We start from the raw sequence: 72089 nt of genomic DNA on the forward strand, positions 1-72089 counted from the left end.
TGAGTTGAAACCTTTTTGTAGGCTAGATTTGCATGAGTCTAATAATTCTTGATGTTGAGCTTTTATCCATTTTCCTTTTTTTAAAAAAAAGTAGTGAGTAAAACTTACCTCTTCATACTATCTGCTTGAAAAATTTGCCAGTTTTGAATTATTTTGGCCGTTCCATACCTCTGCACAATTTTTGAGGACAGTTGTCCTTTACTGTCCTGAGTCCTTGTGAATGTTAAGTGACCGTTTGCTGTGGTTTGAAAGCCGTTCTTGCGGGAAACGGCCACAAGGCGGCAGCCTTTCTACATTTCCAACTCTGGGTTTTTGGGCAACAGAGCTTTCCTGGAAATCATGTTTGTAGGCTGCAAATTAGAGTGGAATGTGCCAGGGCAAACCCCCAGGAGCTAATATCTCCTTACTTCTTGTTTGTTTTTTAAAGTTAATTTTTATTATTTATCAGAGAATATTTGAGAAAAATGTGTGTGTTCTAGGTGTACAGAATCTGGTTCATTATACCTATGTATCGATCTATCCATCTTTGGATCCTTTCCCGTGTAGGTTATTACAGAGTGTTGAGTAGACCTCTCTTGGTATTCCATAGGTATTTTTTGATTATATATTTCATATATATTAGTACGTGTCTGTAAACCACCATATCCTAGTTTATACATTCCTTACACTTTTCCATTTGGTTAAACGTAATTTGGTTTTCTGAATCTATGAGTGTCCTTCTCTTGGAAATTATTTCATGGGTATCAATTTTTATGTAACACCTATAAGTGATGTAACAAGATATCTGTCTTTCGGTATCTTTCTTACTTCAAGTTGGGTGATTATCTCTAGATCCTTCTATGGTGGTGCCAATGGCACTGTTCCATGCTTTTCCATGGCTAATATTCCATTGTGTACATGGACGACTTCTTCTTGGTGCCTATTTCTGTTGACGGACATTTTGGTTTCTTCCAGCTCTTGGCTCTGGTACATGTTGCTGCAGTGCAGGATCGCCAGCCTGTGTCTTTTTGATTCAGGTCTACTCAGGTGACAGGCCCATCAGTGGGCCTACCAGATCACATAATAGCTCAATTTTTACCTTTAAACACACCTCCATTCTGTTCTCAGTACTGGCTGTTACCATGTTACACCCCACCAGCTGCTAGAGGGTACACAGTTCTCTAAAACCCCTTCAGCATTTATATTTTGTAGACTTATTTTGCTGATGATCATTCTGACGGCTGTGAGGTGAACGTTTTTGTAGACTGGATTGGCATGGCTTTATTAATTCCTGATGTTGAGCATTCCTCCATGCCCTTTTTTGTATAACAAAAGTAAATACATAAAGAAAAAGAGAATACAAAATGTGCGTAAAATATGGCTCTTGAAATTTTCGTTTTGATATATGCACATCTTTGAGATTTTTGCTCGATTTACGACCCAAGGATTTGTTTTGAGGGCAGGTGTCATTTACAGGCCTGCAATTATTTTGACTATCAAGTAACCATTAGCGCTGGGTTTAGAGCTGCTGTTGTGCGAAACGGCCACAAGGCGGCAGCAGTTCTGCTTTACCTATTCTGGTTACTAGAGCAACAGTGCCTCAGTGGAAGTCATGTTCTAGGTTCTAAATTAGAATGGAATGTGCCAGGAAAAAAACCCTTAAGTTTATATCTGACTACTTCTTGTTCGTTTTTTAAATTTAATTTTCATTTTTTATCACAGCAAGGGTGATTACAATTTTTTGCTTGTTCTAGGTGTGCAAGACGTTGTTGTTTTACATATATACATATATCTATTGTTCTTTGGATCCTTTTCCCATTGTAGGTTATGACACAATGTTGAGTAGTCTTCTCGTGGTATTCCGTAGGTCTATGGTGATTTTTTTTTTCTTCTGTACGCGGGCCTCGCACTGTTGCGGCCTCTCCCGTTGCGGAGCACAGGCTCCGGACGCACAGGCCCAGCGGCCATGGCTCACGGGCCCAGCCGCTCCGCCGCATGTGGGATCTTCCCAGACCGGGGCACGAACCCGTGTCCCCTGCATCGGCAGGCGGACTCTCAACCGCTGCGCCACCAGGGAAGCCCCTATGGTGATTTTATACTTCACCTGTGTTTGTATATCTCTGTTTAACCCAGCATCCTAATGTATCCAATCCTCACACCTTTCCATTGGTGAACCATAAGTTTGTTTAATGAATCTATGATTGCCTTTCTCTGTGGAAATATCTTCACTGGTATCAATTTTTAGGTAACGCCTATAAGTGGTATCGTAGGATACGTGTCTTTCGCTTTCTGACTTACTACAAGTTGCGTGATTACTTCTGGACTCATCTACTGTGCTGCAAATGGCATTGTGTCATTTTCTTCCTTGGCTAATATTCCATCTGTACGTGTACCAGTTCTTCTTTGTCCACTCATCTGTTGGTGGACTTTTTGGTTGCTTCCATGTCTTGGCTATTGTAGTACTGCTGCAATGCACATTTGCCTGCCTGTGTCTTTCCAATTCTGTCTTCTTCGGTTATACGTGCAGGAATGGGCCTGCTGGATCATATGGCAGACAGACGTTTACCTTGTAAAGGCACCTCCATTCTGTTCTCATTAGTGGCTTTTACCAGGTTACGTCCCACTTAAAGATGAGGATATGCACTTTTCCACAACCCATTCAGCATTTATTGTTTGTAGTTTTTCTGCTTATGTTCATTCTGACTGGTGTGAGCTGATACCTCTTTGTGGTTGGATTTGCATGCGTCTCATAATCCCTTGAAATTGAGCTTTCAGGCATGTCCTGTTTTTCTTCAAACTGTGAGTACAGCTTACCTCTTCAAATGGTTTTCTTGAAGTATTTGCCTCATTTTGAAATATTTTGGCCATTACCTCCCTGAAGACATTTTGAGGGCAGGTTTCATTTACAGCCCTCCAGTACTTGTGCATAGGAAGTGATCATAAGCACAGGTTTTAAAGCTGCTGTGGCAGGTAACGGCCATTGGGTGGCAGCATTTCTCTTCTCCCCACTCTGGTAACAAGGGAAACAGACCTTTCTGCCAGTGGTGTTCCTCGGTTATACATTAGAGTGGAATGTGCCCAGATAACTCCGCAAAAGTTGATTTTTCCTTACTTATGTTTGGTTTCTAAATTGAATTTATATTCTTTTTATTGGAGTAATATTCCATTGTGTACACGGACCACTACTTCTTTGTGCATTCCTCTGTTGGCGGACATTTTTGTTGCTTCCAAGTGTTGGCTGCGGTAAATATTCCTGGAGTGCAGGATTGCTAGCATGTGTCTTTTTGATTCATAACCTTTCAGGTGATAGGCAGAGCAGTGGGTATGCTTGATTGAATGGTAGCTCAATATCTACCTTTCCAAGGCACCTCATTTGTGTTTTCATTACTGGCTCTTACCATGTCCCACTTTGAAGCGAGGGTACACATTTCTCCACAACCCCTTCAGCATTTTTGCTTTGCAGAAGTCTTGCTGGTGGCCATTCTGACTAGTGTGAGCTGATAGGTTTTTGTAATTGGGTTTGTATGTCTTTAAAAATACCAAAAATTCATCATTTTACACGCCTTTTTCTTTTCTGTTAAAAATAAAATGTGAGTACAATATATCCCTTGAAATTGTCTTCTTGGAAGGTTGCCCTCTTTTGAATTTTTGGTCAATATTTGACCCCAGGAATTTTTTGGAGGTCAGGTCTCATTACAGAACTGCAGCTGTGGTGCATATTTAGTGGCCATTAGCACTGGGTTTAAAGCTGCTGTTGTAGGAAATGGCCAAAAGGAGGCAGCATTTCTCCATTCCCAAATCTGGTTACTAGGGCAGCACAGCCTATCTGGAAGTCGTGCTCCCAGGTTGTAAATTAGAATGGAATGTGCCAGGAAAAAAACCTGTAAGTTTATATCCCATTATTTCCTGTTCGTTTTGTTAAATTATTTTTAAACCGGGGTAATGATTAGAATATTGTTTGTCCTAGGTGTATACAATCTGGTTCATTTGTACATTACATATATATATATATATATACACATAATTATATATACATAAATATATATATACTTATATATATAAATATAAATATGTAATATATTCATGTACAGAAACTCTTCCCATGTAAATTATTGCAGAGTGTTCTGTTGACCTCCCTTGCTATATGGTCAGTCTTTTTGATATATGTATTTAACAGGTATTTGTACACGTATGGTAAACCTTATCTTAATATTCCATTCCCCCCCACCTTTCCTTTTACATAAGAATAGTTTGTTTTCTAACTCTGTGAGTATTTTTCTCTGTGAAAATACAATCATCTGTGTAAGTTGTTAGGGTTAAGGTTAGGGGACGTTTTAGGCTACAGCTTAGGGTACGACAATGGTTTAGCGTTAGCCTACATGTTAGGGTACGGGTTACTGTTAGAGTACGGGTTAGGAATAGGGGACGGGTTACGGTAAGGATTCGGGTAAGGGTTAGGGTTAGGGAACGGGGATGGTTTAGGGTACAGGTTAGGGTATGACAATGGTTTAGGGTTAGCGTAAGTGTTACACTACGTAAGTGTTACACTACGCAAAAGACATTGTTTCATCATTTCCATGGCTAATATTCGATTGTGTACATGTACCAATTCTTTGCCCATTCATCTGTTTTTGAACATTTTGCTTGCATCCATGTCTGGCTATTGTAAGTATCACTGAAGAGCATTTTTGGGTACCTGGGTATTTCTGAATTCTGGTGTTCTTGGGTTACAGGCCCATTAGTGTTTTGGCAGGATCACATAGTAGCTCAATTGATACCTTTTAAAGCCACCTTCATTCTGTTCTGATTAGTGGCTGTTACCAGTTTACATCCCAGCAACAGCATATGAGTGTATCCATTCTCAGAAACCCATTCAGCATTTGTTGTTTGCAGACATTTTTCTCTGATGTGAGCTATTGTGAGCTGATACCTTTTTGTAGTTTAAATTTGCATGTCCCTAATAATTCTTGATGTTGAACATTTTTTCATGTCCCTAAAAAAAACACTGTGAGGAAATTTACCTCTTGAAATTGTCTTCTCCAGATTTTCTACTGTTCTGCATATTAATGTCCATTCCTGACCGTAAGATATTTTTTGAGGGCAGGTGTCATTTAAAGCCCTGAAGTCCTTGTGAATATTAAGTGACCAATAGCACTGGGATTAAAGCTGCTGTTGCGGGAATTGACCACAAGGCGGCAGATTTCTACATTCCCAACTTTGGTTACAAGGACAGGAGAGCCTTCCTGGAAGTTGTGTTCCTAGGTTGCAAATTGCAGTGGAATGTCCCAGGACAAACTCCCAAAAGCTTATGTCTCCTACTTATGTTTGTTTTCTAAATTTATTTTATATTTCTTATTGGAGTAAATTTTTTTTAAACTAGATCCTTCCTCGATCTACAATTTCCCCTTTCTTCTTTGCCTTTAATATTTATTTATTTATTTTTGGCTGTGTTGAGTCTTCGTTTCTGTGCGAGGGCTTCCTCTAGTTGCGGCAAGCGGGGACCACTCTTCATCGAGGTGCGTGGGCCTCTCACTATTGCGGCCTCTCTTGTTGTGGAGCACAGGCTGCATACGTGCAGGCTCAGTAGTTGTGGCTCATGGGCCTAGTTGCTCCGCGACATGTGGGATCCTCCCAGACCAGGGCTCGAACCCATGTCCCCTGCATTGGCAGGCAGATTCTCAACCACTGTGCCACTAGGGAAGCCCCTATTGGAGTAAATTTTATTAGAGTGTTGTGATTCTCTGGATGTACCAATTAGGATCAATTTTTCATACATATATCTGTTCATCATTGGATCCTGTTACCATGTAGGTCATTACAGAGTGTTGAGTAGAGCTCCCTTGGTATTTGGTAGGTGTTTGTATAATTTATATACATTAATGATTATATAATTTGTATATTTTATATATTATAAGTTTATATACTTATAACATATATTAGTGTATGTATGTTAACCCCATAATCCTAATTTACCCATCCTCCCACCTTTCATTTTGGTTAACCATTAGTTTGTTTTATACGTCTCTGAGTGTCTTTTCCTTTGGAAATATGTTCATTGGTAGGAATCTTAAGATAACATCTATAAATTATATCATAGGATATATATCATACACTTTTGACTTCACATAATATGATTATTTCTAGACTCACCTGTAGTCATGAAAAGGACATTGTTCATTTTTTTTGAAAGCTAATCTTCCATTAGGTACATGTACCACTTCTTCTTTGTCCATTCATCTGTTAACTGACATTTTTGATGCTTCCATGTCCTGGCTGTTTTCAGTATTACTTCAGTACAGGTTTGTCAGTGTGTGTCTTCTCGATTCGGTGCTTAGGTGATAGGCCCAGTGGTGGGCGTGTTGGATTGCATGACATCTCAATTTTTACTTTTAAACGCAGCTCCTTTCTGTTCTCATTACCGGATCTTACCACTTTACATCTCACAAGCAGCTAGAGGATACACAGTTCTCTAAAACACCTTCAGCGTTTATTGTTTGTAGACTTTTGGCTGATGGTAGTTGACTTGCGTGAGTTGAAACCTTTTTGTAGGCTAGATTTGCATGAGTCTAATAATTCCTGATGTTGAGCTTTTATCCATTTTCTTTTTTTTTGAAAAATAGTGAGTAAAACTTACCTCTTCATACTATCTCCTTGAAAAATTTGTCAGATTTGAATTTTTTTGGCCATTCCATACCTAAGCACAAGTTTTGATGGCAGGTGTGCTTTACAGCCCAGAGTCCTTGTGAATGTTAAGTGACGGTTACCTGTGGTTTTAAAGCCACTCTTGTGGGAAATGGCACAAGGCGACAGCATTCCTACGTTTCCAATTCTGGGTTTTTGGGCAACAGATCTTTCCTGGAAATCGTGTTTGTAGGCTGCAAATTAGAGTGGAATGTGTCAGGGCAAACGCCCAAGAGCTTATATCTCCATAATTCTTGTTTGTTTTTTTAAATTTAATTTTTATTAATTATAAGAGCAAATTTGAAAAAATTGTTGTGTGTGTTCTCGGTGTACAGAATCTGCCTCATTATATCTATGTATAGATCTATTCATCTTTGGATCCTTTCCCGTGTAGGTTATTACAGAGTGTTGAGTAGACCTCTCTTGGTATTCCATAGCTATTTTGTGATTATATATTTCATATATATTAGTACATGTCTGTTAACCCCCATATCCTAATTCATACATTCCTTATACCTTTCCCTTTGGTTAAACATAATTTGGTTTTCTGAATCTATGAGTGTCCTTCTCTTGGAAATTATTTCATGGGTATCAATTTTTATGTAACACCTATAAGTGATGTAACAGGATATCTGTCTTTTGGTATCTTTCTTACTTCAAGTTGGGTGATTATCTCTAGGTCCTTCTATGGTGGTGTCAACGGCACTGTTCCATGCTTTTCCATGGCTAATATTCCATTGTGTACATGGACGACTTCTTCTTGGTGCCTATTTCTGTTGATGGACATTTTGGCTTCTTCCAGCTCTTGGCTCTGGTACATGTTGCTGCAGTGAAGGATTGCCAGCCTGTGTCTTTTTGATTCAGGTCTACTCAGCTGATAGGCCCATCAGTGGGCCTACCAGATCACATAGTAGCTCAATTTTTACCTTTAAACACACCTCCATTCTGTTCTCAGTACTGGCTGTCACCAGGTTACATCCCATCAGCAGCTAGAGGGTACACAGTTCTCTAAAACCCTTTCAGCATTTATACTATGTAGACTTTTTTGCTGATGATCCTTCTGACGGCTGTGAGGTGAACGTGTTTCTAGACTGGATTTGCATGGCTTTATTAATTCCTGACGTTGAGCATTTCTCCAGGCCTTTTTCTATAAAAAAAAAAGAAACAGAATATAAAATGTGCATAAAATATGCCTCTTGAAATTGTCGTTTTGAAATATGGACGTCTTTTGAGATTTTTGCTCGATTTACGACCCAAGGATTTGTTTTGAGGGCAGGTGTCATTTACAGGCCTGCAATTATTTTGACTATCAAGTAACCATTAGCGCTGCGTTTAGAGCTGCTGTTGTGTAAAACGGCCACAAGGCGACAGCAGTTCTCATTAACCAAATCTGGTTACTAGGGCAACAGAGCCTCAATGGAAGTCCTGTTCTAGGTTGTAAATTAGAATGGAATGGGCCAGGAAAAAGGCCCTTAAGTTTATATCCCACTAAATATTGTTCGTTTCTTAAATTTAATTTTCATTTTTTATCACAGCAAGTGTGATTGCAATGTTTTGCTTGTTCTAGGTGTGCAAGATGTGGTTGTTTTCCACATATACATATCTCTTTTCTTCTTTGGATCCTTTTTCCATTTTAGGTTATGACACAAAGTTGAGTAGTCTTCTCTTGGTATTCCGTAGGTCTTCGGTGATTATATACTTCACCTGTGTTTGTATACTCTGTTAACTCTGACATCGTAATGTATCCAATCCTCACACCTTTCCATTGGTGAACCATAAGTTTGTTTAATGAATCTGTGATTGCCTTTCTCTGTGGAAATATCTTCACTGGTATCAATTTTTAGGTAACACCTATAAGTGATATCATAGGATATGTGTCTTTCGCTTTCTGACTTACTACAAGTTGCGTGATTACTTCTAGACCCATCTATGGTGATGCAAATGGCATTCTGTCATTTTTTTCTTGGCTAATATTCCATCTGTACATGGACCAGTTTTTCTTTGTCCACTCACCTGTTGGTGGACTTTTTGGTTGCTTCCCTGTCTTGGCTATTGTAACACTGCTGAAATGCACATTTGCCTGCCTGTGTCTTTCAATTATGTCTTCTTTGGTTATAGGCCCAGGAGAGGGCCTGTTGGATCATATGGTAGCAAAATGTTTACCTTGTAAAGGCGTCTCCATTCTGTTCTCATTAGTGGCTATTACCAGGTTACGTTCCACTTAAATTTGAGGGTATGCCCTTGTCCACAACCCCTTCAGCATTTACTGTTTGTAGTTTTTCTGCTGATGTTTATTCTGACAGGTGTGAGCTGACACCTCTTTGAGGTTGGATTTGCATGCACCTCATAATCCCTTGAAATTGAACTTTCAGGCATGTCCTTTTTTTTTCAAGCTGTGAGTAGCGCTTACCTCTTCAAATGGTTTTCTTGAAGTATTTGCCACATTTTGAAATATTTTGTCCATTACCTCCCTGAAGATATTTTGAGGGCAGCTTTCATTTACAGCCCTCCAGTACTTGTGCATATGAAGTGACCATTAGCACAGGTTTTAAAGCTGCTGTGGCAGGTAACGGCCATTGGGTGGCAGTATTTCTCCTTTCCCCATTCTGGGAATTAGGGAAAGAGTCCTTCCTGCCAGTGGTGTTCCTCGGTTATATATTAGAGAGGAATGTGCCTGGATAAACCCCCAAAAGCTGATGTCTCCTTACTTACGTTTGGTTTCTAAATTGAAATTATATATATTTTTTATTGGAGTAATATTCCATTGTGTACATGCACAACTGCTTCTTTGTGCCTTCCTCTGTTGATGGACATTTTTGTTGCTTCCAAGTGTTGGCTGTGGTAAATATTGCAGGAGTGCAGGATTGCCAGCCTGTGTCTTTTTGATTCTCATCCTCTCAGGCGATAGGCCCAGCAGTGGGTATGCTTGATTGAATGGTAGCTCAATATTTACCTTATCAAGGCACCTCCTTTGTCTTTTCATTACTGGTTCTTACCATGTTCCCACTTTGAAACGAGGGTGCGCATTTCTCCACAACCCCTTCAGCATTTATTGTTTGCAGAATTTTTGCTGATGGCCATTCTGACTGGTGTGAGCTGATAGGTTTTTTTAATTTGGATTTGCATGTCTTTACTAATTGCTAATGTTCAGCATTTTCCCATGCCTTGTTTTATTTCTGTTAAACAAAAACAGAAAAAAACTGTGAGTACAATAAATCTCTTGAAGTTGTCTTCTTCTGTCCTCTTTGAATTTTTTGGTCGATTTTTAACCCCAGGATTTTTTTTGAGAGCAGGTATCATTTACAGGCTTGCAACTTGTGTGAATATTTAGTGACCATTACTACTGGCTTTAAAGGTGCTGTTCTGGGAAACGGCCACAAGGTAGCAGCATTTCTCCATTCCCAAATCTGGTTATTAGGGCAGCACATCCTTTCTGGAAGTCGTGTTCCCAGGTGATAAATTAGAATGGAATGTGCCAGGGAAAAACCCCATAAGTTTATATCCCATTATTTCTTGTTCGTTTTTTAAAATTTTTTAAATCGGGGTAATGATTAGAATATTGTTTGTCCTAGGTGTATACAATCTGGTTCATTTGTACATTACATATATATATATATATATATATGTATATATGTGTATACATATATACATATATATATATATATATATACAGATACTCTTCCTATGTAACTTATTGCAGAGTTATCCGTTGACCTCCCTTGCTATATGGTGGGTGTTTTTGATATATGTATTTAATAGGTATTTGTACACGTATGTTAACCTTAATCTTAATTTTCCATACCACCCACCTTTCCATTTAGATAAGAATAGTTTGTTTTCTAAGTCTGTGAGTTTCTTTCCTGTGAAAATACTCTCATTTGTGTCAGTTGTTAGATAACGCCTATAAGTGATATCATACTATATGTCTGTTGCTTTCCGACTTACCTCATGTTCTGTGATTATCTCTAGACTCATCTATGGTACCTAAAAGAGCAGTGTTTCACTGTTTTCCATTGCTAATATTCCATTGTATACATGGACCAATTCTTAATCCATTCATCCATTGATGGACATTTTAGTTGCTTTCGTGTCTTGGGTATTGTGAAAACTCCTGCGGTGAAGCTGTTGCAGCCTGTGCCTTCTCGACTCTGGTCTTCTCAGGTAAGAGGCTCAGCAGTGGGCCTGCTGAATGGAATGCTGGCTCAATTTTTACTTTTAAACGCAGCTCCTTTCTGTTCTCATTATTGGCTCTTACCACTTTACATCTCACCAGCAGCTGGAGGGTACACGGTTCCCTAAAACCCCTTCAGCATTTATTGTTTGTAGACTTTTGATTGATGGTAGTTGACTTACGTGAGTTGAAACCTTTTTGTAGGCTAGATTTGCATGAGTCTAATAATTCTTGATGTTGAGCTTTTATCCATTTTCCTTTTTTTAAAAAAAAGTAGTGAGTAAAACTTACCTCTTCATACTATCTGCTTGAAAAATTTGCCAGTTTTGAATTATTTTGGCCGTTCCATACCTCTGCACAATTTTTGAGGACAGTTGTCCTTTACTGTCCTGAGTCCTTGTGAATGTTAAGTGACCGTTTGCTGTGGTTTGAAAGCCGTTCTTGCGGGAAACGGCCACAAGGCGGCAGCCTTTCTACATTTCCAACTCTGGGTTTTTGGGCAACAGAGCTTTCCTGGAAATCGTGTTTGTAGGCTGCAAATTAGAGTGGAATGTGCCAGGGCAAACCCCCAGGAGCTAATATCTCCTTACTTCTTGTTTGTTTTTTAAAGTTAATTTTTATTATTTATCAGAGAATATTTGAGAAAAATGTGTGTGTTCTAGGTGTACAGAATCTGGTTCATTATACCTATGTATCGATCTATCCATCTTTGGATCCTTTCCCGTGTAGGTTATTACAGAGTGTTGAGTAGACCTCTCTTGGTATTCCATAGGTATTTTTTGATTATATATTTCATATATATTAGTACGTGTCTGTAAACCACCATATCCTAGTTTATACATTCCTTACACTTTTCCATTTGGTTAAACGTAATTTGGTTTTCTGAATCTATGAGTGTCCTTCTCTTGGAAATTATTTCATGGGTATCAATTTTTATGTAACACCTATAAGTGATGTAACAAGATATCTGTCTTTCGGTATCTTTCTTACTTCAAGTTGGGTGATTATCTCTAGATCCTTCTATGGTGGTGCCAATGGCACTGTTCCATGCTTTTCCATGGCTAATATTCCATTGTGTACATGGACGACTTCTTCTTGGTGCCTATTTCTGTTGACGGACATTTTGGTTTCTTCCAGCTCTTGGCTCTGGTACATGTTGCTGCAGTGCAGGATCGCCAGCCTGTGTCTTTTTGATTCAGGTCTACTCAGGTGACAGGCCCATCAGTGGGCCTACCAGATCACATAATAGCTCAATTTTTACCTTTAAACACACCTCCATTCTGTTCTCAGTACTGGCTGTTACCATGTTACACCCCACCAGCTGCTAGAGGGTACACAGTTCTCTAAAACCCCTTCAGCATTTATATTTTGTAGACTTATTTTGCTGATGATCATTCTGACGGCTGTGAGGTGAACGTTTTTGTAGACTGGATTGGCATGGCTTTATTAATTCCTGATGTTGAGCATTCCTCCATGCCCTTTTTTGTATAACAAAAGTAAATACATAAAGAAAAAGAGAATACAAAATGTGCGTAAAATATGGCTCTTGAAATTTTCGTTTTGATATATGCACATCTTTGAGATTTTTGCTCGATTTACGACCCAAGGATTTGTTTTGAGGGCAGGTGTCATTTACAGGCCTGCAATTATTTTGACTATCAAGTAACCATTAGCGCTGGGTTTAGAGCTGCTGTTGTGCGAAACGGCCACAAGGCGGCAGCAGTTCTGCTTTACCTATTCTGGTTACTAGAGCAACAGTGCCTCAGTGGAAGTCATGTTCTAGGTTCTAAATTAGAATGGAATGTGCCAGGAAAAAAACCCTTAAGTTTATATCTGACTACTTCTTGTTCGTTTTTTAAATTTAATTTTCATTTTTTATCACAGCAAGGGTGATTACAATTTTTTGCTTGTTCTAGGTGTGCAAGACGTTGTTGTTTTACATATATACATATATCTATTGTTCTTTGGATCCTTTTCCCATTGTAGGTTATGACACAATGTTGAGTAGTCTTCTCGTGGTATTCCGTAGGTCTATGGTGATTTTTTTTTTTTTCTGTACGCGGGCCTCGCACTGTTGCGGCCTCTCCCGTTGCGGAGCACAGGCTCCGGACGCACAGGCCCAGCGGCCATGGCTCACGGGCCCAGCCGCTCCGCCGCATGTGGGATCTTCCCAGACCGGGGCACGAACCCGTGTCCCCTGCATCGGCAGGCGGACTCTCAACCGCTGCGCCACCAGGGAAGCCCCTATGGTGATTTTATACTTCACCTGTGTTTGTATATCTCTGTTTAACCCAGCATCCTAATGTATCCAATCCTCACACCTTTCCATTGGTGAACCATAAGTTTGTTTAATGAATCTATGATTGCCTTTCTCTGTGGAAATATCTTCACTGGTATCAATTTTTAGGTAACGCCTATAAGTGGTATCGTAGGATACGTGTCTTTCGCTTTCTGACTTACTACAAGTTGCGTGATTACTTCTGGACTCATCTACTGTGCTGCAAATGGCATTGTGTCATTTTCTTCCTTGGCTAATATTCCATCTGTACGTGTACCAGTTCTTCTTTGTCCACTCATCTGTTGGTGGACTTTTTGGTTGCTTCCATGTCTTGGCTATTGTAGTACTGCTGCAATGCACATTTGCCTGCCTGTGTCTTTCCAATTCTGTCTTCTTCGGTTATACGTGCAGGAATGGGCCTGCTGGATCATATGGCAGACAGACGTTTACCTTGTAAAGGCACCTCCATTCTGTTCTCATTAGTGGCTTTTACCAGGTTACGTCCCACTTAAAGATGAGGATATGCACTTTTCCACAACCCATTCAGCATTTATTGTTTGTAGTTTTTCTGCTTATGTTCATTCTGACTGGTGTGAGCTGATACCTCTTTGTGGTTGGATTTGCATGCGTCTCATAATCCCTTGAAATTGAGCTTTCAGGCATGTCCTGTTTTTCTTCAAACTGTGAGTACAGCTTACCTCTTCAAATGGTTTTCTTGAAGTATTTGCCTCATTTTGAAATATTTTGGCCATTACCTCCCTGAAGACATTTTGAGGGCAGGTTTCATTTACAGCCCTCCAGTACTTGTGCATAGGAAGTGATCATAAGCACAGGTTTTAAAGCTGCTGTGGCAGGTAACGGCCATTGGGTGGCAGCATTTCTCTTCTCCCCACTCTGGTAACAAGGGAAACAGACCTTTCTGCCAGTGGTGTTCCTCGGTTATACATTAGAGTGGAATGTGCCCAGATAACTCCGCAAAAGTTGATTTTTCCTTACTTATGTTTGGTTTCTAAATTGAATTTATATTCTTTTTATTGGAGTAATATTCCATTGTGTACACGGACCACTACTTCTTTGTGCATTCCTCTGTTGGCGGACATTTTTGTTGCTTCCAAGTGTTGGCTGCGGTAAATATTCCTGGAGTGCAGGATTGCTAGCATGTGTCTTTTTGATTCATAACCTTTCAGGTGATAGGCAGAGCAGTGGGTATGCTTGATTGAATGGTAGCTCAATATCTACCTTTCCAAGGCACCTCATTTGTGTTTTCATTACTGGCTCTTACCATGTCCCACTTTGAAGCGAGGGTACACATTTCTCCACAACCCCTTCAGCATTTTTGCTTTGCAGAAGTCTTGCTGGTGGCCATTCTGACTGGTGTGAGCTGATAGGTTTTTGTAATTGGGTTTGTATGTCTTTAAAAATACCAAAAATTCATCATTTTACACGCCTTTTTCTTTTCTGTTAAAAATAAAATGTGAGTACAATATATCCCTTGAAATTGTCTTCTTGGAAGGTTGCCCTCTTTTGAATTTTTGGTCAATATTTGACCCCAGGAATTTTTTGGAGGTCAGGTCTCATTACAGAACTGCAGCTGTGGTGCATATTTAGTGGCCATTAGCACTGGGTTTAAAGCTGCTGTTGTAGGAAATGGCCAAAAGGAGGCAGCATTTCTCCATTCCCAAATCTGGTTACTAGGGCAGCACAGCCTATCTGGAAGTCGTGCTCCCAGGTTGTAAATTAGAATGGAATGTGCCAGGAAAAAAACCTGTAAGTTTATATCCCATTATTTCCTGTTCGTTTTGTTAAATTATTTTTAAACCGGGGTAATGATTAGAATATTGTTTGTCCTAGGTGTATACAATCTGGTTCATTTGTACATTACATATATATATATATATATACACATAATTATATATACATAAATATATATATACTTATATATATAAATATAAATATGTAATATATTCATGTACAGAAACTCTTCCCATGTAAATTATTGCAGAGTGTTCTGTTGACCTCCCTTGCTATATGGTCAGTCTTTTTGATATATGTATTTAACAGGTATTTGTACACGTATGGTAAACCTTATCTTAATATTCCATTCCCCCCCACCTTTCCTTTTACATAAGAATAGTTTGTTTTCTAACTCTGTGAGTATTTTTCTCTGTGAAAATACAATCATCTGTGTAAGTTGTTAGGGTTAAGGTTAGGGGACGTTTTAGGCTACAGCTTAGGGTACGACAATGGTTTAGCGTTAGCCTACATGTTAGGGTACGGGTTACTGTTAGAGTACGGGTTAGGAATAGGGGACGGGTTACGGTAAGGATTCGGGTAAGGGTTAGGGTTAGGGAACGGGGATGGTTTAGGGTACAGGTTAGGGTATGACAATGGTTTAGGGTTAGCGTAAGTGTTACACTACGTAAGTGTTACACTACGCAAAAGACATTGTTTCATCATTTCCATGGCTAATATTCGATTGTGTACATGTACCAATTCTTTGCCCATTCATCTGTTTTTGAACATTTTGCTTGCATCCATGTCTGGCTATTGTAAGTATCACTGAAGAGCATTTTTGGGTACCTGGGTATTTCTGAATTCTGGTGTTCTTGGGTTACAGGCCCATTAGTGTTTTGGCAGGATCACATAGTAGCTCAATTGATACCTTTTAAAGCCACCTTCATTCTGTTCTGATTAGTGGCTGTTACCAGTTTACATCCCAGCAACAGCATATGAGTGTATCCATTCTCAGAAACCCATTCAGCATTTGTTGTTTGCAGACATTTTTCTCTGATGTGAGCTATTGTGAGCTGATACCTTTTTGTAGTTTAAATTTGCATGTCCCTAATAATTCTTGATGTTGAACATTTTTTCATGTCCCTAAAAAAAACACTGTGAGGAAATTTACCTCTTGAAATTGTCTTCTCCAGATTTTCTACTGTTCTGCATATTAATGTCCATTCCTGACCGTAAGATATTTTTTGAGGGCAGGTGTCATTTAAAGCCCTGAAGTCCTTGTGAATATTAAGTGACCAATAGCACTGGGATTAAAGCTGCTGTTGCGGGAATTGACCACAAGGCGGCAGATTTCTACATTCCCAACTTTGGTTACAAGGACAGGAGAGCCTTCCTGGAAGTTGTGTTCCTAGGTTGCAAATTGCAGTGGAATGTCCCAGGACAAACTCCCAAAAGCTTATGTCTCCTACTTATGTTTGTTTTCTAAATTTATTTTATATTTCTTATTGGAGTAAATTTTTTTTAAACTAGATCCTTCCTCGATCTACAATTTCCCCTTTCTTCTTTGCCTTTAATATTTATTTATTTATTTTTGGCTGTGTTGAGTCTTCGTTTCTGTGCGAGGGCTTCCTCTAGTTGCGGCAAGCGGGGACCACTCTTCATCGAGGTGCGTGGGCCTCTCACTATTGCGGCCTCTCTTGTTGTGGAGCACAGGCTGCATACGTGCAGGCTCAGTAGTTGTGGCTCATGGGCCTAGTTGCTCCACGACATGTGGGATCCTCCCAGACCAGGGCTCGAACCCATGTCCCCTGCATTGGCAGGCAGATTCTCAACCACTGTGCCACTAGGGAAGCCCCTATTGGAGTAAATTTTATTAGAGTGTTGTGATTCTCTGGATGTACCAATTAGGATCAATTTTTCATACATATATCTGTTCATCATTGGATCCTGTTACCATGTAGGTCATTACAGAGTGTTGAGTAGAGCTCCCTTGGTATTTGGTAGGTGTTTGTATAATTTATATACATTAATGATTATATAATTTGTATATTTTATATATTATAAGTTTATATACTTATAACATATATTAGTGTATGTATGTTAACCCCATAATCCTAATTTACCCATCCTCCCACCTTTCATTTTGGTTAACCATTAGTTTGTTTTATACGTCTCTGAGTGTCTTTTCCTTTGGAAATATGTTCATTGGTAGGAATCTTAAGATAACATCTATAAATTATATCATAGGATATATATCATACACTTTTGACTTCACATAATATGATTATTTCTAGACTCACCTGTAGTCATGAAAAGGACATTGTTCATTTTTTTTGAAAGCTAATCTTCCATTAGGTACATGTACCACTTCTTCTTTGTCCATTCATCTGTTAACTGACATTTTTGATGCTTCCATGTCCTGGCTGTTTTCAGTATTACTTCAGTACAGGTTTGTCAGTGTGTGTCTTCTCGATTCGGTGCTTAGGTGATAGGCCCAGTGGTGGGCGTGTTGGATTGCATGACATCTCAATTTTTACTTTTAAACGCAGCTCCTTTCTGTTCTCATTACCGGATCTTACCACTTTACATCTCACAAGCAGCTAGAGGATACACAGTTCTCTAAAACACCTTCAGCGTTTATTGTTTGTAGACTTTTGGCTGATGGTAGTTGACTTGCGTGAGTTGAAACCTTTTTGTAGGCTAGATTTGCATGAGTCTAATAATTCCTGATGTTGAGCTTTTATCCATTTTCTTTTTTTTTGAAAAATAGTGAGTAAAACTTACCTCTTCATACTATCTCCTTGAAAAATTTGTCAGATTTGAATTTTTTTGGCCATTCCATACCTAAGCACAAGTTTTGATGGCAGGTGTGCTTTACAGCCCAGAGTCCTTGTGAATGTTAAGTGACGGTTACCTGTGGTTTTAAAGCCACTCTTGTGGGAAATGGCACAAGGCGACAGCATTCCTACGTTTCCAATTCTGGGTTTTTGGGCAACAGATCTTTCCTGGAAATCGTGTTTGTAGGCTGCAAATTAGAGTGGAATGTGTCAGGGCAAACGCCCAAGAGCTTATATCTCCATAATTCTTGTTTGTTTTTTTAAATTTAATTTTTATTAATTATAAGAGCAAATTTGAAAAAATTGTTGTGTGTGTTCTCGGTGTACAGAATCTGCCTCATTATATCTATGTATAGATCTATTCATCTTTGGATCCTTTCCCGTGTAGGTTATTACAGAGTGTTGAGTAGACCTCTCTTGGTATTCCATAGCTATTTTGTGATTATATATTTCATATATATTAGTACATGTCTGTTAACCCCCATATCCTAATTCATACATTCCTTATACCTTTCCCTTTGGTTAAACATAATTTGGTTTTCTGAATCTATGAGTGTCCTTCTCTTGGAAATTATTTCATGTGTATCAATTTTTATGTAACACCTATAAGTGATGTAACAGGATATCTGTCTTTTGGTATCTTTCTTACTTCAAGTTGGGTGATTATCTCTAGGTCCTTCTATGGTGGTGTCAACGGCACTGTTCCATGCTTTTCCATGGCTAATATTCCATTGTGTACATGGACGACTTCTTCTTGGTGCCTATTTCTGTTGATGGACATTTTGGCTTCTTCCAGCTCTTGGCTCTGGTACATGTTGCTGCAGTGAAGGATTGCCAGCCTGTGTCTTTTTGATTCAGGTCTACTCAGCTGATAGGCCCATCAGTGGGCCTACCAGATCACATAGTAGCTCAATTTTTACCTTTAAACACACCTCCATTCTGTTCTCAGTACTGGCTGTCACCAGGTTACATCCCATCAGCAGCTAGAGGGTACACAGTTCTCTAAAACCCTTTCAGCATTTATACTATGTAGACTTTTTTGCTGATGATCCTTCTGACGGCTGTGAGGTGAACGTGTTTCTAGACTGGATTTGCATGGCTTTATTAATTCCTGACGTTGAGCATTTCTCCAGGCCTTTTTCTATAAAAAAAAAAGAAACAGAATATAAAATGTGCATAAAATATGCCTCTTGAAATTGTCGTTTTGAAATATGGACGTCTTTTGAGATTTTTGCTCGATTTACGACCCAAGGATTTGTTTTGAGGGCAGGTGTCATTTACAGGCCTGCAATTATTTTGACTATCAAGTAACCATTAGCGCTGCGTTTAGAGCTGCTGTTGTGTAAAACGGCCACAAGGCGACAGCAGTTCTCATTAACCAAATCTGGTTACTAGGGCAACAGAGCCTCAATGGAAGTCCTGTTCTAGGTTGTAAATTAGAATGGAATGGGCCAGGAAAAAGCCCCTTAAGTTTATATCCCACTAAATATTGTTCGTTTCTTAAATTTAATTTTCATTTTTTATCACAGCAAGTGTGATTGCAATGTTTTGCTTGTTCTAGGTGTGCAAGATGTGGTTGTTTTCCACATATACATATCTCTTTTCTTCTTTGGATCCTTTTTCCATTTTAGGTTATGACACAAAGTTGAGTAGTCTTCTCTTGGTATTCCGTAGGTCTTCGGTGATTATATACTTCACCTGTGTTTGTATACTCTGTTAACTCTGACATCGTAATGTATCCAATCCTCACACCTTTCCATTGGTGAACCATAAGTTTGTTTAATGAATCTGTGATTGCCTTTCTCTGTGGAAATATCTTCACTGGTATCAATTTTTAGGTAACACCTATAAGTGATATCATAGGATATGTGTCTTTCGCTTTCTGACTTACTACAAGTTGCGTGATTACTTCTAGACCCATCTATGGTGATGCAAATGGCATTCTGTCATTTTTTTCTTGGCTAATATTCCATCTGTACATGGACCAGTTTTTCTTTGTCCACTCACCTGTTGGTGGACTTTTTGGTTGCTTCCCTGTCTTGGCTATTGTAACACTGCTGAAATGCACATTTGCCTGCCTGTGTCTTTCAATTATGTCTTCTTTGGTTATAGGCCCAGGAGAGGGCCTGTTGGATCATATGGTAGCAAAATGTTTACCTTGTAAAGGCGTCTCCATTCTGTTCTCATTAGTGGCTATTACCAGGTTACGTTCCACTTAAATTTGAGGGTATGCCCTTGTCCACAACCCCTTCAGCATTTACTGTTTGTAGTTTTTCTGCTGATGTTTATTCTGACAGGTGTGAGCTGACACCTCTTTGAGGTTGGATTTGCATGCACCTCATAATCCCTTGAAATTGAACTTTCAGGCATGTCCTTTTTTTTTTCAAGCTGTGAGTAGCGCTTACCTCTTCAAATGGTTTTCTTGAAGTATGTGCCACATTTTGAAATATTTTGTCCATTACCTCCCTGAAGATATTTTGAGGGCAGCTTTCATTTACAGCCCTCCAGTACTTGTGCATATGAAGTGACCATTAGCACAGGTTTTAAAGCTGCTGTGGCAGGTAACGGCCATTGGGTGGCAGTATTTCTCCTTTCCCCATTCTGGGAATTAGGGAAAGAGTCCTTCCTGCCAGTGGTGTTCCTCGGTTATATATTAGAGAGGAATGTGCCTGGATAAACCCCCAAAAGCTGATGTCTCCTTACTTACGTTTGGTTTCTAAATTGAAATTATATATATTTTTTATTGGAGTAATATTCCATTGTGTACATGCACAACTGCTTCTTTGTGCCTTCCTCTGTTGATGGACATTTTTGTTGCTTCCAAGTGTTGGCTGTGGTAAATATTGCAGGAGTGCAGGATTGCCAGCCTGTGTCTTTTTGATTCTCATCCTCTCAGGCGATAGGCCCAGCAGTGGGTATGCTTGATTGAATGGTAGCTCAATATTTACCTTATCAAGGCACCTCCTTTGTCTTTTCATTACTGGTTCTTACCATGTTCCCACTTTGAAACGAGGGTGCGCATTTCTCCACAACCCCTTCAGCATTTATTGTTTGCAGAATTTTTGCTGATGGCCATTCTGACTGGTGTGAGCTGATAGGTTTTTTTAATTTGGATTTGCATGTCTTTACTAATTGCTAATGTTCAGCATTTTCCCATGCCTTGTTTTATTTCTGTTAAACAAAAACAGAAAAAAACTGTGAGTACAATAAATCTCTTGAAGTTGTCTTCTTCTGTCCTCTTTGAATTTTTTGGTCGATTTTTAACCCCAGGATTTTTTTTGAGAGCAGGTATCATTTACAGGCTTGCAACTTGTGTGAATATTTAGTGACCATTACTACTGGCTTTAAAGGTGCTGTTCTGGGAAACGGCCACAAGGTAGCAGCATTTCTCCATTCCCAAATCTGGTTATTAGGGCAGCACATCCTTTCTGGAAGTCGTGTTCCCAGGTGATAAATTAGAATGGAATGTGCCAGGGAAAAACCCCATAAGTTTATATCCCATTATTTCTTGTTCGTTTTTTAAAATTTTTTAAATCGGGGTAATGATTAGAATATTGTTTGTCCTAGGTGTATACAATCTGGTTCATTTGTACATTACATATATATATATATATATATGTATATATGTGTATACATATATACATATATATATATATATATACAGATACTCTTCCTATGTAACTTATTGCAGAGTTATCCGTTGACCTCCCTTGCTATATGGTGGGTGTTTTTGATATATGTATTTAATAGGTATTTGTACACGTATGTTAACCTTAATCTTAATTTTCCATACCACCCACCTTTCCATTTAGATAAGAATAGTTTGTTTTCTAAGTCTGTGAGTTTCTTTCCTGTGAAAATACTCTCATTTGTGTCAGTTGTTAGATAACGCCTATAAGTGATATCATACTATATGTCTGTTGCTTTCCGACTTACCTCATGTTCTGTGATTATCTCTAGACTCATCTATGGTACCTAAAAGAGCAGTGTTTCACTGTTTTCCATTGCTAATATTCCATTGTATACATGGACCAATTCTTAATCCATTCATCCATTGATGGACATTTTAGTTGCTTTCGTGTCTTGGGTATTGTGAAAACTCCTGCGGTGAAGCTGTTGCAGCCTGTGCCTTCTCGACTCTGGTCTTCTCAGGTAAGAGGCTCAGCAGTGGGCCTGCTGAATGGAATGCTGGCTCAATTTTTACTTTTAAACGCAGCTCCTTTCTGTTCTCATTATTGGCTCTTACCACTTTACATCTCACCAGCAGCTGGAGGGTACACGGTTCCCTAAAACCCCTTCAGCATTTATTGTTTGTAGACTTTTGATTGATGGTAGTTGACTTGCGTGAGTTGAAACCTTTTTGTAGGCTAGATTTGCATGAGTCTAATAATTCTTGATGTTGAGCTTTTATCCATTTTCCTTTTTTAAAAAAAAAGTAGTGAGTAAAACTTACCTCTTCATACTATCTGCTTGAAAAATTTGCCAGTTTTGAATTATTTTGGCCGTTCCATACCTCTGCACAATTTTTGAGAACAGTTGTCCTTTACTGTCCTGAGTCCTTGTGAATGTTAAGTGACCGTTTGCTGTGGTTTGAAAGCCGTTCTTGCGGGAAACGGCCACAAGGCGGCAGCCTTTCTACATTTCCAACTCTGGGTTTTTGGGCAACAGAGCTTTCCTGGAAATCGTGTTTGTAGGCTGCAAATTAGAGTGGAATGTGCCAGGGCAAACCCCCAGGAGCTAATATCTCCTTACTTCTTGTTTGTTTTTTAAAGTTAATTTTTATTATTTATCAGAGAATATTTGAGAAAAATGTGTGTGTTCTAGGTGTACAGAATCTGGTTCATTATACCTATGTATCGATCTATCCATCTTTGGATCCTTTCCCGTGTAGGTTATTACAGAGTGTTGAGTAGACCTCTCTTGGTATTCCATAGGTATTTTTTGATTATATATTTCATATATATTAGTACGTGTCTGTAAACCACCATATCCTAGTTTATACATTCCTTACACTTTTCCATTTGGTTAAACGTAATTTGGTTTTCTGAATCTATGAGTGTCCTTCTCTTGGAAATTATTTCATGGGTATCAATTTTTATGTAACACCTATAAGTGATGTAACAAGATATCTGTCTTTCGGTATCTTTCTTACTTCAAGTTGGGTGATTATCTCTAGATCCTTCTATGGTGGTGCCAATGGCACTGTTCCATGCTTTTCCATGGCTAATATTCCATTGTGTACATGGACGACTTCTTCTTGGTGCCTATTTCTGTTGACGGACATTTTGGTTTCTTCCAGCTCTTGGCTCTGGTACATGTTGCTGCAGTGCAGGATCGCCAGCCTGTGTCTTTTTGATTCAGGTCTACTCAGGTGACAGGCCCATCAGTGGGCCTACCAGATCACATAATAGCTCAATTTTTACCTTTAAACACACCTCCATTCTGTTCTCAGTACTGGCTGTTACCATGTTACACCCCACCAGCTGCTAGAGGGTACACAGTTCTCTAAAACCCCTTCAGCATTTATATTTTGTAGACTTATTTTGCTGATGATCATTCTGACGGCTGTGAGGTGAACGTTTTTGTAGACTGGATTGGCATGGCTTTATTAATTCCTGATGTTGAGCATTCCTCCATGCCCTTTTTTGTATAACAAAAGTAAATACATAAAGAAAAAGAGAATACAAAATGTGCGTAAAATATGGCTCTTGAAATTTTCGTTTTGATATATGCACATCTTTGAGATTTTTGCTCGATTTACGACCCAAGGATTTGTTTTGAGGGCAGGTGTCATTTACAGGCCTGCAATTATTTTGACTATCAAGTAACCATTAGCGCTGGGTTTAGAGCTGCTGTTGTGCGAAACGGCCACAAGGCGGCAGCAGTTCTGCTTTACCTATTCTGGTTACTAGAGCAACAGTGCCTCAGTGGAAGTCATGTTCTAGGTTCTAAATTAGAATGGAATGTGCCAGGAAAAAAACCCTTAAGTTTATATCTGACTACTTCTTGTTCGTTTTTTAAATTTAATTTTCATTTTTTATCACAGCAAGGGTGATTACAATTTTTTGCTTGTTCTAGGTGTGCAAGACGTTGTTGTTTTACATATATACATATATCTATTGTTCTTTGGATCCTTTTCCCATTGTAGGTTATGACACAATGTTGAGTAGTCTTCTCGTGGTATTCCGTAGGTCTATGGTGATTTTTTTTTTCTTCTGTACGCGGGCCTCGCACTGTTGCGGCCTCTCCCGTTGCGGAGCACAGGCTCCGGACGCACAGGCCCAGCGGCCATGGCTCACGGGCCCAGCCGCTCCGCCGCATGTGGGATCTTCCCAGACCGGGGCACGAACCCGTGTCCCCTGCATCGGCAGGCAGACTCTCAACCGCTGCACCACCAGGGAAGCCCCTATGGTGATTTTATACTTCACCTGTGTTTGTATATCTCTGTTTAACCCAGCATCCTAATGTATCCAATCCTCACACCTTTCCATTGGTGAACCATAAGTTTGTTTAATGAATCTATGATTGCCTTTCTCTGTGGAAATATCTTCACTGGTATCAATTTTTAGGTAACGCCTATAAGTGGTATCGTAGGATACGTGTCTTTCGCTTTCTGACTTACTACAAGTTGCGTGATTACTTCTGGACTCATCTACTGTGCTGCAAATGGCATTGTGTCATTTTCTTCCTTGGCTAATATTCCATCTGTACGTGTACCAGTTCTTCTTTGTCCACTCATCTGTTGGTGGACTTTTTGGTTGCTTCCATGTCTTGGCTATTGTAGTACTGCTGCAATGCACATTTGCCTGCCTGTGTCTTTCCAATTCTGTCTTCTTCGGTTATACGTGCAGGAATGGGCCTGCTGGATCATATGGCAGACAGACGTTTACCTTGTAAAGGCACCTCCATTCTGTTCTCATTAGTGGCTTTTACCAGGTTACGTCCCACTTAAAGATGAGGATATGCACTTTTCCACAACCCATTCAGCATTTATTGTTTGTAGTTTTTCTGCTTATGTTCATTCTGACTGGTGTGAGCTGATACCTCTTTGTGGTTGGATTTGCATGCGTCTCATAATCCCTTGAAATTGAGCTTTCAGGCATGTCCTGTTTTTCTTCAAACTGTGAGTACAGCTTACCTCTTCAAATGGTTTTCTTGAAGTATTTGCCTCATTTTGAAATATTTTGGCCATTACCTCCCTGAAGACATTTTGAGGGCAGGTTTCATTTACAGCCCTCCAGTACTTGTGCATAGGAAGTGATCATAAGCACAGGTTTTAAAGCTGCTGTGGCAGGTAACGGCCATTGGGTGGCAGCATTTCTCTTCTCCCCACTCTGGTAACAAGGGAAACAGACCTTTCTGCCAGTGGTGTTCCTCGGTTATACATTAGAGTGGAATGTGCCCAGATAACTCCGCAAAAGTTGATTTTTCCTTACTTATGTTTGGTTTCTAAATTGAATTTATATTCTTTTTATTGGAGTAATATTCCATTGTGTACACGGACCACTACTTCTTTGTGCATTCCTCTGTTGGCGGACATTTTTGTTGCTTCCAAGTGTTGGCTGCGGTAAATATTCCTGGAGTGCAGGATTGCTAGCATGTGTCTTTTTGATTCATAACCTTTCAGGTGATAGGCAGAGCAGTGGGTATGCTTGATTGAATGGTAGCTCAATATCTACCTTTCCAAGGCACCTCATTTGTGTTTTCATTACTGGCTCTTACCATGTCCCACTTTGAAGCGAGGGTACACATTTCTCCACAACCCCTTCAGCATTTTTGCTTTGCAGAAGTCTTGCTGGTGGCCATTCTGACTAGTGTGAGCTGATAGGTTTTTGTAATTGGGTTTGTATGTCTTTAAAAATACCAAAAATTCATCATTTTACACGCCTTTTTCTTTTCTGTTAAAAATAAAATGTGAGTACAATATATCCCTTGAAATTGTCTTCTTGGAAGGTTGCCCTCTTTTGAATTTTTGGTCAATATTTGACCCCAGGAATTTTTTGGAGGTCAGGTCTCATTACAGAACTGCAGCTGTGGTGCATATTTAGTGGCCATTAGCACTGGGTTTAAAGCTGCTGTTGTAGGAAATGGCCAAAAGGAGGCAGCATTTCTCCATTCCCAAATCTGGTTACTAGGGCAGCACAGCCTATCTGGAAGTCGTGCTCCCAGGTTGTAAATTAGAATGGAATGTGCCAGGAAAAAAACCTGTAAGTTTATATCCCATTATTTCCTGTTCGTTTTGTTAAATTATTTTTAAACCGGGGTAATGATTAGAATATTGTTTGTCCTAGGTGTATACAATCTGGTTCATTTGTACATTACATATATATATATATATATACACATAATTATATATACATAAATATATATATACTTATATATATAAATATAAATATGTAATATATTCATGTACAGAAACTCTTCCCATGTAAATTATTGCAGAGTGTTCTGTTGACCTCCCTTGCTATATGGTCAGTCTTTTTGATATATGTATTTAACAGGTATTTGTACACGTATGGTAAACCTTATCTTAATATTCCATTCCCCCCCACCTTTCCTTTTACATAAGAATAGTTTGTTTTCTAACTCTGTGAGTATTTTTCTCTGTGAAAATACAATCATCTGTGTAAGTTGTTAGGGTTAAGGTTAGGGGACGTTTTAGGCTACAGCTTAGGGTACGACAATGGTTTAGCGTTAGCCTACATGTTAGGGTACGGGTTACTGTTAGAGTACGGGTTAGGAATAGGGGACGGGTTACGGTAAGGATTCGGGTAAGGGTTAGGGTTAGGGAACGGGGATGGTTTAGGGTACAGGTTAGGGTATGACAATGGTTTAGGGTTAGCGTAAGTGTTACACTACGTAAGTGTTACACTACGCAAAAGACATTGTTTCATCATTTCCATGGCTAATATTCGATTGTGTACATGTACCAATTCTTTGCCCATTCATCTGTTTTTGAACATTTTGCTTGCATCCATGTCTGGCTATTGTAAGTATCACTGAAGAGCATTTTTGGGTACCTGGGTATTTCTGAATTCTGGTGTTCTTGGGTTACAGGCCCATTAGTGTTTTGGCAGGATCACATAGTAGCTCAATTGATACCTTTTAAAGCCACCTTCATTCTGTTCTGATTAGTGGCTGTTACCAGTTTACATCCCAGCAACAGCATATGAGTGTATCCATTCTCAGAAACCCATTCAGCATTTGTTGTTTGCAGACATTTTTCTCTGATGTGAGCTATTGTGAGCTGATACCTTTTTGTAGTTTAAATTTGCATGTCCCTAATAATTCTTGATGTTGAACATTTTTTCATGTCCCTAAAAAAAACACTGTGAGGAAATTTACCTCTTGAAATTGTCTTCTCCAGATTTTCTACTGTTCTGCATATTAATGTCCATTCCTGACCGTAAGATATTTTTTGAGGGCAGGTGTCATTTAAAGCCCTGAAGTCCTTGTGAATATTAAGTGACCAATAGCACTGGGATTAAAGCTGCTGTTGCGGGAATTGACCACAAGGCGGCAGATTTCTACATTCCCAACTTTGGTTACAAGGACAGGAGAGCCTTCCTGGAAGTTGTGTTCCTAGGTTGCAAATTGCAGTGGAATGTCCCAGGACAAACTCCCAAAAGCTTATGTCTCCTACTTATGTTTGTTTTCTAAATTTATTTTATATTTCTTATTGGAGTAAATTTTTTTTAAACTAGATCCTTCCTCGATCTACAATTTCCCCTTTCTTCTTTGCCTTTAATATTTATTTATTTATTTTTGGCTGTGCTGAGTCTTCGTTTCTGTGCGAGGGCTTCCTCTAGTTGCGGCAAGCGGGGACCACTCTTCATCGAGGTGCGTGGGCCTCTCACTATTGCGGCCTCTCTTGTTGTGGAGCACAGGCTGCATACGTGCAGGCTCAGTAGTTGTGGCTCATGGGCCTAGTTGCTCCGCGACATGTGGGATCCTCCCAGACCAGGGCTCGAACCCATGTCCCCTGCATTGGCAGGCAGATTCTCAACCACTGTGCCACTAGGGAAGCCCCTATTGGAGTAAATTTTATTAGAGTGTTGTGATTCTCTGGATGTACCAATTAGGATCAATTTTTCATACATATATCTGTTCATCATTGGATCCTGTTACCATGTAGGTCATTACAGAGTGTTGAGTAGAGCTCCCTTGGTATTTGGTAGGTGTTTGTATAATTTATATACATTAATGATTATATAATTTGTATATTTTATATATTATAAGTTTATATACTTATAACATATATTAGTGTATGTATGTTAACCCCATAATCCTAATTTACCCATCCTCCCACCTTTCATTTTGGTTAACCATTAGTTTGTTTTATACGTCTCTGAGTGTCTTTTCCTTTGGAAATATGTTCATTGGTAGGAATCTTAAGATAACATCTATAAATTATATCATAGGATATATATCATACACTTTTGACTTCACATAATATGATTATTTCTAGACTCACCTGTAGTCATGAAAAGGACATTGTTCATTTTTTTTGAAAGCTAATCTTCCATTAGGTACATGTACCACTTCTTCTTTGTCCATTCATCTGTTAACTGACATTTTTGATGCTTCCATGTCCTGGCTGTTTTCAGTATTACTTCAGTACAGGTTTGTCAGTGTGTGTCTTCTCGATTCGGTGCTTAGGTGATAGGCCCAGTGGTGGGCGTGTTGGATTGCATGACATCTCAATTTTTACTTTTAAACGCAGCTCCTTTCTGTTCTCATTACCGGATCTTACCACTTTACATCTCACAAGCAGCTAGAGGATACACAGTTCTCTAAAACACCTTCAGCGTTTATTGTTTGTAGACTTTTGGCTGATGGTAGTTGACTTGCGTGAGTTGAAACCTTTTTGTAGGCTAGATTTGCATGAGTCTAATAATTCCTGATGTTGAGCTTTTATCCATTTTCTTTTTTTTTGAAAAATAGTGAGTAAAACTTACCTCTTCATACTATCTCCTTGAAAAATTTGTCAGATTTGAATTTTTTTGGCCATTCCATACCTAAGCACAAGTTTTGATGGCAGGTGTGCTTTACAGCCCAGAGTCCTTGTGAATGTTAAGTGACGGTTACCTGTGGTTTTAAAGCCACTCTTGTGGGAAATGGCACAAGGCGACAGCATTCCTACGTTTCCAATTCTGGGTTTTTGGGCAACAGATCTTTCCTGGAAATCGTGTTTGTAGGCTGCAAATTAGAGTGGAATGTGTCAGGGCAAACGCCCAAGAGCTTATATCTCCATAATTCTTGTTTGTTTTTTTAAATTTAATTTTTATTAATTATAAGAGCAAATTTGAAAAAATTGTTGTGTGTGTTCTCGGTGTACAGAATCTGCCTCATTATATCTATGTATAGATCTATTCATCTTTGGATCCTTTCCCGTGTAGGTTATTACAGAGTGTTGAGTAGACCTCTCTTGGTATTCCATAGCTATTTTGTGATTATATATTTCATATATATTAGTACATGTCTGTTAACCCCCATATCCTAATTCATACATTCCTTATACCTTTCCCTTTGGTTAAACATAATTTGGTTTTCTGAATCTATGAGTGTCCTTCTCTTGGAAATTATTTCATGGGTATCAATTTTTATGTAACACCTATAAGTGATGTAACAGGATATCTGTCTTTTGGTATCTTTCTTACTTCAAGTTGGGTGATTATCTCTAGGTCCTTCTATGGTGGTGTCAACGGCACTGTTCCATGCTTTTCCATGGCTAATATTCCATTGTGTACATGGACGACTTCTTCTTGGTGCCTATTTCTGTTGATGGACATTTTGGCTTCTTCCAGCTCTTGGCTCTGGTACATGTTGCTGCAGTGAAGGATTGCCAGCCTGTGTCTTTTTGATTCAGGTCTACTCAGCTGATAGGCCCATCAGTGGGCCTACCAGATCACATAGTAGCTCAATTTTTACCTTTAAACACACCTCCATTCTGTTCTCAGTACTGGCTGTCACCAGGTTACATCCCATCAGCAGCTAGAGGGTACACAGTTCTCTAAAACCCTTTCAGCATTTATACTATGTAGACTTTTTTGCTGATGATCCTTCTGACGGCTGTGAGGTGAACGTGTTTCTAGACTGGATTTGCATGGCTTTATTAATTCCTGACGTTGAGCATTTCTCCAGGCCTTTTTCTATAAAAAACAAAGAAACAGAATATAAAATGTGCATAAAATATGCCTCTTGAAATTGTCGTTTTGAAATATGGACGTCTTTTGAGATTTTTGCTCGATTTACGACCCAAGGATTTGTTTTGAGGGCAGGTGTCATTTACAGGCCTGCAATTATTTTGACTATCAAGTAACCATTAGCGCTGCGTTTAGAGCTGCTGTTGTGTAAAACGGCCACAAGGCGACAGCAGTTCTCATTAACCAAATCTGGTTACTAGGGCAACAGAGCCTCAATGGAAGTCCTGTTCTAGGTTGTAAATTAGAATGGAATGGGCCAGGAAAAAGGCCCTTAAGTTTATATCCCACTAAATATTGTTCGTTTCTTAAATTTAATTTTCATTTTTTATCACAGCAAGTGTGATTGCAATGTTTTGCTTGTTCTAGGTGTGCAAGATGTGGTTGTTTTCCACATATACATATCTCTTTTCTTCTTTGGATCCTTTTTCCATTTTAGGTTATGACACAAAGTTGAGTAGTCTTCTCTTGGTATTCCGTAGGTCTTTGGTGATTATATACTTCACCTGTGTTTGTATACTCTGTTAACTCTGACATCGTAATGTATCCAATCCTCACACCTTTCCATTGGTGAACCATAAGTTTGTTTAATGAATCTGTGATTGCCTTTCTCTGTGGAAATATCTTCACTGGTATCAATTTTTAGGTAACACCTATAAGTGATATCATAGGATATGTGTCTTTCGCTTTCTGACTTACTACAAGTTGCGTGATTACTTCTAGACCCATCTATGGTGATGCAAATGGCATTCTGTCATTTTTTTCTTGGCTAATATTCCATCTGTACATGGACCAGTTTTTCTTTGTCCACTCACCTGTTGGTGGACTTTTTGGTTGCTTCCCTGTCTTGGCTATTGTAACACTGCTGAAATGCACATTTGCCTGCCTGTGTCTTTCAATTATGTCTTCTTTGGTTATAGGCCCAGGAGAGGGCCTGTTGGATCATATGGTAGCAAAATGTTTACCTTGTAAAGGCGTCTCCATTCTGTTCTCATTAGTGGCTATTACCAGGTTACGTTCCACTTAAATTTGAGGGTATGCCCTTGTCCACAACCCCTTCAGCATTTACTGTTTGTAGTTTTTCTGCTGATGTTTATTCTGACAGGTGTGAGCTGACACCTCTTTGAGGTTGGATTTGCATGCACCTCATAATCCCTTGAAATTGAACTTTCAGGCATGTCCTTTTTTTTTTCAAGCTGTGAGTAGCGCTTACCTCTTCAAATGGTTTTCTTGAAGTATGTGCCACATTTTGAAATATTTTGTCCATTACCTCCCTGAAGATATTTTGAGGGCAGCTTTCATTTACAGCCCTCCAGTACTTGTGCATATGAAGTGACCATTAGCACAGGTTTTAAAGCTGCTGTGGCAGGTAACGGCCATTGGGTGGCAGTATTTCTCCTTTCCCCATTCTGGGAATTAGGGAAAGAGTCCTTCCTGCCAGTGGTGTTCCTCGGTTATATATTAGAGAGGAATGTGCCTGGATAAACCCCCAAAAGCTGATGTCTCCTTACTTACGTTTGGTTTCTAAATTGAAATTATATATATTTTTTATTGGAGTAATATTCCATTGTGTACATGCACAACTGCTTCTTTGTGCCTTCCTCTGTTGATGGACATTTTTGTTGCTTCCAAGTGTTGGCTGTGGTAAATATTGCAGGAGTGCAGGATTGCCAGCCTGTGTCTTTTTGATTCTCATCCTCTCAGGCGATAGGCCCAGCAGTGGGTATGCTTGATTGAATGGTAGCTCAATATTTACCTTATCAAGGCACCTCCTTTGTCTTTTCATTACTGGTTCTTACCATGTTCCCACTTTGAAACGAGGGTGCGCATTTCTCCACAACCCCTTCAGCATTTATTGTTTGCAGAATTTTTGCTGATGGCCATTCTGACTGGTGTGAGCTGATAGGTTTTTTTAATTTGGATTTGCATGTCTTTACTAATTGCTAATGTTCAGCATTTTCCCATGCCTTGTTTTATTTCTGTTAAACAAAAACAGAAAAAAACTGTGAGTACAATAAATCTCTTGAAGTTGTCTTCTTCTGTCCTCTTTGAATTTTTTGGTCGATTTTTAACCCCAGGATTTTTTTTGAGAGCAGGTATCATTTACAGGCTTGCAACTTGTGTGAATATTTAGTGACCATTACTACTGGCTTTAAAGGTGCTGTTCTGGGAAACGGCCACAAGGTAGCAGCATTTCTCCATTCCCAAATCTGGTTATTAGGGCAGCACATCCTTTCTGGAAGTCGTGTTCCCAGGTGATAAATTAGAATGGAATGTGCCAGGGAAAAACCCCATAAGTTTATATCCCATTATTTCTTGTTCGTTTTTTAAAATTTTTTAAATCGGGGTAATGATTAGAATATTGTTTGTCCTAGGTGTATACAATCTGGTTCATTTGTACATTACATATATATATATATATATATATGTATATATGTGTATACATATATACATATATATATATATATATATACAGATACTCTTCCTATGTAACTTATTGCAGAGTTATCCGTTGACCTCCCTTGCTATATGGTGGGTGTTTTTGATATATGTATTTAATAGGTATTTGTACACGTATGTTAACCTTAATCTTAATTTTCCATACCACCCACCTTTCCATTTAGATAAGAATAGTTTGTTTTCTAAGTCTGTGAGTTTCTTTCCTGTGAAAATACTCTCATTTGTGTCAGTTGTTAGATAACGCCTATAAGTGATATCATACTATATGTCTGTTGCTTTCCGACTTACCTCATGTTCTGTGATTATCTCTAGACTCATCTATGGTACCTAAAAGAGCAGTGTTTCACTGTTTTCCATTGCTAATATTCCATTGTATACATGGACCAATTCTTAATCCATTCATCCATTGATGGACATTTTAGTTGCTTTCGTGTCTTGGGTATTGTGAAAACTCCTGCGGTGAAGCTGTTGCAGCCTGTGCCTTCTCGACTCTGGTCTTCTCAGGTAAGAGGCTCAGCAGTGGGCCTGCTGAATGGAATGCTGGCTCAATTTTTACTTTTAAACGCAGCTCCTTTCTGTTCTCATTATTGGCTCTTACCACTTTACATCTCACCAGCAGCTGGAGGGTACACGGTTCCCTAAAACCCCTTCAGCATTTATTGTTTGTAGACTTTTGATTGATGGTAGTTGACTTGCGTGAGTTGAAACCTTTTTGTAGGCTAGATTTGCATGAGTCTAATAATTCTTGATGTTGAGCTTTTATCCATTTTCCTTTTTTAAAAAAAAAGTAGTGAGTAAAACTTACCTCTTCATACTATCTGCTTGAAAAATTTGCCAGTTTTGAATTATTTTGGCCGTTCCATACCTCTGCACAATTTTTGAGAACAGTTGTCCTTTACTGTCCTGAGTCCTTGTGAATGTTAAGTGACCGTTTGCTGTGGTTTGAAAGCCGTTCTTGCGGGAAACGGCCACAAGGCGGCAGCCTTTCTACATTTCCAACTCTGGGTTTTTGGGCAACAGAGCTTTCCTGGAAATCGTGTTTGTAGGCTGCAAATTAGAGTGGAATGTGCCAGGGCAAACCCCCAGGAGCTAATATCTCCTTACTTCTTGTTTGTTTTTTAAAGTTAATTTTTATTATTTATCAGAGAATATTTGAGAAAAATGTGTGTGTTCTAGGTGTACAGAATCTGGTTCATTATACCTATGTATCGATCTATCCATCTTTGGATCCTTTCCCGTGTAGGTTATTACAGAGTGTTGAGTAGACCTCTCTTGGTATTCCATAGGTATTTTTTGATTATATATTTCATATATATTAGTACGTGTCTGTAAACCACCATATCCTAGTTTATACATTCCTTACACTTTTCCATTTGGTTAAACGTAATTTGGTTTTCTGAATCTATGAGTGTCCTTCTCTTGGAAATTATTTCATGGGTATCAATTTTTATGTAACACCTATAAGTGATGTAACAAGATATCTGTCTTTCGGTATCTTTCTTACTTCAAGTTGGGTGATTATCTCTAGATCCTTCTATGGTGGTGCCAATGGCACTGTTCCATGCTTTTCCATGGCTAATATTCCATTGTGTACATGGACGACTTCTTCTTGGTGCCTATTTCTGTTGACGGACATTTTGGTTTCTTCCAGCTCTTGGCTCTGGTACATGTTGCTGCAGTGCAGGATCGCCAGCCTGTGTCTTTTTGATTCAGGTCTACTCAGGTGACAGGCCCATCAGTGGGCCTACCAGATCACATAATAGCTCAATTTTTACCTTTAAACACACCTCCATTCTGTTCTCAGTACTGGCTGTTACCATGTTACACCCCACCAGCTGCTAGAGGGTACACAGTTCTCTAAAACCCCTTCAGCATTTATATTTTGTAGACTTATTTTGCTGATGATCATTCTGACGGCTGTGAGGTGAACGTTTTTGTAGACTGGATTGGCATGGCTTTATTAATTCCTGATGTTGAGCATTCCTCCATGCCCTTTTTTGTATAACAAAAGTAAATACATAAAGAAAAAGAGAATACAAAATGTGCGTAAAATATGGCTCTTGAAATTTTCGTTTTGATATATGCACATCTTTGAGATTTTTGCTCGATTTACGACCCAAGGATTTGTTTTGAGGGCAGGTGTCATTTACAGGCCTGCAATTATTTTGACTATCAAGTAACCATTAGCGCTGGGTTTAGAGCTGCTGTTGTGCGAAACGGCCACAAGGCGGCAGCAGTTCTGCTTTACCTATTCTGGTTACTAGAGCAACAGTGCCTCAGTGGAAGTCATGTTCTAGGTTCTAAATTAGAATGGAATGTGCCAGGAAAAAAACCCTTAAGTTTATATCTGACTACTTCTTGTTCGTTTTTTAAATTTAATTTTCATTTTTTATCACAGCAAGGGTGATTACAATTTTTTGCTTGTTCTAGGTGTGCAAGACGTTGTTGTTTTACATATATACATATATCTATTGTTCTTTGGATCCTTTTCCCATTGTAGGTTATGACACAATGTTGAGTAGTCTTCTCGTGGTATTCCGTAGGTCTATGGTGATTTTTTTTTTCTTCTGTACGCGGGCCTCGCACTGTTGCGGCCTCTCCCGTTGCGGAGCACAGGCTCCGGACGCACAGGCCCAGCGGCCATGGCTCACGGGCCCAGCCGCTCCGCCGCATGTGGGATCTTCCCAGACCGGGGCACGAACCCGTGTCCCCTGCATCGGCAGGCGGACTCTCAACCGCTGCGCCACCAGGGAAGCCCCTATGGTGATTTTATACTTCACCTGTGTTTGTATATCTCTGTTTAACCCAGCATCCTAATGTATCCAATCCTCACACCTTTCCATTGGTGAACCATAAGTTTGTTTAATGAATCTATGATTGCCTTTCTCTGTGGAAATATCTTCACTGGTATCAATTTTTAGGTAACGCCTATAAGTGGTATCGTAGGATACGTGTCTTTCGCTTTCTGACTTACTACAAGTTGCGTGATTACTTCTGGACTCATCTACTGTGCTGCAAATGGCATTGTGTCATTTTCTTCCTTGGCTAATATTCCATCTGTACGTGTACCAGTTCTTCTTTGTCCACTCATCTGTTGGTGGACTTTTTGGTTGCTTCCATGTCTTGGCTATTGTAGTACTGCTGCAATGCACATTTGCCTGCCTGTGTCTTTCCAATTCTGTCTTCTTCGGTTATACGTGCAGGAATGGGCCTGCTGGATCATATGGCAGACAGACGTTTACCTTGTAAAGGCACCTCCATTCTGTTCTCATTAGTGGCTTTTACCAGGTTACGTCCCACTTAAAGATGAGGATATGCACTTTTCCACAACCCATTCAGCATTTATTGTTTGTAGTTTTTCTGCTTATGTTCATTCTGACTGGTGTGAGCTGATACCTCTTTGTGGTTGGATTTGCATGCGTCTCATAATCCCTTGAAATTGAGCTTTCAGGCATGTCCTGTTTTTCTTCAAACTGTGAGTACAGCTTACCTCTTCAAATGGTTTTCTTGAAGTATTTGCCTCATTTTGAAATATTTTGGCCATTACCTCCCTGAAGACATTTTGAGGGCAGGTTTCATTTACAGCCCTCCAGTACTTGTGCATAGGAAGTGATCATAAGCACAGGTTTTAAAGCTGCTGTGGCAGGTAACGGCCATTGGGTGGCAGCATTTCTCTTCTCCCCACTCTGGTAACAAGGGAAACAGACCTTTCTGCCAGTGGTGTTCCTCGGTTATACATTAGAGTGGAATGTGCCCAGATAACTCCGCAAAAGTTGATTTTTCCTTACTTATGTTTGGTTTCTAAATTGAATTTATATTCTTTTTATTGGAGTAATATTCCATTGTGTACACGGACCACTACTTCTTTGTGCATTCCTCTGTTGGCGGACATTTTTGTTGCTTCCAAGTGTTGGCTGCGGTAAATATTCCTGGAGTGCAGGATTGCTAGCATGTGTCTTTTTGATTCATAACCTTTCAGGTGATAGGCAGAGCAGTGGGTATGCTTGATTGAATGGTAGCTCAATATCTACCTTTCCAAGGCACCTCATTTGTGTTTTCATTACTGGCTCTTACCATGTCCCACTTTGAAGCGAGGGTACACATTTCTCCACAACCCCTTCAGCATTTTTGCTTTGCAGAAGTCTTGCTGGTGGCCATTCTGACTAGTGTGAGCTGATAGGTTTTTGTAATTGGGTTTGTATGTCTTTAAAAATACCAAAAATTCATCATTTTACACGCCTTTTTCTTTTCTGTTAAAAATAAAATGTGAGTACAATATATCCCTTGAAATTGTCTTCTTGGAAGGTTGCCCTCTTTTGAATTTTTGGTCAATATTTGACCCCAGGAATTTTTTGGAGGTCAGGTCTCATTACAGAACTGCAGCTGTGGTGCATATTTAGTGGCCATTAGCACTGGGTTTAAAGCTGCTGTTGTAGGAAATGGCCAAAAGGAGGCAGCATTTCTCCATTCCCAAATCTGGTTACTAGGGCAGCACAGCCTATCTGGAAGTCGTGCTCCCAGGTTGTAAATTAGAATGGAATGTGCCAGGAAAAAAACCTGTAAGTTTATATCCCATTATTTCCTGTTCGTTTTGTTAAATTATTTTTAAACCGGGGTAATGATTAGAATATTGTTTGTCCTAGGTGTATACAATCTGGTTCATTTGTACATTACATATATATATATATATATACACATAATTATATATACATAAATATATATATACTTATATATATAAATATAAATATGTAATATATTCATGTACAGAAACTCTTCCCATGTAAATTATTGCAGAGTGTTCTGTTGACCTCCCTTGCTATATGGTCAGTCTTTTTGATATATGTATTTAACAGGTATTTGTACACGTATGGTAAACCTTATCTTAATATTCCATTCCCCCCCACCTTTCCTTTTACATAAGAATAGTTTGTTTTCTAACTCTGTGAGTATTTTTCTCTGTGAAAATACAATCATCTGTGTAAGTTGTTAGGGTTAAGGTTAGGGGACGTTTTAGGCTACAGCTTAGGGTACGACAATGGTTTAGCGTTAGCCTACATGTTAGGGTACGGGTTACTGTTAGAGTACGGGTTAGGAATAGGGGACGGGTTACGGTAAGGATTCGGGTAAGGGTTAGGGTTAGGGAACGGGGATGGTTTAGGGTACAGGTTAGGGTATGACAATGGTTTAGGGTTAGCGTAAGTGTTACACTACGTAAGTGTTACACTACGCAAAAGACATTGTTTCATCATTTCCATGGCTAATATTCGATTGTGTACATGTACCAATTCTTTGCCCATTCATCTGTTTTTGAACATTTTGCTTGCATCCATGTCTGGCTATTGTAAGTATCACTGAAGAGCATTTTTGGGTACCTGGGTATTTCTGAATTCTGGTGTTCTTGGGTTACAGGCCCATTAGTGTTTTGGCAGGATCACATAGTAGCTCAATTGATACCTTTTAAAGCCACCTTCATTCTGTTCTGATTAGTGGCTGTTACCAGTTTACATCCCAGCAACAGCATATGAGTGTATCCATTCTCAGAAACCCATTCAGCATTTGTTGTTTGCAGACATTTTTCTCTGATGTGAGCTATTGTGAGCTGATACCTTTTTGTAGTTTAAATTTGCATGTCCCTAATAATTCTTGATGTTGAACATTTTTTCATGTCCCTAAAAAAAACACTGTGAGGAAATTTACCTCTTGAAATTGTCTTCTCCAGATTTTCTACTGTTCTGCATATTAATGTCCATTCCTGACCGTAAGATATTTTTTGAGGGCAGGTGTCATTTAAAGCCCTGAAGTCCTTGTGAATATTAAGTGACCAATAGCACTGGGATTAAAGCTGCTGTTGCGGGAATTGACCACAAGGCGGCAGATTTCTACATTCCCAACTTTGGTTACAAGGACAGGAGAGCCTTCCTGGAAGTTGTGTTCCTAGGTTGCAAATTGCAGTGGAATGTCCCAGGACAAACTCCCAAAAGCTTATGTCTCCTACTTATGTTTGTTTTCTAAATTTATTTTATATTTCTTATTGGAGTAAATTTTTTTTAAACTAGATCCTTCCTCGATCTACAATTTCCCCTTTCTTCTTTGCCTTTAATATTTATTTATTTATTTTTGGCTGTGTTGAGTCTTCGTTTCTGTGCGAGGGCTTCCTCTAGTTGCGGCAAGCGGGGACCACTCTTCATCGAGGTGCGTGGGCCTCTCACTATTGCGGCCTCTCTTGTTGTGGAGCACAGGCTGCATACGTGCAGGCTCAGTAGTTGTGGCTCATGGGCCTAGTTGCTCCGCGACATGTGGGATCCTCCCAGACCAGGGCTCGAACCCATGTCCCCTGCATTGGCAGGCAGATTCTCAACCACTGTGCCACTAGGGAAGCCCCTATTGGAGTAAATTTTATTAGAGTGTTGTGATTCTCTGGATGTACCAATTAGGATCAATTTTTCATACATATATCTGTTCATCATTGGATCCTGTTACCATGTAGGTCATTACAGAGTGTTGAGTAGAGCTCCCTTGGTATTTGGTAGGTGTTTGTATAATTTATATACATTAATGATTATATAATTTGTATATTTTATATATTATAAGTTTATATACTTATAACATATATTAGTGTATGTATGTTAACCCCATAATCCTAATTTACCCATCCTCCCACCTTTCATTTTGGTTAACCATTAGTTTGTTTTATACGTCTCTGAGTGTCTTTTCCTTTGGAAATATGTTCATTGGTAGGAATCTTAAGATAACATCTATAAATTATATCATAGGATATATATCATACACTTTTGACTTCACATAATATGATTATTTCTAGACTCACCTGTAGTCATGAAAAGGACATTGTTCATTTTTTTTGAAAGCTAATCTTCCATTAGGTACATGTACCACTTCTTCTTTGTCCATTCATCTGTTAACTGACATTTTTGATGCTTCCATGTCCTGGCTGTTTTCAGTATTACTTCAGTACAGGTTTGTCAGTGTGTGTCTTCTCGATTCGGTGCTTAGGTGATAGGCCCAGTGGTGGGCGTGTTGGATTGCATGACATCTCAATTTTTACTTTTAAACGCAGCTCCTTTCTGTTCTCATTACCGGATCTTACCACTTTACATCTCACAAGCAGCTAGAGGATACACAGTTCTCTAAAACACCTTCAGCGTTTATTGTTTGTAGACTTTTGGCTGATGGTAGTTGACTTGCGTGAGTTGAAACCTTTTTGTAGGCTAGATTTGCATGAGTCTAATAATTCCTGATGTTGAGCTTTTATCCATTTTCTTTTTTTTTGAAAAATAGTGAGTAAAACTTACCTCTTCATACTATCTCCTTGAAAAATTTGTCAGATTTGAATTTTTTTGGCCATTCCATACCTAAGCACAAGTTTTGATGGCAGGTGTGCTTTACAGCCCAGAGTCCTTGTGAATGTTAAGTGACGGTTACCTGTGGTTTTAAAGCCACTCTTGTGGGAAATGGCACAAGGCGACAGCATTCCTACGTTTCCAATTCTGGGTTTTTGGGCAACAGATCTTTCCTGGAAATCGTGTTTGTAGGCTGCAAATTAGAGTGGAATGTGTCAGGGCAAACGCCCAAGAGCTTATATCTCCATAATTCTTGTTTGTTTTTTTAAATTTAATTTTTATTAATTATAAGAGCAAATTTGAAAAAATTGTTGTGTGTGTTCTCGGTGTACAGAATCTGCCTCATTATATCTATGTATAGATCTATTCATCTTTGGATCCTTTCCCGTGTAGGTTATTACAGAGTGTTGAGTAGACCTCTCTTGGTATTCCATAGCTATTTTGTGATTATATATTTCATATATATTAGTACATGTCTGTTAACCCCCATATCCTAATTCATACATTCCTTATACCTTTCCCTTTGGTTAAACATAATTTGGTTTTCTGAATCTATGAGTGTCCTTCTCTTGGAAATTATTTCATGGGTATCAATTTTTATGTAACACCTATAAGTGATGTAACAGGATATCTGTCTTTTGGTATCTTTCTTACTTCAAGTTGGGTGATTATCTCTAGGTCCTTCTATGGTGGTGTCAACGGCACTGTTCCATGCTTTTCCATGGCTAATATTCCATTGTGTACATGGACGACTTCTTCTTGGTGCCTATTTCTGTTGATGGACATTTTGGCTTCTTCCAGCTCTTGGCTCTGGTACATGTTGCTGCAGTGAAGGATTGCCAGCCTGTGTCTTTTTGATTCAGGTCTACTCAGCTGATAGGCCCATCAGTGGGCCTACCAGATCACATAGTAGCTCAATTTTTACCTTTAAACACACCTCCATTCTGTTCTCAGTACTGGCTGTCACCAGGTTACATCCCATCAGCAGCTAGAGGGTACACAGTTCTCTAAAACCCTTTCAGCATTTATACTATGTAGACTTTTTTGCTGATGATCCTTCTGACGGCTGTGAGGTGAACGTGTTTCTAGACTGGATTTGCATGGCTTTATTAATTCCTGACGTTGAGCATTTCTCCAGGCCTTTTTCTATAAAAAACAAAGAAACAGAATATAAAATGTGCATAAAATATGCCTCTTGAAATTGTCGTTTTGAAATATGGACGTCTTTTGAGATTTTTGCTCGATTTACGACCCAAGGATTTGTTTTGAGGGCAGGTGTCATTTACAGGCCTGCAATTATTTTGACTATCAAGTAACCATTAGCGCTGCGTTTAGAGCTGCTGTTGTGTAAAACGGCCACAAGGCGACAGCAGTTCTCATTAACCAAATCTGGTTACTAGGGCAACAGAGCCTCAATGGAAGTCCTGTTCTAGGTTGTAAATTAGAATGGAATGGGCCAGGAAAAAGGCCCTTAAGTTTATATCCCACTAAATATTGTTCGTTTCTTAAATTTAATTTTCATTTTTTATCACAGCAAGTGTGATTGCAATGTTTTGCTTGTTCTAGGTGTGCAAGATGTGGTTGTTTTCCACATATACATATCTCTTTTCTTCTTTGGATCCTTTTTCCATTTTAGGTTATGACACAAAGTTGAGTAGTCTTCTCTTGGTATTCCGTAGGTCTTTGGTGATTATATACTTCACCTGTGTTTGTATACTCTGTTAACTCTGACATCGTAATGTATCCAATCCTCACACCTTTCCATTGGTGAACCATAAGTTTGTTTAATGAATCTGTGATTGCCTTTCTCTGTGGAAATATCTTCACTGGTATCAATTTTTAGGTAACACCTATAAGTGATATCATAGGATATGTGTCTTTCGCTTTCTGACTTACTACAAGTTGCGTGATTACTTCTAGACCCATCTATGGTGATGCAAATGGCATTCTGTCATTTTTTTCTTGGCTAATATTCCATCTGTACATGGACCAGTTTTTCTTTGTCCACTCACCTGTTGGTGGACTTTTTGGTTGCTTCCCTGTCTTGGCTATTGTAACACTGCTGAAATGCACATTTGCCTGCCTGTGTCTTTCAATTATGTCTTCTTTGGTTATAGGCCCAGGAGAGGGCCTGTTGGATCATATGGTAGCAAAATGTTTACCTTGTAAAGGCGTCTCCATTCTGTTCTCATTAGTGGCTATTACCAGGTTACGTTCCACTTAAATTTGAGGGTATGCCCTTGTCCACAACCCCTTCAGCATTTACTGTTTGTAGTTTTTCTGCTGATGTTTATTCTGACAGGTGTGAGCTGACACCTCTTTGAGGTTGGATTTGCATGCACCTCATAATCCCTTGAAATTGAACTTTCAGGCATGTCCTTTTTTTTTTCAAGCTGTGAGTAGCGCTTACCTCTTCAAATGGTTTTCTTGAAGTATGTGCCACATTTTGAAATATTTTGTCCATTACCTCCCTGAAGATATTTTGAGGGCAGCTTTCATTTACAGCCCTCCAGTACTTGTGCATATGAAGTGACCATTAGCACAGGTTTTAAAGCTGCTGTGGCAGGTAACGGCCATTGGGTGGCAGTATTTCTCCTTTCCCCATTCTGGGAATTAGGGAAAGAGTCCTTCCTGCCAGTGGTGTTCCTCGGTTATATATTAGAGAGGAATGTGCCTGGATAAACCCCCAAAAGCTGATGTCTCCTTACTTACGTTTGGTTTCTAAATTGAAATTATATATATTTTTTATTGGAGTAATATTCCATTGTGTACATGCACAACTGCTTCTTTGTGCCTTCCTCTGTTGATGGACATTTTTGTTGCTTCCAAGTGTTGGCTGTGGTAAATATTGCAGGAGTGCAGGATTGCCAGCCTGTGTCTTTTTGATTCTCATCCTCTCAGGCGATAGGCCCAGCAGTGGGTATGCTTGATTGAATGGTAGCTCAATATTTACCTTATCAAGGCACCTCCTTTGTCTTTTCATTACTGGTTCTTACCATGTTCCCACTTTGAAACGAGGGTGCGCATTTCTCCACAACCCCTTCAGCATTTATTGTTTGCAGAATTTTTGCTGATGGCCATTCTGACTGGTGTGAGCTGATAGGTTTTTTTAATTTGGATTTGCATGTCTTTACTAATTGCTAATGTTCAGCATTTTCCCATGCCTTGTTTTATTTCTGTTAAACAAAAACAGAAAAAAACTGTGAGTACAATAAATCTCTTGAAGTTGTCTTCTTCTGTCCTCTTTGAATTTTTTGGTCGATTTTTAACCCCAGGATTTTTTTTGAGAGCAGGTATCATTTACAGGCTTGCAACTTGTGTGAATATTTAGTGACCATTACTACTGGCTTTAAAGGTGCTGTTCTGGGAAACGGCCACAAGGTAGCAGCATTTCTCCATTCCCAAATCTGGTTATTAGGGCAGCACATCCTTTCTGGAAGTCGTGTTCCCAGGTGATAAATTAGAATGGAATGTGCCAGGGAAAAACCCCATAAGTTTATATCCCATTATTTCTTGTTCGTTTTTTAAAATTTTTTAAATCGGGGTAATGATTAGAATATTGTTTGTCCTAGGTGTATACAATCTGGTTCATTTGTACATTACATATATATATATATATATGTATATATGTGTATACATATATACATATATATATATATATATATACAGATACTCTTCCTATGTAACTTATTGCAGAGTTATCCGTTGACCTCCCTTGCTATATGGTGGGTGTTTTTGATATATGTATTTAATAGGTATTTGTACACGTATGTTAACCTTAATCTTAATTTTCCATACCACCCACCTTTCCATTTAGATAAGAATAGTTTGTTTTCTAAGTCTGTGAGTTTCTTTCCTGTGAAAATACTCTCATTTGTGTCAGTTGTTAGATAACGCCTATAAGTGATATCATACTATATGTCTGTTGCTTTCCGACTTACCTCATGTTCTGTGATTATCTCTAGACTCATCTATGGTACCTAAAAGAGCAGTGTTTCACTGTTTTCCATTGCTAATATTCCATTGTATACATGGACCAATTCTTAATCCATTCATCCATTGATGGACATTTTAGTTGCTTTCGTGTCTTGGGTATTGTGAAAACTCCTGCGGTGAAGCTGTTGCAGCCTGTGCCTTCTCGACTCTGGTCTTCTCAGGTAAGAGGCTCAGCAGTGGGCCTGCTGAATGGAATGCTGGCTCAATTTTTACTTTTAAACGCAGCTCCTTTCTGTTCTCATTATTGGCTCTTACCACTTTACCTCTCACCAGCAGCTGGAGGGTACACGGTTCCCTAAAACCCCTTCAGCATTTATTGTTTGTAGACTTTTGATTGATGGTAGTTGACTTGCGTGAGTTGAAACCTTTTTGTAGGCTAGATTTGCATGAGTCTAATAATTCTTGATGTTGAGCTTTTATCCATTTTCCTTTTTTAAAAAAAAAGTAGTGAGTAAAACTTACCTCTTCATACTATCTGCTTGAAAAATTTGCCAGTTTTGAATTATTTTGGCCGTTCCATACCTCTGCACAATTTTTGAGAACAGTTGTCCTTTACTGTCCTGAGTCCTTGTGAATGTTAAGTGACCGTTTGCTGTGGTTTGAAAGCCGTTCTTGCGGGAAACGGCCACAAGGCGGCAGCCTTTCTACATTTCCAACTCTGGGTTTTTGGGCAACAGAGCTTTCCTGGAAATCGTGTTTGTAGGCTGCAAATTAGAGTGGAATGTGCCAGGGCAAACCCCCAGGAGCTAATATCTCCTTACTTCTTGTTTGTTTTTTAAAGTTAATTTTTATTATTTATCAGAGAATATTTGAGAAAAATGTGTGTGTTCTAGGTGTACAGAATCTGGTTCATTATACCTATGTATCGATCTATCCATCTTTGGATCCTTTCCCGTGTAGGTTATTACAGAGTGTTGAGTAGACCTCTCTTGGTATTCCATAGGTATTTTTTGATTATATATTTCATATATATTAGTACGTGTCTGTAAACCACCATATCCTAGTTTATACATTCCTTACACTTTTCCATTTGGTTAAACGTAATTTGGTTTTCTGAATCTATGAGTGTCCTTCTCTTGGAAATTATTTCATGGGTATCAATTTTTATGTAACACCTATAAGTGATGTAACAAGATATCTGTCTTTCGGTATCTTTCTTACTTCAAGTTGGGTGATTATCTCTAGATCCTTCTATGGTGGTGCCAATGGCACTGTTCCATGCTTTTCCATGGCTAATATTCCATTGTGTACATGGACGACTTCTTCTTGGTGCCTATTTCTGTTGACGGACATTTTGGTTTCTTCCAGCTCTTGGCTCTGGTACATGTTGCTGCAGTGCAGGATCGCCAGCCTGTGTCTTTTTGATTCAGGTCTACTCAGGTGACAGGCCCATCAGTGGGCCTACCAGATCACATAATAGCTCAATTTTTACCTTTAAACACACCTCCATTCTGTTCTCAGTACTGGCTGTTACCATGTTACACCCCACCAGCTGCTAGAGGGTACACAGTTCTCTAAAACCCCTTCAGCATTTATATTTTGTAGACTTATTTTGCTGATGATCATTCTGACGGCTGTGAGGTGAACGTTTTTGTAGACTGGATTGGCATGGCTTTATTAATTCCTGATGTTGAGCATTCCTCCATGCCCTTTTTTGTATAACAAAAGTAAATACATAAAGAAAAAGAGAATACAAAATGTGCGTAAAATATGGCTCTTGAAATTTTCGTTTTGATATATGCACATCTTTGAGATTTTTGCTCGATTTACGACCCAAGGATTTGTTTTGAGGGCAGGTGTCATTTACAGGCCTGCAATTATTTTGACTATCAAGTAACCATTAGCGCTGGGTTTAGAGCTGCTGTTGTGCGAAACGGCCACAAGGCGGCAGCAGTTCTGCTTTACCTATTCTGGTTACTAGAGCAACAGTGCCTCAGTGGAAGTCATGTTCTAGGTTCTAAATTAGAATGGAATGTGCCAGGAAAAAAACCCTTAAGTTTATATCTGACTACTTCTTGTTCGTTTTTTAAATTTAATTTTCATTTTTTATCACAGCAAGGGTGATTACAATTTTTTGCTTGTTCTAGGTGTGCAAGACGTTGTTGTTTTACATATATACATATATCTATTGTTCTTTGGATCCTTTTCCCATTGTAGGTTATGACACAATGTTGAGTAGTCTTCTCGTGGTATTCCGTAGGTCTATGGTGATTTTTTTTTTCTTCTGTACGCGGGCCTCACACTGTTGCGGCCTCTCCCGTTGCGGAGCACAGGCTCCGGACGCACAGGCCCAGCGGCCATGGCTCATGGGCCCAGCCGCTCCGCCGCATGTGGGATCTTCCCAGACCGGGGCACGAACCCGTGTCCCCTGCATCGGCAGGCGGACTCTCAACCGCTGCGCCACCAGGGAAGCCCCTATGGTGATTTTATACTTCACCTGTGTTTGTATATCTCTGTTTAACCCAGCATCCTAATGTATCCAATCCTCACACCTTTCCATTGGTGAACCATAAGTTTGTTTAATGAATCTATGATTGCCTTTCTCTGTGGAAATATCTTCACTGGTATCAATTTTTAGGTAACGCCTATAAGTGGTATCGTAGGATACGTGTCTTTCGCTTTCTGACTTACTACAAGTTGCGTGATTACTTCTGGACTCATCTACTGTGCTGCAAATGGCATTGTGTCATTTTCCTCCTTGGCTAATATTCCATCTGTACGTGTACCAGTTCTTCTTTGTCCACTCATCTGTTGGTGGACTTTTTGGTTGCTTCCATGTCTTGGCTATTGTAGTACTGCTGCAATGCACATTTGCCTGCCTGTGTCTTTCCAATTCTGTCTTCTTCGGTTATACGTGCAGGAATGGGCCTGCTGGATCATATGGCAGACAGACGTTTACCTTGTAAAGGCACCTCCATTCTGTTCTCATTAGTGGCTTTTACCAGGTTACGTCCCACTTAAAGATGAGGATATGCACTTTTCCACAACCCATTCAGCATTTATTGTTTGTAGTTTTTCTGCTTATGTTCATTCTGACTGGTGTGAGCTGATACCTCTTTGTGGTTGGATTTGCATGCGTCTCATAATCCCTTGAAATTGAGCTTTCAGGCATGTCCTGTTTTTCTTCAAACTGTGAGTACAGCTTACCTCTTCAAATGGTTTTCTTGAAGTATTTGCCTCATTTTGAAATATTTTGGCCATTACCTCCCTGAAGACATTTTGAGGGCAGGTTTCATTTACAGCCCTCCAGTACTTGTGCATAGGAAGTGATCATAAGCACAGGTTTTAAAGCTGCTGTGGCAGGTAACGGCCATTGGGTGGCAGCATTTCTCTTCTCCCCACTCTGGTAACAAGGGAAACAGACCTTTCTGCCAGTGGTGTTCCTCGGTTATACATTAGAGTGGAATGTGCCCAGATAACTCCGCAAAAGTTGATTTTTCCTTACTTATGTTTGGTTTCTAAATTGAATTTATATTCTTTTTATTGGAGTAATATTCCATTGTGTACACGGACCACTACTTCTTTGTGCATTCCTCTGTTGGCGGACATTTTTGTTGCTTCCAAGTGTTGGCTGCGGTAAATATTCCTGGAGTGCAGGATTGCTAGCATGTGTCTTTTTGATTCATAACCTTTCAGGTGATAGGCAGAGCAGTGGGTATGCTTGATTGAATGGTAGCTCAATATCTACCTTTCCAAGGCACCTCATTTGTGTTTTCATTACTGGCTCTTACCATGTCCCACTTTGAAGCGAGGGTACACATTTCTCCACAACCCCTTCAGCATTTTTGCTTTGCAGAAGTCTTGCTGGTGGCCATTCTGACTAGTGTGAGCTGATAGGTTTTTGTAATTGGGTTTGTATGTCTTTAAAAATACCAAAAATTCATCATTTTACACGCCTTTTTCTTTTCTGTTAAAAATAAAATGTGAGTACAATATATCCCTTGAAATTGTCTTCTTGGAAGGTTGCCCTCTTTTGAATTTTTGGTCAATATTTGACCCCAGGAATTTTTTGGAGGTCAGGTCTCATTACAGAACTGCAGCTGTGGTGCATATTTAGTGGCCATTAGCACTGGGTTTAAAGCTGCTGTTGTAGGAAATGGCCAAAAGGAGGCAGCATTTCTCCATTCCCAAATCTGGTTACTAGGGCAGCACAGCCTATCTGGAAGTCGTGCTCCCAGGTTGTAAATTAGAATGGAATGTGCCAGGAAAAAAACCTGTAAGTTTATATCCCATTATTTCCTGTTCGTTTTGTTAAATTATTTTTAAACCGGGGTAATGATTAGAATATTGTTTGTCCTAGGTGTATACAATCTGGTTCATTTGTACATTACATATATATATATATATATACACATAATTATATATACATAAATATATATATACTTATATATATACATATAAATATGTAATATATTCATGTACAGAAACTCTTCCCATGTAAATTATTGCAGAGTGTTCTGTTGACCTCCCTTGCTACATGGTCAGTCTTTTTGATATATGTATTTAACAGGTATTTGTACACGTATGGTAAACCTTATCTTAATATTCCATTCCCCCCCACCTTTCCTTTTACATAAGAATAGTTTGTTTTCTAACTCTGTGAGTATTTTTCTCTGTGAAAATACAATCATCTGTGTAAGTTGTTAGGGTTAAGGTTAGGGGACGTTTTAGGCTACAGCTTAGGGTACGACAATGGTTTAGCGTTAGCCTACATGTTAGGGTACGGGTTACTGTTAGAGTACGGGTTAGGAATAGGGGACGGGTTACGGTAAGGATTCGGGTAAGGGTTAGGGTTAGGGAACGGGGATGGTTTAGGGTACAGGTTAGGGTATGACAATGGTTTAGGGTTAGCGTAAGTGTTACACTACGTAAGTGTTACACTACGCAAAAGACATTGTTTCATCATTTCCATGGCTAATATTCGATTGTGTACATGTACCAATTCTTTGCCCATTCATCTGTTTTTGAACATTTTGCTTGCATCCATGTCTGGCTATTGTAAGTATCACTGAAGAGCATTTTTGGGTACCTGGGTATTTCTGAATTCTGGTGTTCTTGGGTTACAGGCCCATTAGTGTTTTGGCAGGATCACATAGTAGCTCAATTGATACCTTTTAAAGCCACCTTCATTCTGTTCTGATTAGTGGCTGTTACCAGTTTACATCCCAGCAACAGCATATGAGTGTATCCATTCTCAGAAACCCATTCAGCATTTGTTGTTTGCAGACATTTTTCTCTGATGTGAGCTATTGTGAGCTGATACCTTTTTGTAGTTTAAATTTGCATGTCCCTAATAATTCTTGATGTTGAACATTTTTTCATGTCCCTAAAAAAAACACTGTGAGGAAATTTACCTCTTGAAATTGTCTTCTCCAGATTTTCTACTGTTCTGCATATTAATGTCCATTCCTGACCGTAAGATATTTTTTGAGGGCAGGTGTCATTTAAAGCCCTGAAGTCCTTGTGAATATTAAGTGACCAATAGCACTGGGATTAAAGCTGCTGTTGCGGGAATTGACCACAAGGCGGCAGATTTCTACATTCCCAACTTTGGTTACAAGGACAGGAGAGCCTTCCTGGAAGTTGTGTTCCTAGGTTGCAAATTGCAGTGGAATGTCCCAGGACAAACTCCCAAAAGCTTATGTCTCCTACTTATGTTTGTTTTCTAAATTTATTTTATATTTCTTATTGGAGTAAATTTTTTTTAAACTAGATCCTTCCTCGATCTACAATTTCCCCTTTCTTCTTTGCCTTTAATATTTATTTATTTATTTTTGGCTGTGTTGAGTCTTCGTTTCTGTGCGAGGGCTTCCTCTAGTTGCGGCAAGCGGGGACCACTCTTCATCGAGGTGCGTGGGCCTCTCACTATTGCGGCCTCTCTTGTTGTGGAGCACAGGCTGCATACGTGCAGGCTCAGTAGTTGTGGCTCATGGGCCTAGTTGCTCCGCGACATGTGGGATCCTCCCAGACCAGGGCTCGAACCCATGTCCCCTGCATTGGCAGGCAGATTCTCAACCACTGTGCCACTAGGGAAGCCCCTATTGGAGTAAATTTTATTAGAGTGTTGTGATTCTCTGGATGTACCAATTAGGATCAATTTTTCATACATATATCTGTTCATCATTGGATCCTGTTACCATGTAGGTCATTACAGAGTGTTGAGTAGAGCTCCCTTGGTATTTGGTAGGTGTTTGTATAATTTATATACATTAATGATTATATAATTTGTATATTTTATATATTATAAGTTTATATACTTATAACATATATTAGTGTATGTATGTTAACCCCATAATCCTAATTTACCCATCCTCCCACCTTTCATTTTGGTTAACCATTAGTTTGTTTTATACGTCTCTGAGTGTCTTTTCCTTTGGAAATATGTTCATTGGTAGGAATCTTAAGATAACATCTATAAATTATATCATAGGATATATATCATACACTTTTGACTTCACATAATATGATTATTTCTAGACTCACCTGTAGTCATGAAAAGGACATTGTTCATTTTTTTTGAAAGCTAATCTTCCATTAGGTACATGTACCACTTCTTCTTTGTCCATTCATCTGTTAACTGACATTTTTGATGCTTCCATGTCCTGGCTGTTTTCAGTATTACTTCAGTACAGGTTTGTCAGTGTGTGTCTTCTCGATTCGGTGCTTAGGTGATAGGCCCAGTGGTGGGCGTGTTGGATTGCATGACATCTCAATTTTTACTTTTAAACGCAGCTCCTTTCTGTTCTCATTACCGGATCTTACCACTTTACATCTCACAAGCAGCTAGAGGATACACAGTTCTCTAAAACACCTTCAGCGTTTATTGTTTGTAGACTTTTGGCTGATGGTAGTTGACTTGCGTGAGTTGAAACCTTTTTGTAGGCTAGATTTGCATGAGTCTAATAATTCCTGATGTTGAGCTTTTATCCATTTTCTTTTTTTTTGAAAAATAGTGAGTAAAACTTACCTCTTCATACTATCTCCTTGAAAAATTTGTCAGATTTGAATTTTTTTGGCCATTCCATACCTAAGCACAAGTTTTGATGGCAGGTGTGCTTTACAGCCCAGAGTCCTTGTGAATGTTAAGTGACGGTTACCTGTGGTTTTAAAGCCACTCTTGTGGGAAATGGCACAAGGCGACAGCATTCCTACGTTTCCAATTCTGGGTTTTTGGGCAACAGATCTTTCCTGGAAATCGTGTTTGTAGGCTGCAAATTAGAGTGGAATGTGTCAGGGCAAACGCCCAAGAGCTTATATCTCCATAATTCTTGTTTGTTTTTTTAAATTTAATTTTTATTAATTATAAGAGCAAATTTGAAAAAATTGTTGTGTGTGTTCTCGGTGTACAGAATCTGCCTCATTATATCTATGTATAGATCTATTCATCTTTGGATCCTTTCCCGTGTAGGTTATTACAGAGTGTTGAGTAGACCTCTCTTGGTATTCCATAGCTATTTTGTGATTATATATTTCATATATATTAGTACATGTCTGTTAACCCCCATATCCTAATTCATACATTCCTTATACCTTTCCCTTTGGTTAAACATAATTTGGTTTTCTGAATCTATGAGTGTCCTTCTCTTGGAAATTATTTCATGGGTATCAATTTTTATGTAACACCTATAAGTGATGTAACAGGATATCTGTCTTTTGGTATCTTTCTTACTTCAAGTTGGGTGATTATCTCTAGGTCCTTCTATGGTGGTGTCAACGGCACTGTTCCATGCTTTTCCATGGCTAATATTCCATTGTGTACATGGACGACTTCTTCTTGGTGCCTATTTCTGTTGATGGACATTTTGGCTTCTTCCAGCTCTTGGCTCTGGTACATGTTGCTGCAGTGAAGGATTGCCAGCCTGTGTCTTTTTGATTCAGGTCTACTCAGCTGATAGGCCCATCAGTGGGCCTACCAGATCACATAGTAGCTCAATTTTTACCTTTAAACACACCTCCATTCTGTTCTCAGTACTGGCTGTCACCAGGTTACATCCCATCAGCAGCTAGAGGGTACACAGTTCTCTAAAACCCTTTCAGCATTTATACTATGTAGACTTTTTTGCTGATGATCCTTCTGACGGCTGTGAGGTGAACGTGTTTCTAGACTGGATTTGCATGGCTTTATTAATTCCTGACGTTGAGCATTTCTCCAGGCCTTTTTCTATAATAAAAAAAGAAACAGAATATAAAATGTGCATAAAATATGCCTCTTGAAATTGTCGTTTTGAAATATGGACGTCTTTTGAGATTTTTGCTCGATTTACGACCCAAGGATTTGTTTTGAGGGCAGGTGTCATTTACAGGCCTGCAATTATTTTGACTATCAAGTAACCATTAGCGCTGCGTTTAGAGCTGCTGTTGTGTAAAACGGCCACAAGGCGACAGCAGTTCTCATTAACCAAATCTGGTTACTAGGGCAACAGAGCCTCAATGGAAGTCCTGTTCTAGGTTGTAAATTAGAATGGAATGGGCCAGGAAAAAGGCCCTTAAGTTTATATCCCACTAAATATTGTTCGTTTCTTAAATTTAATTTTCATTTTTTATCACAGCAAGTGTGATTGCAATGTTTTGCTTGTTCTAGGTGTGCAAGATGTGGTTGTTTTCCACATATACATATCTCTTTTCTTCTTTGGATCCTTTTTCCATTTTAGGTTATGACACAAAGTTGAGTAGTCTTCTCTTGGTATTCCGTAGGTCTTCGGTGATTATATACTTCACCTGTGTTTGTATACTCTGTTAACTCTGACATCGTAATGTATCCAATCCTCACACCTTTCCATTGGTGAACCATAAGTTTGTTTAATGAATCTGTGATTGCCTTTCTCTGTGGAAATATCTTCACTGGTATCAATTTTTAGGTAACACCTATAAGTGATATCATAGGATATGTGTCTTTCGCTTTCTGACTTACTACAAGTTGCGTGATTACTTCTAGACCCGTCTATGGTGATGCAAATGGCATTCTGTCATTTTTTTCTTGGCTAATATTCCATCTGTACATGGACCAGTTTTTCTTTGTCCACTCACCTGTTGGTGGACTTTTTGGTTGCTTCCCTGTCTTGGCTATTGTAACACTGCTGAAATGCACATTTGCCTGCCTGTGTCTTTCAATTATGTCTTCTTTGGTTATAGGCCCAGGAGAGGGCCTGTTGGATCATATGGTAGCAAAATGTTTACCTTGTAAAGGCGTCTCCATTCTGTTCTCATTAGTGGCTATTACCAGGTTACGTTCCACTTAAATTTGAGGGTATGCCCTTGTCCACAACCCCTTCAGCATTTACTGTTTGTAGTTTTTCTGCTGATGTTTATTCTGACAGGTGTGAGCTGACACCTCTTTGAGGTTGGATTTGCATGCACCTCATAATCCCTTGAAATTGAACTTTCAGGCATGTCCTTTTTTTTTTCAAGCTGTGAGTAGCGCTTACCTCTTCAAATGGTTTTCTTGAAGTATGTGCCACATTTTGAAATATTTTGTCCATTACCTCCCTGAAGATATTTTGAGGGCAGCTTTCATTTACAGCCCTCCAGTACTTGTGCATATGAAGTGACCATTAGCACAGGTTTTAAAGCTGCTGTGGCAGGTAACGGCCATTGGGTGGCAGTATTTCTCCTTTCCCCATTCTGGGAATTAGGGAAAGAGTCCTTCCTGCCAGTGGTGTTCCTCGGTTATATATTAGAGAGGAATGTGCCTGGATAAACCCCCAAAAGCTGATGTCTCCTTACTTACGTTTGGTTTCTAAATTGAAATTATATATATTTTTTATTGGAGTAATATTCCATTGTGTACATGCACAACTGCTTCTTTGTGCCTTCCTCTGTTGATGGACATTTTTGTTGCTTCCAAGTGTTGGCTGTGGTAAATATTGCAGGAGTGCAGGATTGCCAGCCTGTGTCTTTTTGATTCTCATCCTCTCAGGCGATAGGCCCAGCAGTGGGTATGCTTGATTGAATGGTAGCTCAATATTTACCTTATCAAGGCACCTCCTTTGTCTTTTCATTACTGGTTCTTACCATGTTCCCACTTTGAAACGAGGGTGCGCATTTCTCCACAACCCCTTCAGCATTTATTGTTTGCAGAATTTTTGCTGATGGCCATTCTGACTGGTGTGAGCTGATAGGTTTTTTTAATTTGGATTTGCATGTCTTTACTAATTGCTAATGTTCAGCATTTTCCCATGCCTTGTTTTATTTCTGTTAAACAAAAACAGAAAAAAACTGTGAGTACAATAAATCTCTTGAAGTTGTCTTCTTCTGTCCTCTTTGAATTTTTTGGTCGATTTTTAACCCCAGGATTTTTTTTGAGAGCAGGTATCATTTACAGGCTTGCAACTTGTGTGAATATTTAGTGACCATTACTACTGGCTTTAAAGGTGCTGTTCTGGGAAACGGCCACAAGGTAGCAGCATTTCTCCATTCCCAAATCTGGTTATTAGGGCAGCACATCCTTTCTGGAAGTCGTGTTCCCAGGTGATAAATTAGAATGGAATGTGCCAGGGAAAAACCCCATAAGTTTATATCCCATTATTTCTTGTTCGTTTTTTAAAATTTTTTAAATCGGGGTAATGATTAGAATATTGTTTGTCCTAGGTGTATACAATCTGGTTCATTTGTACATTACATATATATATATATATATATATGTATATATGTGTATACATATATACATATATATATATATATATATATACAGATACTCTTCCTATGTAACTTATTGCAGAGTTATCCGTTGACCTCCCTTGCTATATGGTGGGTGTTTTTGATATATGTATTTAATAGGTATTTGTACACGTATGTTAACCTTAATCTTAATTTTCCATACCACCCACCTTTCCATTTAGATAAGAATAGTTTGTTTTCTAAGTCTGTGAGTTTCTTTCCTGTGAAAATACTCTCATTTGTGTCAGTTGTTAGATAACGCCTATAAGTGATATCATACTATATGTCTGTTGCTTTCCGACTTACCTCATGTTCTGTGATTATCTCTAGACTCATCTATGGTACCTAAAAGAGCAGTGTTTCACTGTTTTCCATTGCTAATATTCCATTGTATACATGGACCAATTCTTAATCCATTCATCCATTGATGGACATTTTAGTTGCTTTCGTGTCTTGGGTATTGTGAAAACTCCTGCGGTGAAGCTGTTGCAGCCTGTGCCTTCTCGACTCTGGTCTTCTCAGGTAAGAGGCTCAGCAGTGGGCCTGCTGAATGGAATGCTGGCTCAATTTTTACTTTTAAACGCAGCTCCTTTCTGTTCTCATTATTGGCTCTTACCACTTTACATCTCACCAGCAGCTGGAGGGTACACGGTTCCCTAAAACCCCTTCAGCATTTATTGTTTGTAGACTTTTGATTGATGGTAGTTGACTTGCGTGAGTTGAAACCTTTTTGTAGGCTAGATTTGCATGAGTCTAATAATTCTTGATGTTGAGCTTTTATCCATTTTCCTTTTTTAAAAAAAAAGTAGTGAGTAAAACTTACCTCTTCATACTATCTGCTTGAAAAATTTGCCAGTTTTGAATTATTTTGGCCGTTCCATACCTCTGCACAATTTTTGAGAACAGTTGTCCTTTACTGTCCTGAGTCCTTGTGAATGTTAAGTGACCGTTTGCTGTGGTTTGAAAGCCGTTCTTGCGGGAAACGGCCACAAGGCGGCAGCCTTTCTACATTTCCAACTCTGGGTTTTTGGGCAACAGAGCTTTCCTGGAAATCGTGTTTGTAGGCTGCAAATTAGAGTGGAATGTGCCAGGGCAAACCCCCAGGAGCTAATATCTCCTTACTTCTTGTTTGTTTTTTAAAGTTAATTTTTATTATTTATCAGAGAATATTTGAGAAAAATGTGTGTGTTCTAGGTGTACAGAATCTGGTTCATTATACCTATGTATCGATCTATCCATCTTTGGATCCTTTCCCGTGTAGGTTATTACAGAGTGTTGAGTAGACCTCTCTTGGTATTCCATAGGTATTTTTTGATTATATATTTCATATATATTAGTACGTGTCTGTAAACCACCATATCCTAGTTTATACATTCCTTACACTTTTCCATTTGGTTAAACGTAATTTGGTTTTCTGAATCTATGAGTGTCCTTCTCTTGGAAATTATTTCATGGGTATCAATTTTTATGTAACACCTATAAGTGATGTAACAAGATATCTGTCTTTCGGTATCTTTCTTACTTCAAGTTGGGTGATTATCTCTAGATCCTTCTATGGTGGTGCCAATGGCACTGTTCCATGCTTTTCCATGGCTAATATTCCATTGTGTACATGGACGACTTCTTCTTGGTGCCTATTTCTGTTGACGGACATTTTGGTTTCTTCCAGCTCTTGGCTCTGGTACATGTTGCTGCAGTGCAGGATCGCCAGCCTGTGTCTTTTTGATTCAGGTCTACTCAGGTGACAGGCCCATCAGTGGGCCTACCAGATCACATAATAGCTCAATTTTTACCTTTAAACACACCTCCATTCTGTTCTCAGTACTGGCTGTTACCATGTTACACCCCACCAGCTGCTAGAGGGTACACAGTTCTCTAAAACCCCTTCAGCATTTATATTTTGTAGACTTATTTTGCTGATGATCATTCTGACGGCTGTGAGGTGAACGTTTTTGTAGACTGGATTGGCATGGCTTTATTAATTCCTGATGTTGAGCATTCCTCCATGCCCTTTTTTGTATAACAAAAGTAAATACATAAAGAAAAAGAGAATACAAAATGTGCGTAAAATATGGCTCTTGAAATTTTCGTTTTGATATATGCACATCTTTGAGATTTTTGCTCGATTTACGACCCAAGGATTTGTTTTGAGGGCAGGTGTCATTTACAGGCCTGCAATTATTTTGACTATCAAGTAACCATTAGCGCTGGGTTTAGAGCTGCTGTTGTGCGAAACGGCCACAAGGCGGCAGCAGTTCTGCTTTACCTATTCTGGTTACTAGAGCAACAGTGCCTCAGTGGAAGTCATGTTCTAGGTTCTAAATTAGAATGGAATGTGCCAGGAAAAAAACCCTTAAGTTTATATCTGACTACTTCTTGTTCGTTTTTTAAATTTAATTTTCATTTTTTATCACAGCAAGGGTGATTACAATTTTTTGCTTGTTCTAGGTGTGCAAGACGTTGTTGTTTTACATATATACATATATCTATTGTTCTTTGGATCCTTTTCCCATTGTAGGTTATGACACAATGTTGAGTAGTCTTCTCGTGGTATTCCGTAGGTCTATGGTGATTTTTTTTTTCTTCTGTACGCGGGCCTCACACTGTTGCGGCCTCTCCCGTTGCGGAGCACAGGCTCCGGACGCACAGGCCCAGCGGCCATGGCTCACGGGCCCAGCCGCTCCGCCGCATGTGGGATCTTCCCAGACCGGGGCACGAACCCGTGTCCCCTGCATCGGCAGGCGGACTCTCAACCGCTGCGCCACCAGGGAAGCCCCTATGGTGATTTTATACTTCACCTGTGTTTGTATATCTCTGTTTAACCCAGCATCCTAATGTATCCAATCCTCACACCTTTCCATTGGTGAACCATAAGTTTGTTTAATGAATCTATGATTGCCTTTCTCTGTGGAAATATCTTCACTGGTATCAATTTTTAGGTAACGCCTATAAGTGGTATCGTAGGATACGTGTCTTTCGCTTTCTGACTTACTACAAGTTGCGTGATTACTTCTGGACTCATCTACTGTGCTGCAAATGGCATTGTGTCATTTTCCTCCTTGGCTAATATTCCATCTGTACGTGTACCAGTTCTTCTTTGTCCACTCATCTGTTGGTGGACTTTTTGGTTGCTTCCATGTCTTGGCTATTGTAGTACTGCTGCAATGCACATTTGCCTGCCTGTGTCTTTCCAATTCTGTCTTCTTCGGTTATACGTGCAGGAATGGGCCTGCTGGATCATATGGCAGACAGACGTTTACCTTGTAAAGGCACCTCCATTCTGTTCTCATTAGTGGCTTTTACCAGGTTACGTCCCACTTAAAGATGAGGATATGCACTTTTCCACAACCCATTCAGCATTTATTGTTTGTAGTTTTTCTGCTTATGTTCATTCTGACTGGTGTGAGCTGATACCTCTTTGTGGTTGGATTTGCATGCGTCTCATAATCCCTTGAAATTGAGCTTTCAGGCATGTCCTGTTTTTCTTCAAACTGTGAGTACAGCTTACCTCTTCAAATGGTTTTCTTGAAGTATTTGCCTCATTTTGAAATATTTTGGCCATTACCTCCCTGAAGACATTTTGAGGGCAGGTTTCATTTACAGCCCTCCAGTACTTGTGCATAGGAAGTGATCATAAGCACAGGTTTTAAAGCTGCTGTGGCAGGTAACGGCCATTGGGTGGCAGCATTTCTCTTCTCCCCACTCTGGTAACAAGGGAAACAGACCTTTCTGCCAGTGGTGTTCCTCGGTTATACATTAGAGTGGAATGTGCCCAGATAACTCCGCAAAAGTTGATTTTTCCTTACTTATGTTTGGTTTCTAAATTGAATTTATATTCTTTTTATTGGAGTAATATTCCATTGTGTACACGGACCACTACTTCTTTGTGCATTCCTCTGTTGGCGGACATTTTTGTTGCTTCCAAGTGTTGGCTGCGGTAAATATTCCTGGAGTGCAGGATTGCTAGCATGTGTCTTTTTGATTCATAACCTTTCAGGTGATAGGCAGAGCAGTGGGTATGCTTGATTGAATGGTAGCTCAATATCTACCTTTCCAAGGCACCTCATTTGTGTTTTCATTACTGGCTCTTACCATGTCCCACTTTGAAGCGAGGGTACACATTTCTCCACAACCCCTTCAGCATTTTTGCTTTGCAGAAGTCTTGCTGGTGGCCATTCTGACTAGTGTGAGCTGATAGGTTTTTGTAATTGGGTTTGTATGTCTTTAAAAATACCAAAAATTCATCATTTTACACGCCTTTTTCTTTTCTGTTAAAAATAAAATGTGAGTACAATATATCCCTTGAAATTGTCTTCTTGGAAGGTTGCCCTCTTTTGAATTTTTGGTCAATATTTGACCCCAGGAATTTTTTGGAGGTCAGGTCTCATTACAGAACTGCAGCTGTGGTGCATATTTAGTGGCCATTAGCACTGGGTTTAAAGCTGCTGTTGTAGGAAATGGCCAAAAGGAGGCAGCATTTCTCCATTCCCAAATCTGGTTACTAGGGCAGCACAGCCTATCTGGAAGTCGTGCTCCCAGGTTGTAAATTAGAATGGAATGTGCCAGGAAAAAAACCTGTAAGTTTATATCCCATTATTTCCTGTTCGTTTTGTTAAATTATTTTTAAACCGGGGTAATGATTAGAATATTGTTTGTCCTAGGTGTATACAATCTGGTTCATTTGTACATTACATATATATATATATATATACACATAATTATATATACATAAATATATATATACTTATATATATAAATATAAATATGTAATATATTCATGTACAGAAACTCTTCCCATGTAAATTATTGCAGAGTGTTCTGTTGACCTCCCTTGCTATATGGTCAGTCTTTTTGATATATGTATTTAACAGGTATTTGTACACGTATGGTAAACCTTATCTTAATATTCCATTCCCCCCCACCTTTCCTTTTACATAAGAATAGTTTGTTTTCTAACTCTGTGAGTATTTTTCTCTGTGAAAATACAATCATCTGTGTAAGTTGTTAGGGTTAAGGTTAGGGGACGTTTTAGGCTACAGCTTAGGGTACGACAATGGTTTAGCGTTAGCCTACATGTTAGGGTACGGGTTACTGTTAGAGTACGGGTTAGGAATAGGGGACGGGTTACGGTAAGGATTCGGGTAAGGGTTAGGGTTAGGGAACGGGGATGGTTTAGGGTACAGGTTAGGGTATGACAATGGTTTAGGGTTAGCGTAAGTGTTACACTACGTAAGTGTTACACTACGCAAAAGACATTGTTTCATCATTTCCATGGCTAATATTCGATTGTGTACATGTACCAATTCTTTGCCCATTCATCTGTTTTTGAACATTTTGCTTGCATCCATGTCTGGCTATTGTAAGTATCACTGAAGAGCATTTTTGGGTACCTGGGTATTTCTGAATTCTGGTGTTCTTGGGTTACAGGCCCATTAGTGTTTTGGCAGGATCACATAGTAGCTCAATTGATACCTTTTAAAGCCACCTTCATTCTGTTCTGATTAGTGGCTGTTACCAGTTTACATCCCAGCAACAGCATATGAGTGTATCCATTCTCAGAAACCCATTCAGCATTTGTTGTTTGCAGACATTTTTCTCTGATGTGAGCTATTGTGAGCTGATACCTTTTTGTAGTTTAAATTTGCATGTCCCTAATAATTCTTGATGTTGAACATTTTTTCATGTCCCTAAAAAAAACACTGTGAGGAAATTTACCTCTTGAAATTGTCTTCTCCAGATTTTCTACTGTTCTGCATATTAATGTCCATTCCTGACCGTAAGATATTTTTTGAGGGCAGGTGTCATTTAAAGCCCTGAAGTCCTTGTGAATATTAAGTGACCAATAGCACTGGGATTAAAGCTGCTGTTGCGGGAATTGACCACAAGGCGGCAGATTTCTACATTCCCAACTTTGGTTACAAGGACAGGAGAGCCTTCCTGGAAGTTGTGTTCCTAGGTTGCAAATTGCAGTGGAATGTCCCAGGACAAACTCCCAAAAGCTTATGTCTCCTACTTATGTTTGTTTTCTAAATTTATTTTATATTTCTTATTGGAGTAAATTTTTTTTTAACTAGATCCTTCCTCGATCTACAATTTCCCCTTTCTTCTTTGCCTTTAATATTTATTTATTTATTTTTGGCTGTGTTGAGTCTTCGTTTCTGTGCGAGGGCTTCCTCTAGTTGCGGCAAGCGGGGACCACTCTTCATCGAGGTGCGTGGGCCTCTCACTATTGCGGCCTCTCTTGTTGTGGAGCACAGGCTGCATACGTGCAGGCTCAGTAGTTGTGGCTCATGGGCCTAGTTGCTCCGCGACATGTGGGATCCTCCCAGACCAGGGCTCGAACCCATGTCCCCTGCATTGGCAGGCAGATTCTCAACCACTGTGCCACTAGGGAAGCCCCTATTGGAGTAAATTTTATTAGAGTGTTGTGATTCTCTGGATGTACCAATTAGGATCAATTTTTCATACATATATCTGTTCATCATTGGATCCTGTTACCATGTAGGTCATTACAGAGTGTTGAGTAGAGCTCCCTTGGTATTTGGTAGGTGTTTGTATAATTTATATACATTAATGATTATATAATTTGTATATTTTATATATTATAAGTTTATATACTTATAACATATATTAGTGTATGTATGTTAACCCCATAATCCTAATTTACCCATCCTCCCACCTTTCATTTTGGTTAACCATTAGTTTGTTTTATACGTCTCTGAGTGTCTTTTCCTTTGGAAATATGTTCATTGGTAGGAATCTTAAGATAACATCTATAAATTATATCATAGGATATATATCATACACTTTTGACTTCACATAATATGATTATTTCTAGACTCACCTGTAGTCATGAAAAGGACATTGTTCATTTTTTTTGAAAGCTAATCTTCCATTAGGTACATGTACCACTTCTTCTTTGTCCATTCATCTGTTAACTGACATTTTTGATGCTTCCATGTCCTGGCTGTTTTCAGTATTACTTCAGTACAGGTTTGTCAGTGTGTGTCTTCTCGATTCGGTGCTTAGGTGATAGGCCCAGTGGTGGGCGTGTTGGATTGCATGACATCTCAATTTTTACTTTTAAACGCAGCTCCTTTCTGTTCTCATTACCGGATCTTACCACTTTACATCTCACAAGCAGCTAGAGGATACACAGTTCTCTAAAACACCTTCAGCGTTTATTGTTTGTAGACTTTTGGCTGATGGTAGTTGACTTGCGTGAGTTGAAACCTTTTTGTAGGCTAGATTTGCATGAGTCTAATAATTCCTGATGTTGAGCTTTTATCCATTTTCTTTTTTTTTGAAAAATAGTGAGTAAAAGTTACCTCTTCATACTATCTCCTTGAAAAATTTGTCAGATTTGAATTTTTTTGGCCATTCCATACCTAAGCACAAGTTTTGATGGCAGGTGTGCTTTACAGCCCAGAGTCCTTGTGAATGTTAAGTGACGGTTACCTGTGGTTTTAAAGCCACTCTTGTGGGAAATGGCACAAGGCGACAGCATTCCTACGTTTCCAATTCTGGGTTTTTGGGCAACAGATCTTTCCTGGAAATCGTGTTTGTAGGCTGCAAATTAGAGTGGAATGTGTCAGGGCAAACGCCCAAGAGCTTATATCTCCATAATTCTTGTTTGTTTTTTTAAATTTAATTTTTATTAATTATAAGAGCAAATTTGAAAAAATTGTTGTGTGTGTTCTCGGTGTACAGAATCTGCCTCATTATATCTATGTATAGATCTATTCATCTTTGGATCCTTTCCCGTGTAGGTTATTACAGAGTGTTGAGTAGACCTCTCTTGGTATTCCATAGCTATTTTGTGATTATATATTTCATATATATTAGTACATGTCTGTTAACCCCCATATCCTAATTCATACATTCCTTATACCTTTCCCTTTGGTTAAACATAATTTGGTTTTCTGAATCTATGAGTGTCCTTCTCTTGGAAATTATTTCATGGGTATCAATTTTTATGTAACACCTATAAGTGATGTAACAGGATATCTGTCTTTTGGTATCTTTCTTACTTCAAGTTGGGTGATTATCTCTAGGTCCTTCTATGGTGGTGTCAACGGCACTGTTCCATGCTTTTCCATGGCTAATATTCCATTGTGTACATGGACGACTTCTTCTTGGTGCCTATTTCTGTTGATGGACATTTTGGCTTCTTCCAGCTCTTGGCTCTGGTACATGTTGCTGCAATGAAGGATTGCCAGCCTGTGTCTTTTTGATTCAGGTCTACTCAGCTGATAGGCCCATCAGTGGGCCTACCAGATCACATAGTAGCTCAATTTTTACCTTTAAACACACCTCCATTCTGTTCTCAGTACTGGCTGTCACCAGGTTACATCCCATCAGCAGCTAGAGGGTACACAGTTCTCTAAAACCCTTTCAGCATTTATACTATGTAGACTTTTTTGCTGATGATCCTTCTGACGGCTGTGAGGTGAACGTGTTTCTAGACTGGATTTGCATGGCTTTATTAATTCCTGACGTTGAGCATTTCTCCAGGCCTTTTTCTATAAAAAAAAAAGAAACAGAATATAAAATGTGCATAAAATATGCCTCTTGAAATTGTCGTTTTGAAATATGGACGTCTTTTGAGATTTTTGCTCGATTTACGACCCAAGGATTTGTTTTGAGGGCAGGTGTCATTTACAGGCCTGCAATTATTTTGACTATCAAGTAACCATTAGCGCTGCGTTTAGAGCTGCTGTTGTGTAAAACGGCCACAAGGCGACAGCAGTTCTCATTAACCAAATCTGGTTACTAGGGCAACAGAGCCTCAATGGAAGTCCTGTTCTAGGTTGTAAATTAGAATGGAATGGGCCAGGAAAAAGGCCCTTAAGTTTATATCCCACTAAATATTGTTCGTTTCTTAAATTTAATTTTCATTTTTTATCACAGCAAGTGTGATTGCAATGTTTTGCTTGTTCTAGGTGTGCAAGATGTGGTTGTTTTCCACATATACATATCTCTTTTCTTCTTTGGATCCTTTTTCCATTTTAGGTTATGACACAAAGTTGAGTAGTCTTCTCTTGGTATTCCGTAGGTCTTCGGTGATTATATACTTCACCTGTGTTTGTATACTCTGTTAACTCTGACATCGTAATGTATCCAATCCTCACACCTTTCCATTGGTGAACCATAAGTTTGTTTAATGAATCTGTGATTGCCTTTCTCTGTGGAAATATCTTCACTGGTATCAATTTTTAGGTAACACCTATAAGTGATATCATAGGATATGTGTCTTTCGCTTTCTGACTTACTACAAGTTGCGTGATTACTTCTAGACCCATCTATGGTGATGCAAATGGCATTCTGTCATTTTTTTCTTGGCTAATATTCCATCTGTACATGGACCAGTTTTTCTTTGTCCACTCACCTGTTGGTGGACTTTTTGGTTGCTTCCCTGTCTTGGCTATTGTAACACTGCTGAAATGCACATTTGCCTGCCTGTGTCTTTCAATTATGTCTTCTTTGGTTATAGGCCCAGGAGAGGGCCTGTTGGATCATATGGTAGCAAAATGTTTACCTTGTAAAGGCGTCTCCATTCTGTTCTCATTAGTGGCTATTACCAGGTTACGTTCCACTTAAATTTGAGGGTATGCCCTTGTCCACAACCCCTTCAGCATTTACTGTTTGTAGTTTTTCTGCTGATGTTTATTCTGACAGGTGTGAGCTGACACCTCTTTGAGGTTGGATTTGCATGCACCTCATAATCCCTTGAAATTGAACTTTCAGGCATGTCCTTTTTTTTTTCAAGCTGTGAGTAGCGCTTACCTCTTCAAATGGTTTTCTTGAAGTATGTGCCACATTTTGAAATATTTTGTCCATTACCTCCCTGAAGATATTTTGAGGGCAGCTTTCATTTACAGCCCTCCAGTACTTGTGCATATGAAGTGACCATTAGCACAGGTTTTAAAGCTGCTGTGGCAGGTAACGGCCATTGGGTGGCAGTATTTCTCCTTTCCCCATTCTGGGAATTAGGGAAAGAGTCCTTCCTGCCAGTGGTGTTCCTCGGTTATATATTAGAGAGGAATGTGCCTGGATAAACCCCCAAAAGCTGATGTCTCCTTACTTACGTTTGGTTTCTAAATTGAAATTATATATATTTTTTATTGGAGTAATATTCCATTGTGTACATGCACAACTGCTTCTTTGTGCCTTCCTCTGTTGATGGACATTTTTGTTGCTTCCAAGTGTTGGCTGTGGTAAATATTGCAGGAGTGCAGGATTGCCAGCCTGTGTCTTTTTGATTCTCATCCTCTCAGGCGATAGGCCCAGCAGTGGGTATGCTTGATTGAATGGTAGCTCAATATTTACCTTATCAAGGCACCTCCTTTGTCTTTTCATTACTGGTTCTTACCATGTTCCCACTTTGAAACGAGGGTGCGCATTTCTCCACAACCCCTTCAGCATTTATTGTTTGCAGAATTTTTGCTGATGGCCATTCTGACTGGTGTGAGCTGATAGGTTTTTTTAATTTGGATTTGCATGTCTTTACTAATTGCTAATGTTCAGCATTTTCCCATGCCTTGTTTTATTTCTGTTAAACAAAAACAGAAAAAAACTGTGAGTACAATAAATCTCTTGAAGTTGTCTTCTTCTGTCCTCTTTGAATTTTTTGGTCGATTTTTAACCCCAGGATTTTTTTTGAGAGCAGGTATCATTTACAGGCTTGCAACTTGTGTGAATATTTAGTGACCATTACTACTGGCTTTAAAGGTGCTGTTCTGGGAAACGGCCACAAGGTAGCAGCATTTCTCCATTCCCAAATCTGGTTATTAGGGCAGCACATCCTTTCTGGAAGTCGTGTTCCCAGGTGATAAATTAGAATGGAATGTGCCAGGGAAAAACCCCATAAGTTTATATCCCATTATTTCTTGTTCGTTTTTTAAAATTTTTTAAATCGGGGTAATGATTAGAATATTGTTTGTCCTAGGTGTATACAATCTGGTTCATTTGTACATTACATATATATATATATATATGTATATATGTGTATACATATATACATATATATATATATATATACAGATACTCTTCCTATGTAACTTATTGCAGAGTTATCCGTTGACCTCCCTTGCTATATGGTGGGTGTTTTTGATATATGTATTTAATAGGTATTTGTACACGTATGTTAACCTTAATCTTAATTTTCCATACCACCCACCTTTCCATTTAGATAAGAATAGTTTGTTTTCTAAGTCTGTGAGTTTCTTTCCTGTGAAAATACTCTCATTTGTGTCAGTTGTTAGATAACGCCTATAAGTGATATCATACTATATGTCTGTTGCTTTCCGACTTACCTCATGTTCTGTGATTATCTCTAGACTCATCTATGGTACCTAAAAGAGCAGTGTTTCACTGTTTTCCATTGCTAATATTCCATTGTATACATGGACCAATTCTTAATCCATTCATCCATTGATGGACATTTTAGTTGCTTTCGTGTCTTGGGTATTGTGAAAACTCCTGCGGTGAAGCTGTTGCAGCCTGTGCCTTCTCGACTCTGGTCTTCTCAGGTAAGAGGCTCAGCAGTGGGCCTGCTGAATGGAATGCTGGCTCAATTTTTACTTTTAAACGCAGCTCCTTTCTGTTCTCATTATTGGCTCTTACCACTTTACATCTCACCAGCAGCTGGAGGGTACACGGTTCCCTAAAACCCCTTCAGCATTTATTGTTTGTAGACTTTTGATTGATGGTAGTTGACTTGCGTGAGTTGAAACCTTTTTGTAGGCTAGATTTGCATGAGTCTAATAATTCCTGATGTTGAGCTTTTATCCATTTTCCTTTTTTAAAAAAAAATAGTGAGTAAAACTTACCTCTTCATACTATCTGCTTGAAAAATTTGCCAGTTTTGAATTATTTTGGCCATTCCATACCTCTGCACAATTTTTGAGAACAGTTGTCCTTTACTGTCCTGAGTCCTTGTGAATGTTAAGTGACCGTTTGCTGTGGTTTGAAAGCCGTTCTTGCGGGAAACGGCCACAAGGCGGCAGCCTTTCTACATTTCCAACTCTGGGTTTTTGGGCAACAGAGCTTTCCTGGAAATCGTGTTTGTAGGCTGCAAATTAGAGTGGAATGTGCCAGGGCAAACCCCCAGGAGCTAATATCTCCTTACTTCTTGTTTGTTTTTTAAAGTTAATTTTTATTATTTATCAGAGAATATTTGAGAAAAATGTGTGTGTTCTAGGTGTACAGAATCTGGTTCATTATACCTATGTATCGATCTATCCATCTTTGGATCCTTTCCCGTGTAGGTTATTACAGAGTGTTGAGTAGACCTCTCTTGGTATTCCATAGGTATTTTTTGATTATATATTTCATATATATTAGTACGTGTCTGTAAACCACCATATCCTAGTTTATACATTCCTTACACTTTTCCATTTGGTTAAACGTAATTTGGTTTTCTGAATCTATGAGTGTCCTTCTCTTGGAAATTATTTCATGGGTATCAATTTTTATGTAACACCTATAAGTGATGTAACAAGATATCTGTCTTTCGGTATCTTTCTTACTTCAAGTTGGGTGATTATCTCTAGATCCTTCTATGGTGGTGCCAATGGCACTGTTCCATGCTTTTCCATGGCTAATATTCCATTGTGTACATGGACGACTTCTTCTTGGTGCCTATTTCTGTTGACGGACATTTTGGTTTCTTCCAGCTCTTGGCTCTGGTACATGTTGCTGCAGTGCAGGATCGCCAGCCTGTGTCTTTTTGATTCAGGTCTACTCAGGTGACAGGCCCATCAGTGGGCCTACCAGATCACATAATAGCTCAATTTTTACCTTTAAACACACCTCCATTCTGTTCTCAGTACTGGCTGTTACCATGTTACACCCCACCAGCTGCTAGAGGGTACACAGTTCTCTAAAACCCCTTCAGCATTTATATTTTGTAGACTTATTTTGCTGATGATCATTCTGACGGCTGTGAGGTGAACGTTTTTGTAGACTGGATTGGCATGGCTTTATTAATTCCTGATGTTGAGCATTCCTCCATGCCCTTTTTTGTATAACAAAAGTAAATACATAAAGAAAAAGAGAATACAAAATGTGCGTAAAATATGGCTCTTGAAATTTTCGTTTTGATATATGCACATCTTTGAGATTTTTGCTCGATTTACGACCCAAGGATTTGTTTTGAGGGCAGGTGTCATTTACAGGCCTGCAATTATTTTGACTATCAAGTAACCATTAGCGCTGGGTTTAGAGCTGCTGTTGTGCGAAACGGCCACAAGGCGGCAGCAGTTCTGCTTTACCTATTCTGGTTACTAGAGCAACAGTGCCTCAGTGGAAGTCATGTTCTAGGTTCTAAATTAGAATGGAATGTGCCAGGAAAAAAACCCTTAAGTTTATATCTGACTACTTCTTGTTCGTTTTTTAAATTTAATTTTCATTTTTTATCACAGCAAGGGTGATTACAATTTTTTGCTTGTTCTAGGTGTGCAAGACGTTGTTGTTTTACATATATACATATATCTATTGTTCTTTGGATCCTTTTCCCATTGTAGGTTATGACACAATGTTGAGTAGTCTTCTCGTGGTATTCCGTAGGTCTATGGTGATTTTTTTTTTCTTCTGTACGCGGGCCTCGCACTGTTGCGGCCTCTCCCGTTGCGGAGCACAGGCTCCGGACGCACAGGCCCAGCGGCCATGGCTCACGGACCCAGCCGCTCCGCCGCATGTGGGATCTTCCCAGACCGGGGCACGAACCCGTGTCCCCTGCATCGGCAGGCGGACTCTCAACCGCTGCGCCACCAGGGAAGCCCCTATGGTGATTTTATACTTCACCTGTGTTTGTATATCTCTGTTTAACCCAGCATCCTAATGTATCCAATCCTCACACCTTTCCATTGGTGAACCATAAGTTTGTTTAATGAATCTATGATTGCCTTTCTCTGTGGAAATATCTTCACTGGTATCAATTTTTAGGTAACGCCTATAAGTGGTATCGTAGGATACGTGTCTTTCGCTTTCTGACTTACTACAAGTTGCGTGATTACTTCTGGACTCATCTACTGTGCTGCAAATGGCATTGTGTCATTTTCCTCCTTGGCTAATATTCCATCTGTACGTGTACCAGTTCTTCTTTGTCCACTCATCTGTTGGTGGACTTTTTGGTTGCTTCCATGTCTTGGCTATTGTAGTACTGCTGCAATGCACATTTGCCTGCCTGTGTCTTTCCAATTCTGTCTTCTTCGGTTATACGTGCAGGAATGGGCCTGCTGGATCATATGGCAGACAGACGTTTACCTTGTAAAGGCACCTCCATTCTGTTCTCATTAGTGGCTTTTACCAGGTTACGTCCCACTTAAAGATGAGGATATGCACTTTTCCACAACCCATTCAGCATTTATTGTTTGTAGTTTTTCTGCTTATGTTTATTCTGACTGGTGTGAGCTGATACCTCTTTGTGGTTGGATTTGCATGCGTCTCATAATCCCTTGAAATTGAGCTTTCAGGCATGTCCTGTTTTTCTTCAAACTGTGAGTACAGCTTACCTCTTCAAATGGTTTTCTTGAAGTATTTGCCTCATTTTGAAATATTTTGGCCATTACCTCCCTGAAGACATTTTGAGGGCAGGTTTCATTTACAGCCCTCCAGTACTTGTGCATAGGAAGTGATCATAAGCACAGGTTTTAAAGCTGCTGTGGCAGGTAACGGCCATTGGGTGGCAGCATTTCTCTTCTCCCCACTCTGGTAACAAGGGAAACAGACCTTTCTGCCAGTGGTGTTCCTCGGTTATACATTAGAGTGGAATGTGCCCAGATAACTCCGCAAAAGTTGATTTTTCCTTACTTATGTTTGGTTTCTAAATTGAATTTATATTCTTTTTATTGGAGTAATATTCCATTGTGTACACGGACCACTACTTCTTTGTGCATTCCTCTGTTGGCGGACATTTTTGTTGCTTCCAAGTGTTGGCTGCGGTAAATATTCCTGGAGTGCAGGATTGCTAGCATGTGTCTTTTTGATTCATAACCTTTCAGGTGATAGGCAGAGCAGTGGGTATGCTTGATTGAATGGTAGCTCAATATCTACCTTTCCAAGGCACCTCATTTGTGTTTTCATTACTGGCTCTTACCATGTCCCACTTTGAAGCGAGGGTACACATTTCTCCACAACCCCTTCAGCATTTTTGCTTTGCAGAAGTCTTGCTGGTGGCCATTCTGACTAGTGTGAGCTGATAGGTTTTTGTAATTGGGTTTGTATGTCTTTAAAAATACCAAAAATTCATCATTTTACACGCCTTTTTCTTTTCTGTTAAAAATAAAATGTGAGTACAATATATCCCTTGAAATTGTCTTCTTGGAAGGTTGCCCTCTTTTGAATTTTTGGTCAATATTTGACCCCAGGAATTTTTTGGAGGTCAGGTCTCATTACAGAACTGCAGCTGTGGTGCATATTTAGTGGCCATTAGCACTGGGTTTAAAGCTGCTGTTGTAGGAAATGGCCAAAAGGAGGCAGCATTTCTCCATTCCCAAATCTGGTTACTAGGGCAGCACAGCCTATCTGGAAGTCGTGCTCCCAGGTTGTAAATTAGAATGGAATGTGCCAGGAAAAAAACCTGTAAGTTTATATCCCATTATTTCCTGTTCGTTTTGTTAAATTATTTTTAAACCGGGGTAATGATTAGAATATTGTTTGTCCTAGGTGTATACAATCTGGTTCATTTGTACATTACATATATATATATATATACACATAATTATATATACATAAATATATATATACTTATATATATAAATATAAATATGTAATATATTCATGTACAGAAACTCTTCCCATGTAAATTATTGCAGAGTGTTCTGTTGACCTCCCTTGCTATATGGTCAGTCTTTTTGATATATGTATTTAACAGGTATTTGTACACGTATGGTAAACCTTATCTTAATATTCCATTCCCCCCCACCTTTCCTTTTACATAAGAATAGTTTGTTTTCTAACTCTGTGAGTATTTTTCTCTGTGAAAATACAATCATCTGTGTAAGTTGTTAGGGTTAAGGTTAGGGGACGTTTTAGGCTACAGCTTAGGGTACGACAATGGTTTAGCGTTAGCCTACATGTTAGGGTACGGGTTACTGTTAGAGTACGGGTTAGGAATAGGGGACGGGTTACGGTAAGGATTCGGGTAAGGGTTAGGGTTAGGGAACGGGGATGGTTTAGGGTACAGGTTAGGGTATGACAATGGTTTAGGGTTAGCGTAAGTGTTACACTACGTAAGTGTTACACTACGCAAAAGACATTGTTTCATCATTTCCATGGCTAATATTCGATTGTGTACATGTACCAATTCTTTGCCCATTCATCTGTTTTTGAACATTTTGCTTGCATCCATGTCTGGCTATTGTAAGTATCACTGAAGAGCATTTTTGGGTACCTGGGTATTTCTGAATTCTGGTGTTCTTGGGTTACAGGCCCATTAGTGTTTTGGCAGGATCACATAGTAGCTCAATTGATACCTTTTAAAGCCACCTTCATTCTGTTCTGATTAGTGGCTGTTACCAGTTTACATCCCAGCAACAGCATATGAGTGTATCCATTCTCAGAAACCCATTCAGCATTTGTTGTTTGCAGACATTTTTCTCTGATGTGAGCTATTGTGAGCTGATACCTTTTTGTAGTTTAAATTTGCATGTCCCTAATAATTCTTGATGTTGAACATTTTTTCATGTCCCTAAAAAAAACACTGTGAGGAAATTTACCTCTTGAAATTGTCTTCTCCAGATTTTCTACTGTTCTGCATATTAATGTCCATTCCTGACCGTAAGATATTTTTTGAGGGCAGGTGTCATTTAAAGCCCTGAAGTCCTTGTGAATATTAAGTGACCAATAGCACTGGGATTAAAGCTGCTGTTGCGGGAATTGACCACAAGGCGGCAGATTTCTACATTCCCAACTTTGGTTACAAGGACAGGAGAGCCTTCCTGGAAGTTGTGTTCCTAGGTTGCAAATTGCAGTGGAATGTCCCAGGACAAACTCCCAAAAGCTTATGTCTCCTACTTATGTTTGTTTTCTAAATTTATTTTATATTTCTTATTGGAGTAAATTTTTTTTAAACTAGATCCTTCCTCGATCTACAATTTCCCCTTTCTTCTTTGCCTTTAATATTTATTTATTTATTTTTGGCTGTGTTGAGTCTTCGTTTCTGTGCGAGGGCTTCCTCTAGTTGTGGCAAGCGGGGACCACTCTTCATCGAGGTGCGTGGGCCTCTCACTATTGCGGCCTCTCTTGTTGTGGAGCACAGGCTGCATACGTGCAGGCTCAGTAGTTGTGGCTCATGGGCCTAGTTGCTCCGCGACATGTGGGATCCTCCCAGACCAGGGCTCGAACCCATGTCCCCTGCATTGGCAGGCAGATTCTCAACCACTGTGCCACTAGGGAAGCCCCTATTGGAGTAAATTTTATTAGAGTGTTGTGATTCTCTGGATGTACCAATTAGGATCAATTTTTCATACATATATCTGTTCATCATTGGATCCTGTTACCATGTAGGTCATTACAGAGTGTTGAGTAGAGCTCCCTTGGTATTTGGTAGGTGTTTGTATAATTTATATACATTAATGATTATATAATTTGTATATTTTATATATTATAAGTTTATATACTTATAACATATATTAGTGTATGTATGTTAACCCCATAATCCTAATTTACCCATCCTCCCACCTTTCATTTTGGTTAACCATTAGTTTGTTTTATACGTCTCTGAGTGTCTTT

The sequence above is a fragment of the Orcinus orca genome, chromosome 2, assembly GCF_937001465.1.
Source record: "Orcinus orca chromosome 2, mOrcOrc1.1, whole genome shotgun sequence".
Taxonomy (NCBI): domain Eukaryota; kingdom Metazoa; phylum Chordata; class Mammalia; order Artiodactyla; family Delphinidae; genus Orcinus; species Orcinus orca.